The sequence below is a fragment of the Camelus bactrianus genome, chromosome 20 (genome assembly GCF_048773025.1).
Source record: "Camelus bactrianus isolate YW-2024 breed Bactrian camel chromosome 20, ASM4877302v1, whole genome shotgun sequence".
In the NCBI taxonomy this organism is placed as follows: domain Eukaryota; kingdom Metazoa; phylum Chordata; class Mammalia; order Artiodactyla; family Camelidae; genus Camelus; species Camelus bactrianus.
Genome location: NC_133558.1, coordinates 40,437,932 through 40,505,609, shown reverse-complemented (window position 1 = coordinate 40,505,609; position 67,678 = coordinate 40,437,932). Strand labels below are relative to the sequence as shown.

Genomic DNA, 67,678 nt, shown 5'->3' with positions numbered 1-67,678 from the left:
ACCTATGGCCCTCACACCACAAGCTCACCCCTCATGCCTCACTGCAGGACACTCAACATCTTGAGATGGCCCCCCTCAGCTAGGTCAATTCCACTTGGACCGGCCCCTTACCCCTCAGCCTGTCCCGCCTCACTTCAGAGTCCCCTCTCAAGTGCACCCCTACCCAGAGCTGACCCCCTCACCCCTCTCCTTGCAGGTGGGGCAGGGAAGTCTGGGCTCTGGTCACCATAGGACTGCCCCCAGTAGGGGATCCAGCACAGCTAGTATCCGGGCTACAGGGCTCCGCGCGCCGGGCCGGGCCGGGTTGGAGGCGGTTCCCATTCCCACCCAGGCACCCTGATCCCAGACCTGAGAACTAGCCAGAGATCTAGCGAGAAGACGACCTTGGAAGTCAGAGAGCAGAGAAGAGCTCAGAGAGAACTTTCTGGAGGCTCGGATGACCCAGTGCATATGAAGAGTGCAGGAAGAGCCGGGTACACAGACAGGAAAACTGCCAGAACACTGACTTCCACGGCCTCCCTGCCCCACCCATGCAGAGATCCACCCACAGAATGGAAAATTCCGCAGGCTTGGGCGCTATGCCAAGCAGATAGAGAGCAAATATTAGAACTCGGGCTAGAAAACAAAAATGAAAAAAGAAAAGCGAAGCTGCGACCTCAGTAGCTATGTGACATCACGAGAGAGGTTTCAAAGAGTAATTCCAGGTGTGTTACAAAACAAACATATAAAACAGTCAAAGAATTGTAGGAACATTTACAGATCCTAAAAACAAAAGGTCAGAATCCAGATGACACATCACAATCTATAACGTCCAGCTTTTCAATAAAAAATTATGAGCTATGCAAAGACCCTAGGAAGTGTGAGCCGTCCTCAGGAAGGAAATCGGTTAACAGAAACTAACTCTGATGGGCCACATGCTGGATTCAGCAGACAACACCTTCAAAGCAGCTGTAATAAATATGCTCAAAGAGTTCAAAAAACCAGAGAAAACATGGTAACAAAGGAAAATAGGATGACAATGATTTAATGAAAAAAGCACTAAAAGGAAGTTTTGGGGGTGCAAAGTACAATGACCGAAATGAAAAATTCACTAGCTGGACAAAACAGCGGCTCTGAAATGGCAGAAAAAAAGAACCGCTATACAATTTTAAGACTGTGCAATTTCTATTACTCTCTATCTGGAGAACAGAAGAAAAAAGACAATAAAAATGAAGTCAATTTGACACAACGCTGTAAAATGACTATAACTCAATAAAAAAAAGTTTTTAAAAATACACTAAAATATTAAAACTAAAACAAAACAAAAAACTCTTAAATATCTGGAGACCACATTAAGTATACAAACATGTGCACAGTGGGAATTCTGCACCACCCCCACAGAAAAAAGAGGGAAGAGAAAAAAGGGGCAGAAAAAGTACCTGAACAGATACAGCCCCAAACACCAAACTGGATGCAAAATATTAATCTACAGCTCCAAAAACCAACAAATCCCAAGCAGGATAAACACAGATCCACATCTCGGACACATTAGACTGAAGCTGTTGAAAACCAAAGAGAAGGAGAAAATCATGAAAGCCACAAGAGGAAAAAAGACACAAAATACGATTAGGACTTCTTCTGAGAAGCAATGAATGCAAGAAACCAGTAGGATGACAAATTTAAAGTGGTAAGAGGAAAAAACTTCTAGCAACTAGGAATTCTATATTCAGCCAAACTATCTTTCAAAAACGAAGGCAAAATAAAAACATTCCCAAATGTATGTGTAACAGATGTAAATCCAACCAAATCTATACAGTTACATTCAATGTGAACAGCCTAAGCATCTCAACCAAAAGACAGACTATCAGGTTGGATTAAGAAAAAGCAAGACCTAACTAAAAGGTGCATAACAAGACAAACTTTAGACTCAAATGTTAATAGAGACAAAGAGGGGCATTTCACAGTGAAAAATGGGTCAAACAAAAATGGGAATACGTTAACAAGAAGATATGCACACCTAGTAACAAAGACATAAAACACACAAACGAAACACTGATAGAAACGTAAAAAGGAGACAAACTCACAATTACAGCTGGGATCTCAAAACTCAACTTTCAACAGCTGACAGAACAAGTAAAAATCAGTAAAGGTACAGACGATTTCAACAAGACCACCTACACCTTGACCTCACAGACGTTTACAGAACACCCTCCTGTGCCCCTCTTCATCTGACTATTTACCCGTATCCTTTTCCCTATACTTTACAATAAGCCAGTAAACATAAGTAAACGTTTCTCTGAGTTCTGCGAGGTGCTCCAGCAAGTTCATCAAACCCAAGGAAGGAGTTGTGCAATTCTGTAGCTTTTCTATAAAACAATGACAGTTGCTTCTACTGACGCGACGGCAAAAAAAATGAAGCTATTCTACAGGCAGGGCCCCCCATCTCCTCACTGGGACCAGCCCTGAGTACCTGGTATCTGCACTGTACCACTGGAGGAAGTGTCTGTGCAGGGATGGCTGCTCTCCACCATCACAGGCTGGGAGGACAGGCGGCCACTCTGTGAGTCTGCGGTTATGTTCTCCAAGTTGGTGACAGAGCTCCAACGTCATTATCAGCCACCTATGGGAGGAAGTGGGAGACAAAGCAGGAAGACGTCAGGATGCCAGCTCTGATCCAGACCTTTCTGCAGGGATGAGGCAGAGTGGGGCATTTGGGAGACTGAGACATCTACTTTAAGTCAGGACTTGGCTTCCTCACCTTTACAATCAGGACAGCCCAGAGCTCACACAGACACTTGGAGAGATCTAGGTACAAGTAGCCAGGAGGCACCTGACACATACAAAACACCCAACACATACCAACTGGTGAAACAAAAGGCCTCTGATAACAAGAATCTCTCTTAATACACAACCTGGTGAGGGAAGTCGGCCTCAGGAACAAAACTATCAAGGAAGCAGCAGCATGGTGATAAAAATGACCCAGATCCTAGCATTTATTGCGGGTCACACAGGAGAGGGCAGGTATGGAGAGGAATGACCAAGCCTTCCGGGGCAAAGAGTGGCAGACTGTCTGAAATGAGGGCTACAAATATGAATACACCTGGGGGCGTCTCTTGACCGGAGATGTTGAGGGTCAGCCCCCAGTACCGCATACTCCCTACAGTCCGTAATGTTCTGATTGCATTTTAAAGTTTTAGTGATTCACAACATTGAAATGGTTAACACTGCTGACTATAAACCCCGATTGCTATTTTTAAAAACAAATGACAATGTATTATTACAGTAGTAACAGTGGTGGGCTGTGCATTAAGCTTCGATGATGTCAACATCTCAGATTCAGGGGGAGACAGAAACAAAGTTGAGACTGTCTTCAAACTTTCCTGGCCAGTGGCAAGATGCTACTCCTGTGTCCCACGTTGACCTAATATTTGGGACATTTTTTAAAAAGAGAAACATTTGAATTTATAACAATAATGCCTAGATAGCAGTGATCATACTCTGTCATTAATAAAACTACTTACTAGGCTATCTATTTGTTACCTAATATGATACGAGAAAAAAACAGATAAAAATAATCATTTATTTCTGAAAAGTACAGAATAGAAAATAGTTTTACTGTTTTTCCTAAATCAAAAAATTTGGAGTTTACTGTTACTACTTTAAGTTTGGGTTCAATTCTTAACATTACAGTTCTATTTCTGTAATTTGACCTCCTGTAATTTGTAAAACACATTGCAGTACGCATTTTCCTATTTCGCAGATTGACTACCAGGACCATTATTGTCTTTCAGACTTAAAAAAATTTATACTTCTCTAAAGAAGCTACTTTCAGCAAAGGTTCACTCTAGCTGCAAAAAGATGCAAATCCTTCTGCAGAATGCACTTACAACAATTTAGCTGGACACACATAAGCTGTGAAAACACTACCACAATAACTATCTGTGTGTTTAGCTATCTTTGAAATGCAAGACAAAAAGTAATCCAAAACAATAGCGACAAGATTTCACAATACACAGTCCTAGTGGACACATGTTGCAGCTCACTGCCCTCAGGGTTCCCAGACCTCAGCAGAGGGAAGGCACCAGGTGGAGCCCAGTGGTCTCAGCAGGCACAGGAGGCAGGGCTCAGAGTGGGGGAGCCCGACATGGCCAAAGCTCACAGTACAGGATGCGAGAGGAGAGAGTCGCCTAGAGAGCACCCTGGAGATGTGCAGGTACCCTCCTCACCCAGCTGAGGATGCAGCAGAAACTGATGGGCGCCTACATGAGAGGGCACTGCCCAAAGCCAAAGAAAGAACCGCAGGAAAGGACTGTGCTGCAGCACACCGGTTGGGAGAGCACAGAGGGCCTGGCATAGTGCCTGCTCCCATCAGCCAGATCGGAAGACCTCACAGTTCACCAGGCACTGAGTAGAGCACCCAGTGGCTGGGAACAACTAGCCCCAGACTAGTATCAGGTCTGAATCCACTTTACAAATCCAAAACCAAGATCCAAAGGGATCAAACTACTACAGAGTAACTTAATTATATGAAAGCTCAAGAAAGTTTATAGACATACAAAAATCTCCAGAAACATTCAGAGTAAAATTGACAATGTACAGCATCTAACTCAAAGTTACCAGGTGGGCAAAAAGGCAGGAAACTATCTGTGATTCAGAAATAAGAAAAATCAATAAATCTCAACAATCCAGAACTGACACAGGTGTTACAACCAGCAGGCAAATTAAAATACTTATTATATCTGTATTACATATGTTGAAGAAGAGAACCAGACACATGGAAGATAGAATACCCAAACCAAATTTCTAGGGGAGGATGAGGGAGATGGGTGTAACTTAGTGGCGGAGCACATGCTTAAAATGCACAAGGTCCCAGGTTCAATTCCCAGTACCTCCACTGAAAAAACTAAATTTTTAAAATAATAACTTTTGACTAAACTTCAATAAAAACAAACAGTTAACAAGTGAACGAGTTTTACCTCTTTAAAAAAAGACGCTAGAGAGGAAGCTACAATGTCTGAGACCAAAATAGTTTGGTAACATTAACAGCATATTAGAAAATGAAGAAAAGACTAGTTTATTTGAAGATATAGCAAAGAAACTATCCAAAATGAAATACAGGGAAAAAAAAGTTAAAACATGAACAAAGTGTCAGTTTTCTGTGGGATAGCTTCAGGAGACCTAATGAAACTAGACCTCCCAAAAGAGAGGAGACAGAAAGCTACAGGAAAAAAGTTTTTGAAGGAACAATGACTGAAAAATTTCCAAATCACATGAATATTATAAACCCAAGATCCAAGAAGCATAATGAACAAGTACACAAACCATGAAGATAAAAACCAGGAAAATCAAGAGAAAATTCGAAAAATAGTCTGAGATAAAACACACGTTAGGTACAGAAGAGCAAAGATAAGAATGACAGCAAATTCTCAGCGAAAACAATGTCAACCCCAGCGGTGAGAGGGAAATTCACTGTGCTGAGCGTTTACATTAGGAAAAGGATCTCAAATCAGTATCTAAACTCTCACCTCAAAAAACTAGAAAAAGAATAGAAAATAAACATAAAGCAAGGAGAAAGATGAGCATATAAACCAATAAACTGAAAACAGATAAACAACAGAGAAAACTCAAGGAAACAAAAAGCAGCAAAACCTAGTGGGGGCTATTTAAAATATGGAAGGCTGACTCAAAATGCTGCACGTGAATACCCATAGCAGGTTTTATTTGTGATAGCCAAAAGCTAGAAGTAATCCAAATGTCCTTAAAAAGAGCAATTCTATTTCTACACACTAGCAAGGAGCAACTGGAATATTTCTAGGTAAGAGCAAAGGATAAAATAAATTTTTAAAATACCATTTTTAACAGGATAAGCAATATGAGATACTTAGGAATAAATAAAACAAAACATATAAAAGACCTGTACCCTGACACTGCAAAACGCTGCTGAGAAATAGTAAAGATTTCAACAAACGGGGAGAAACACTACATTCATGGGTTGGCAGGTTCAATGCTGTGAAGCTGTCCCAAACTGATCTATAGTCAATGCAATCAAAATCCCAAGTAGGCTACTTGATAAAAATTGACAAGCTGATTCTAAAAGTTGTATGAAAAATGCTAAGGGCCTAGAATACCCAAAACATACTGTAAAAAGAACAAAGCTAAAGAATTAGCAAAGCCTCAGTTCAGTCTTTTATAAAGCTACAGTAATCAAGATCCTATGGTATTGGCATCAAAACACAAAAATAAACCAATGAAAACGGAACTGACAATCCAGAAATAGATCCACACATACATGACAACTGATTATTGACAAAAGGACAAATTCTTTCACTAGAGAAGCAATAGTTTTTGTCAACAAGTGCAACTGAAACAACCGAATATCCCTACACCAAAAATAAACAAATAAAATTCAACCTACACCTCACACCATGTAGGAAATGGAACTCAAGTTCAAACATATGCATAAATGTCAAAAGGCATAGAACTTTCATAGGAAAACCCAGAAAAAGAATCCGTATGATCTTGAGTTAGGCAAAGGTTGTTTAGACGCCAACATCCAAAGTACGACCCATGAAAGATAAAAATGGACCAACTAGACTTCATCAAAATTGAAATTTTCTACCCTTTAAAATTCAACCTGAGAGAATGAAAAGACAAGCCACGCTGGGAGAAAATAGGTGCAAATCATCTATCTGATGAAAGACTTGCACCCACAATACATAAAGAATGTTCAAAATTCAGTAAAACAAAAAAAAAAATTAGGTTTAATTACATGCAAAAGATATGAACAGACACTTCAACAGAAAACGTATCTGGATGATAAATAAGCAAACGCTCAACTTCATGAGTCATTAGGGAAATGCAAAGTAAAACCACAATGAGATACCACTACACATCTGTAAGAATGGATAAAACTAAAGAATGGCCGTACCAAGTAGAGACAGAAATAGGGAGGAGCTTTAGAACAAGCCCATTGCAAAACAGTTTGTAGGTGTCTTAAGAAGATAAACATGCATCTACCATGTGACCCAATCATTCCTCCCTAGGTCCTTGCCCTAGAGGAGTGCAAGTGCATGTCCATCTAAGACCTGTGCACAAATGTTCACAGCAATTTTGTTTGTACAGCCCCAAAATTGGAACAACCCAAGAGTCCGTCAACTGGCAAATGGAGGAACAGACTGCAGTACACCCATAAATAAAATACTATTCAACAGTTGAAAAGAAGTAAATTTTGATGCAACGTGGATGAATCTCAAAATAATGAGAACAGATTTATGCCCACAGGCCTATTTGGTAAATATTAGTTGAGTGTTCCAAAATTATAATTTAATTTAATTTAGGAAAATACTTAATGTAGAAACACACTGTATTTAGAAAAAACATCATTTAAAAGGGAAAATAAGGATGTTTAATTTTCCTATCTGAAATGGCACTGTTAATATTTTGATATATATCCTTGTACTTTTCTTTTTTATTTGTCCCTAATTGTGTTTTCCTATGGAGGTGGTATGGTATGTATTTTACAAGCCTTTTGTGCTAAGTATTATTAGTTTTTAAATAAAAAATTTTTATTGTAGTAAAATATACGTAAAACTTACCATATAACCATTTTTACGAGTGTAGTTCAGTGGTGTTTTAAGTATGTTTACATCATTGTGCTGGAGAGCAGGACGTGTGAGACACGGAATGTGCAGAAAGTCAGAGCCCCTTTTCTTAAGTGCTGGAAATCCTAGGCAGGGTTGATGCAGCCACATGAGTGGGGTCTCCCTTCAAAAGAAGTCATTGATTCACCAAGGATGTCCCTCCAAGGCACGGGACTCACGGTGATTCTCTTACTAACATGGAAATGGTTAACTAACATGACAGCCTTACTGAATGACTGCAAACTTTTTGTCTCAAAATTTTCTTAAACCAAGATGTATTAAGAAAGAGATTAGATGTCAGGTAGCCACAGAGCCTTCATACATTTCAAAACATAATAAAAATATCGGATTATGTACAAATTAGGGAAAATAGTACAAAGGGTCCCATAACCCCATCAACTAGTTCGACAATTATTAATGTACGGCCCACAGGGCTCACATCCTAAGAAACTCCAGGCAGCATGCTGTCTCAGACTTTCAGTACATATCACTACTGACACATGGGCATTTTAAAAATATACCCACAGTACCGTTACGGCAGCTAAAACAATTACTTTTGATGTCATCTAACTGCTAGCAATGATCAGATTTTCTGACCGGGCAACGACTTTTGCCATGAACTTTTACTCCCGCTTCTTACTAAAGCTAGTGAGGAAGAAATTTGTTTTGTTTTCTTTTCAAGCCAATCTGATAAGCAGTAAATTCAAACTGTGTACCTCTCAAATTTTAAAACAAATACAATTATTTAACTACAAGGGAAAATGGGCTCCATGTTAGTATAGAAATGATCCAGGAAAGTCGTCTCTATCTTGTAGCTTACGGTGAAAAAGAATATGAAAATGAATGTATGTAATTCATGTATGACTGAAGCATTGTGCTGGGCACCAGAAATTGACACATCATTGTAAACTGACTATACCTCAATTAAAAAAAGAAAAAAAGAAAGCCATCTCCTTTGTCACTTGCAAACCATCTAATGTTAGACGGGAACGCTATCTAACACACCTACCTCTGTGCAGTCGTTCAGGAGGGACGCTGTGGTGTCGGCGGGGTTAATGTTGACTGTCTTTAATTCAATTAGGTTATTTAGGGAATTTCCATCTAGAAAAAAAGGGAGGATAAAGCAAATCAGACTAAGGAGTTTTTATTATAGGATAGAAGATACTGTTTGAGTAAACGAATTCAGTTCCCTGACACAACCACCAGAGAAAGCATGGAGCTACTGCCAGCAGGATCTACTGTCATTTTTAATCTATGAATAAGAACACTGGGGAAAGTCTCCAAACGAATCCAATGCTTAAAAAAAAAGCATTCTCAGTAAAATTCAGCTATATTTTAGCTAATAAGATAGTATCACTAAAGCTTAAGTCCAAGTAAGATTTTTAAAATACATCATTTGGCTTTAGAGTTAGACTCTGCCTTTAAGCTGGCAGAAGCAAGAGTATTCTATTCCATTACTTGCTCATTAGAAGGAAGTATCCCTCTAAGCCCCAGAAATGATGTGTTCATAGACTCCTGATCTAGGGCGGTCCCTTTATATCCATCAAAGAGTGGGTTATAGAAAACACGAGAGTCACGGTGGAGAAAGCCCCTTTCCCCAGGTCTACCCTGCGTGTCTGGATGATGTGCACTTACGACAGCCTTCCAAAGATCATCACACATTTGTCAGGATATATTAGAAAAACTTCTAACCAGAAGCCGAATCTGAGCTTGTACATTTCACACCGGGGAGTGAATCAACATAAAACTAAACACCCTATTACACCCTCTGTCTCTTGGTCGATTAGATAAAACTCGTTACCTGTACTGTTTAAAATTTCTGACAATAAAAACTGGATGGCATATTGCTCTGTAACTTTAAACTAATTATGAACTAAAATACAAAATGAGAACTGACAGGTACCGTCAGAGTAGAACTTAATTTTTCAAAGTTCATGTTGAAGCTCTAAAAGGTAAAGTGATCCCAATCAGAGTGTGTGTGGCAGGGCCGCAGGGCACGCACCTTTCCTTGTGAGCCGGAGGACGGCCAGCTGGGTGCGCTGCCGGCAACGAGACGAGAAGCCTGGTTCACGGACGAGGATACGTTTAGGCTCTTCACCATCCGCGACCAGCTGTCCGGCAGCATCCCTGGCTGACTGTTGTGACGACGCTTCAGCTGTTTTCCAGAACTGCCGCAGGATACTGCAGACGGTCCTACTGAATGGTGGTCAAACCGTGTTAACAGGTGTGGGACAGAACCTTTACAACCAACAAATAAAGAATATTAACCTCACTGTGATACTCATTTTGCAATTGTATGTGTAACAATCACACCACTTTTTAAGCATCATGTCACTTTAGACTTACACGATGTCTTGTCAATTACAGCTCAGAAAAAGCTGGAAAAGTAATTAAAGCTCTAATAACCCCAAGAAAGGTAGATATAAAAAACACTTCTGCACGTGTAAAATTTGTATAAGATAAAAACAAAAGAATAGCTCAAAAGCAGCCTAGGGGAAACACAGAGACTGAAGAGCTAATGGAACAATAAGCACACGTCCAGCTGACTTGAGCAAAAACAATATAAACCGAATTATAATGGCACAGTAGGACTTTTCAAGTGCTGAAAAGAAGCCCCAGCAAAAACATTTTTCAGAAGAGAAGACACGCAAAACCAGAATTCATGACCACAGAGACATGCCTGTTCTTTAGGCAGGAGAAAAATGATGGCAGATGGGAAGTGGAAGATACAGAAAGGAACAGAGAAATGCTACAATATTAAGGATGTGAAAAAAACTGAACAAATACTGATTACATAAAACAACAATCATCTGTATTGTTAAAAATGTGTCTGTGTAAAATTTTTAAACATAGTAAATAAACATGATAATCAGAATGAGGGTAAATGAAGTTAAGAGGATCCAACATCCTTACATTGCTTAGCAGGAGAGTACAAATAGTAAATACTAGATTTGATATGTTAAAAATGGGTATTTTACTATCTTGACTAACTACTAATACCAAAAATGTATGTGTGTGACTTCTAAGCCAGTAAGTGTGTGATGGTGAGGGAGCTGCTAAATAATGAAGAACTTACCAGTCCAAAGGAAGATGGAATAGAGAAAGGAGAACAGAAAACAGATCACTGAGAAGTTGATCAATTTAAATACAACTATTTCAGTAATTGCTTTAAGTGTAAATAACTAAAAGATCCAAATAAAAGACAAAAGATCATCACACTGGAATTAAAACAAAACAAAACAAATTATTTACAACCTCCCAGAAATATAACTAGAATACAAGATTACAGAAGGAGTGAGGGTAAAAGGGTAGAAAAAGATACAATAAGCAAACACTAACTTCCCCACAGAACTGCAGGAGGCACTCTTCTAGGCATGCATACAACACGTGTAAAACCCCATCATACACTGAGTCTTAGATCGTATTCAAGTTTCAAAAAATGTCAAAGGTCAATCAGGGGTACATAATCTGAATGCAATGCAGAAATCATTAAAAGATAGGTAGAAAATGCCGACAAATCTGAAAATTTAAACATCAATGAATGCAAGAAAATAATTCCACTGGAATTTCTAACATACTTTCAAATGCACGATAATGAGATATTATCACACAACAGTATCGCAGGATATAGCTTAAGCTTTGCTTTTAGATAAATTTAAATATTTAAATTCATATTAGAAAAGATAAAAGTGAGACATTGATGAGCTAGTAAGAATTCAAGGATGGAGGGGTGTGGGGGTCAATCTAGACCTAAATTCCATTAGAAAAAGAAAGGAATGATAATGATACGAGAGACAGCAATTCAGAGCCAAAAGCTGGTACTTTGAAAAGACTAATAAAATTGATAAACTCATGGCAGGCTGATCAAAAAATATAAAGTATAGGTGTTAAAATAAAGGTGTTAGCCTTGAAAAGGAGAGAGCTCTGCAGATCCCACAGATCTCCTACATAAGATAAGAGAATATTACAAATTAGGACTAGAAAAGAATTTCCTCAAAATACTGAAGGCTATCAGATATGAAAACCCCACAGCTAACATTATACTCTGTGCTTAAAGACTGACAGCTTCCCCCCTAAGTTTAGGAACAAGACAAGGATGCCCACCCTTGCCCCTTGTATCCACCCTAGTGCTGGAAGATCCAACTGAAGCAACAAGGCAGGAAAAAGAAACGTGAGGCATCCAAATGGAAAGGAAGAAGTAAAACTATCTCAGTTCACAGACAGATGATCTTCTATGTAGAAAGCCCTAAAGACTCCACCAAAAGAAAACCTGTCAGAGCTAATTAATTAATTCAGCAAAGTTGCTGGATAAAAATTCTATACACAAAATGTGCTGAAAATATGTAGTGTATGTATGCAGTGTATATTCCTACACACTAGCAACAAACCTTCCAAAAAGAAACTTTTTAAAAATAATTCGATTTAACAAAGCATGAAAAATAGAACCTTAGGAATAAATTTAACCAGGAAGGCACAGGACATACACTGAAATCACCAAACACGGCTGAGAGAAATTAAAGATCTAAGTAAATGGAAAGCCATCCCTCGACAATTTTAGTGATATACAGATTCAATGCAATTCCTATCAAAACACTGTTTCTACAAAAGTAGAAAAATTCATCTCAAAATTTATATTCACTTCCAACAGACAATAGTCAATCTTGAAAAATAGTAATTTTGGAGGAGTCACACAGTCCCCTACAGAAGCTGTCATAACCACAGAGTGCGCTGAGGTGCTGGTGTACAGACAGGCAACTGACCAACGGGGTGGAAAGGAAAGCCCAGGGAAAAGCTCTTCCACTTATGGTCAGCTGATTTTCAGAAAAGATGCCAAGACCATTCAATGGCGAAAGGACAATCTTTTCAATAGTGTTGGAAAAACTGGGTACACATGCGAAAGAATAAAATTACACATTATACCTTACATTATATACAGCATATACAGAAACTAACTCAAAGTGGTTCAAGGACCTAAACTGAGGAGTTACAACTATAAACCTCTTAGAAAGAAACATAGGATCTTATCTTTATGACTCTGGATTTAGTAATAGTTTCCTACAAGAAGTGTAAGTATGACACCAAATGCACAGACAACGAAAGAAACAAAACATAAATTAAACTTCATTAAACTTTAAAACTTTTATGCACCACAGAATCCTATCAAGAGAGCGAAAAGACAACCCACAGAATAGGATAAAATATTTGCAAATCACGTATCTGATAGAAGTTTACTGTCTATAATACATAAAGACCTCCTATACCTCAATATTAAAAGTTTTTAAATGGGCAAAGGACTTGAATGGACATGTCCTCAGAAAAGAGATGCAAGTGGCAGAAAGCACGGGAAAAGAGGCTTAATGTAACTGAGGGAGGGAGGAGAGAAAGCAGGAAAGAAGGGAGGGAGGGAAGGAAAGGAGAGGGAGATGGAGGGAGAGGGGTAGAGGGGAAAGAGGAAGGGAGGGAGAAAAAGAGAAGAGAAAAGGGAAAGAAGAGAAAAGAAACAAATGTTGGTGAGGATGTGGAGAAACTGGAACCCTCATACACCGCTGAAAGAAATGTTAAACGGTGCAGCCGCTGTAAAAAACATGTTAGTAGTCCTCCCAAAGTTAAAGAACTGCCTAATGACCCTGCAATTCCACTCCTAGTTTTGAAGACAGGGACTGAAACAGATTCGTACACCAATGTTGACAGCAATGTTATTCACAAGAGCTGAAAGGTACAAACAATCCAACTGTCCACAATAGATGACTGGATAAACAGAATGTGGTATGTACATACAATGAAATACTACTCAGCCACAAAAGGAAATGAAGTTCTGACACGCTGCAACATGGATGAACCCTGGAAACACAGTGCAAAGTCAGTCAGACACACAGAAAATCAAATTTTGAGTGGTTTCACTTATAAGACGTACCTAGGCTTGTCAAGTTCACAGAGACGGAAAGCAGATTGGAGGTTGCCAGGGGTTGGTAGAGGGAAGAATGGGGAATTATTCCTTAACGGAGAATACCTTCCTAATTTGGAGTGGTGAAAAGGGTTTAGAAGTAGTGGGGTTAGTGTGCAAATTCCCTTAATTATACACTTAAAACTGAACAAACTGGCAAATTTCATGTTGGATACATTCTGCTGTCGTGAAAACACATACCAATAAAAAGACTCACTCTCCATTTCTCCAATTTCACATCCTATCTGACAAAACATATATTACATTCTTGAGATCCTTTTACTGTTTTTTTATGGAAATACAAGCAAACAAACCCCATTATTCTAGTTCCTGTGACCCCTTCATTGCTTTGAAAAAAATAGCAATTCACCAAAGTCAGCAGGACCATCTTTCCTGTTTCACTCTGCACACAGTACAGTGCTGACCACTAAGGTATGAGCTTTAAAGACCAAAATTAAGTACCTCTGTTTCCACAATAACTACCTAATAAATTTTGAGGAAAGAGAACATAACCATTCTACCATACCTCGTTCATTTATTCTGCTAAATGTATGCCTGGTGCTAAATGTATGCCTGGTGTTGTGTTTCCTGGTTTTGAAACACATTTCACAAAAATCAAATTAATCAGTTTCTGCATTTGAATCAAGATCCATTGATAGGAAACATCTGACAGTGATCACACCTATTTTTAAAATAGCCATTGAGTTGATAAGAAAATGTTAAACTTGATTCCGAAGAAAGCCATTCCTCCCAAGTGAATCTAGTAGTATAAAAATCAAAACTCGTGTAAAGCCAGGATGGACACTGGGTACCAACTCCATTTCTGGTAAGAGCCCAGTCCAGTGAGACTGCTGAGGGAAGTTGACAGTAATGTCTTTCCCGTTGACACTGAAAGCTAGAACAGAATGGAAATTGCCTGGAACATCTTTTTCACCAATTAAAAACTGAAAATTAAAATTAAAACTATACCTAACCACGATAGTATATTACGGTTTTTTGTGTTTTACAAAGAGAACTTCTCTCTGGGAGAGACATACTAAGGTACTTCTGGATGAACTAACACATGATGGCAATCAGGGATTAGCTTCAAAATAATGGAAGCAGGAGATCATGGACGGACAGTTTGGCCAGGAGCTGACAACTGCTGAAGTCAGGTAATGGGCACATGGAGGCTCATTATACTATAATCTCTATCTTTGTATCTGTTTGAAATTTTCCACAATAAGAAGGCTTATTTGTAATTACACCAACTAAAAACTCCATTCAGTATCTTAGGGAATAAAAATTACATTAATAACGGTAAGATATTTCTTGCCGTTTAGTGAAAGCTACTCAAAACACTTACTTCTAAACCATTATTTTTGAAACTTATCTTTATTTTGATTTCTAAAGCTTTTAAGAATCTCTTAAGTGAAGAAAAATGTTAAACCAAAATAAAATGTTAAGCCGTTTGTTCTTAAGTAACTTAAAAATATCTCTTAAGTGAGGAAAAATGTTAAACCAAAATAAAATGTTAAGCCGTTTGTTCTTAAGTAACTTAAAAATATCTCTTAAGTGAGGAAAAATGTTAAACCAAAATAAAATGTTAAAATGTTTGTTCTTAAGTAACTTAAAAAACTGTAAAATCTCTGCCCACTTGGGAAGCACCACCATTGCAGCCGTTTCTAATCTAAGCTATTTGACCCAAAGATGGCTTTCCACAAGGCTGAAATTAAACAAAGCAAAAAATGGCACTGAAAGAGTTCAAAGGCAAAATAAAACCACACGTCTGTTTATTTTTCATGCAAGTGTTAAAATGGACGTTGTATACCGTGTGATTTGAAAGCTCAACAATGTCACATTAAATATACACTGAGGACAATTTTGTGTTTCCAGTTATTCACACCCATCATTTCCACGTTTCCAAGTCTTAAACTCAGTCCTAAATTTTTATACAGCATTAATAAAAAGGGAGAACACTGAGGGAGCTGGCCATCTGGCAGAAGGACTGACGGAAAAAGAACCCCAGTATGAGACAAAGTCAGCCTGAGACTGTGACAGATCAAGACAAAAACAAAACCACTCTAACACATCTGGTCACATCCAATCAAATCCAAACTACAATCCCCTCCTGGCGAGTATGACCGACTGCTTCCCTGCCCATCATGACCTCATCCTGACTCAGTTATTTCTGTCCTCCAGGGAATGTTTATTAACACATCCATTCTTAGGATCACCCCAATTCCTTGAAATCTCCCCCAAATACCCAATGCGAACCCATTAGACTTTGTCACACACACACTTATGGAGACACCGCCTTCTCCATGGTGCATTCTCCCAAGTTGCAGGGACATAATACACCTGACTGTCCAACAGCAGGGGTGCTCCTGGTCAAGAGGGCACTGACAAGCACAAGGGCACTATTTTTATATCATAAGGTTTGCTTAGTACTTCTTTTTCCTGCCCTAGTTTACATTAGTTGATGAGAAGCCAACACCAAGAGCTTTCCTGCCTAGGTACCATGACCTTTCACAACCCCCACACTTGGCTGAGTCACAGACCCCCCCCCCCAACTTGTATTTTGGTGTCATGACTGAGGCATTCACACCAACTTTACCACCAATCTTGACGTGACAAGGAGAATTTGGTGGAGGAGAGCCTAGAGATTCCAATTAAAAAATCAACTATAGTTAGCATTCATTTCTGGGAACTCTAAATCTAATTAAGAAGCAAACGAAGAATGTTCTTACCTATTAAGCTCCACGTGAATGTACCTAACCCAGGAAGTGCCTTTCTGCTGCCAATCACACTACACACTGAGTCATGTAATCCATCTCTATCCAATTTGATAACTTTGCCCACATCTCCTTCACAAACTTCATGTGGTCAACAGCATCTAACTATCATTCCCACCTAAAATTAAATTTAAAAACTCTACTCCAGTGTATAAATGGGTGATCAATTTTAAATAGCATTATTCTATTCCTAAAGAAAGATTTCCTCCAGCACCCAGCATGATCTCAAAATCATTTCACAATATGTAGAACCAGGGCTCTTTGGATAACTGCCTGGCTTGATGTCAGGAGCAGGAAATACATGATGAATCTAGGTCAGTGTGTGCCATAAAGCAAGGGAGCAGTCAAAAATTAACGCCTCCACACAAAAACTACTAAGGCTGATACATGAATTTGGCAAGTAGCAGAATACAAGATTAACATACAGAAATCAGTTGCATTTCTTTATACTAACAAAATATCAGAAAAGGAAAGTAAAATTTTAAATTCTCCTTTAAAATCACATCAATAACAAAAACAAAGCTCAGGAATAAATCTGACCAAGGAGGTGAAAGACTTATACGTGGAGAACTACAGAACACTGACTAAGGCAATTAAAGATGATTTAAAGAAACAGAAAGATATCCCATGCTCTTGGATTTGAACAATTGATATTGTTAATATGGCCACACTGCACAAACCAATCTACAGATTTAATGTGATCCCCATCAACTTACCCAGGACACTTTTCAAAGAATTACAACAAATTATCCTAAAACTTATATGGAATCACAAAAGACCAGAAATACCAAAGCATTACTAAGGAAAAACAAATGAAGCTGGAGGAATAACCCTCCCAGCCTGCACACAACACTACAGACCTACAGTCAAAACAGCATGATATTGAAGCAAGAACAGACATACGGATCAGTGGAACAGCACAGAGAGCCCAGATATAAACCCACAAACTTTTGGTCAATTAATCTTTGACAAAGGAGGCCAGAACATACAATGGAGTAAGGACAGTCTCTTCAGCAAATGGTGTAGGGAAAACTGGACAGCTGCATGTAAATCAATGAAATTAGACTACTCCCTCACACCACACACACAGATAAATTCAAAATGGCTTAAAAACTTAAACGTAAGACAAAACACTCTTAGAAGAAAACATAGGCAAAACATCACCTGACACATCCCAGCAATGTTCTCCTAGGGGAGTCTACCCAACCAATAAAAATAACAGCAAAAATAAACACACAAATGGGACCAAACTGAATTTATCAGCTTTTGCACAGCAAAGGAAACCATAAGCAAAACTCAATGAAAACCTACAGAATGGGAGAAAATATTTGTAAATGATTCAACTGACAAAGACTTCATTTCCAGAATATATAAACAGCTCACAAAACTTAGTAACAAAAACAAACAACCCAATCAAAACACGGGCAGAAGACCTAAACAAGCATTTCTCCAATGAAGACTACAAATGGCCAACAGGCACATGAAAAAATGCTGAATATCACTAATTACCAGAGAAACGCAAATCAAAACTACAGTGAACTAGCAGCTCACACCAGTCAGAATGGCCATCACTCAAAAGTTCATAAATCTAAATGCTGGAGAGGGTGTGGAGAAAAGGGAACCCTCTTACATTGCTGGTGGGAATGTAGTTTGGTGTAGCCATTAGGGGAACAGTTTGGAAATTCCCCATAAAACTAAAAATACACTTACCCTGTGATCCAGCAATCTCACTTCTGGGTATATATCCAGATGGAACTCCAATCCGAAAAGATAGCTCCACCCCAGTATTCACGGCACCACTACATACTCAATAACCAACACATGGAAGCAACTTAAATGAAGCAACACACAACTGGATAAAAAAGCTGCAGTGTATTTATACAATGGAATACCACTCTGCCATAGAAAAGGATAAAATGCCATTTGCAGCAACATGGATGGACCTAGAGATCATCATTCTAAGTGAAATGAGCCAGAAAGACAAAGAAAAATACCGTATCACTCATATGTGCAATCGAAAACAAAAGACACTATGAACTCACCTACGAAACACAAACAGACTTGCAGACTTAGTAAACAATCTTACGGTTACCAGGGAAAGAGGGTGAGAAGAGAAATCGGGTGGGAGTCTGAGATTTACAAATGTTAGCCACTACACATAAAAGATTTTTTAAAAAGGTTCTTCCGTATAGCACAGAAACCTGGGTTCAACATCTGGAAATAACCTATAATGCAAAAGCCGTTACACCCACCAACTCAGGAAGCAAAAGAAAGGAGAGTTAGCTACCTGGGCCAGGGCCGGGTCCTGGGAAAGTCCCTGCCCACCGCTGATGCTGCCCCTTGACCTCACTGCATCCTCCTACAAGGAACAGACTGACATGAAGACATGTGTCCTGGGAACCTGCAGCAGCAGAGGCCGCCCCCAGAACAGCACACGGGATACAGAGGAACAAGTCGACTAGCTCCCAGGAGCACACCCTCTCCCCGCCGCCGCCCACCGCCGCCCTCCGCCAACGCAGACCCAAGCCGCCCCCGCACCCTGACAGCAAAGCCTCGCCTCCCAGGAGCAGACTGACCGCCAAACGTGCACCCCGCGAACATGGGGAAGCAGAGGCCACCCCAGGCCTCGGGGGAATCGGTAACTAATCCAGGAGATCACACGAGCAGCCCCCATCCCACTGCCTCACAGGAGCAGGCCAAGACCTGAGGGCCGGTCGGAAGTGCTCCGGGGCCCGTCAGGTGCCCTCTCCCTCCCGGGGCTGCATTCGCTTCCCCAAACGCGGGTACAAGCTGCAGCGAAGAAACGGGGTTCAGGGACTATTAACGTTAGGGAGGGGGGCACCACGAACCACGGCGGCCGCCCGCACTAGCCTCACCGTCCTGACTGGCCGCGCGGTTGGGGCCTCACCCAAGCACCCCCATCCCATGAGCCTCTCTAAACGCGTAGCCCAGGCCCCACCCGCCGGCTCCACGACCTGAACGCCCCCACCAGCGCCCCCTTACCTGCCCGGCGGCAGCAGTGGAGGCGACAGCAAGCGGCAGCCCAGTCCCCAGACCGCCTTCTTCCTCGGGAGCCGCTGCAGGAGCGCCCAGCTTCCCCACGCTCCAGGCAGATCCGGCATCTGCGACGGCGGCTCCGCGCGTGCGTGCGCGCCTCTCCTCCTCTCGCCGGAAGCGCGGACCCTCGGGCTGGGGCTCCTGCTGCTCGGGATGTGGCGAGTAGGGACGAGCGGAACCGATCGGGGCCTGGTGGGCCAAGTTGTGAAGGGCTGCGTGGAGGCGGGGCGGGCGGGGCCGGCCCACCCCGCTGCCCCTCCCGCCGGGTCTCCATACCCAATGCCCGAGTCCGGGGAAACTGCGGCCGCAGAGACCGCCCCCAGAACAACACACGGGGTAGATAGGACCAAGTTGGCTGGCTCCCAGGAGGACACCCTCTCCACGCCGCAGCTGCCCGCCTCCGTCCGCCGCCGCCCCCGCACCCTGACAGCAAAGCCTCGCCTCCCAGGAGCTGACTGACCGCCAAACGTGCACCCCGCGAACATGGGGAAGCAGAGGCCACCCCAGGCCGCGGGGGAATCGGTAACTAATCCAGGAGTTCGCACGCGCAGCCCCCATCCCACCACCACAGCCCCGCGACAGCCCCGCGACAGCACCGCACCCGCCTCAGCACCGCACCCGCCTCGCGGGAACAGGCCATGGCCTGAGGGCCAGTCGGTGTTCCCTGGCCGTCCGGTGCCCTCCCATCTCCTGGGGGGCACCCGCTTTCCCCCAGGTATAAGCGGCAATGAAGAGGCGGCGTTCCCGGACTACTAATGTGGTGGGGAGTGGGCACCACGAACCACGCGGTGGCCCGACCCACCTCAAGGTCCTAACGGGTCGCGAGGACCGGGCCTCACCTACGCACCGCTACCCGCGACCCTCTCCAACTGCGCAGGCCGGGCTTCACCCGCCAGCTCCCGACCTGCGCGCCCCCACACCAGCTCGGTGGCGGCAGCGGAGGCGGCGACAAGCGGCCGCCCAGACCTCAGGCCGCGTTCCTCCTCTAGGAGCTGCTCCGGGAGCGCTCGTCTCCCGCCCGGCTTTCACACGCTCCGAGCTGGTCCAGGTCAGCGAGTCTGTGCGTCCGCGCGCGTGCGTGCTCCTCCTCCTCCCGCTCACAGCAAGGACGCTCAGGCTGGAACTCCCAATGCTGGGGACGTGGGGACTGGTGCTAGGCTGATGGGGCAGGACCTGGCGGTGGGGCGGGCAGGCCCACCCTCTTACCCACCCCCACCGGGTCTCCATCCCTTAACATCCCCATCTGGTCACCCACCGGTCCTGGCACCCAACCAGAACCACGACTGGCCTCGGGCCAGGCCACACCCCCTAGCCCCACTCCCCCTACTCGCCTCCCCCTCCCCGTTACTGCCCCCCAACACCGCCGGTCAGGCCCAGTCTCCGACGTGACCCCCAAGAGGAGGCTCCTCCTCACACGGAAGTCTCCGCCCCCACACCACCTCGCTATGGCCCCCACACCCCAAGCTCACGCCTCATGCCTCACTGCAGGACCCGCAACATCCAGAGATGGTTCCCCTCACCCCTCAGCTAAGCCAATTCCACTCTGGCCCCATACCCCTCAGCCTGCCCCCCCGCCACCGCGGGATTCCTCCCTCGATCCAAGTGCTGACCCCCTCACAACTCACCCCGTGGATGGGGCAGGGAAGTCTGGGTTAGGGTCACCATAGTGACTGCCACCAGCCTACGCGGGAGCAGGCCTAGTGTGTGGCTGCACAGCTAGTGTCCGAGGCCACAGGGCTCTGCAGGCTGGGCTGGAGGCGGTTCCAATTCCCACCCGGGCGCCCTGACCCCGGCGCCCTGTGACTCGTCTCAGCCAGCAGGTCAGGGTGGACCCAGGCTGCCCGCCACTGGCCTGTGGGCTTGTGTGGTTGATGGCCCGGATTGTGATCTGGATCCCTAGGGCAGAGGTACTGGGCACGCAGACTTGCAGCGGCCAGGGGGCCTAGTTGAGTGATAGACTGCAGGCGGTGGGCTGTGTGCATGGCCTGGGCTCAGCCCAGGTGGGTGCAGGGACCGTGTTCATTAGCCCTGGGGCAGAGGGAAGAGGGACGGGAGAGTTAAAAGTGTCCATGTTAGAAGCCCACGGCTGGAGAGCCAAGCACGCAGCAGAGCTGGCCTGGCCACCTAGGAACCCGCCACGACAGTGTGTGTTTGTGTGTTGTGTTATCAAATAACTAAGAAGAATACCTGATCTGTAGACTGACTCAGAAATGAAGCCCCTTAGAGGTGGTGGTTGCCCTGAAATGAGCTACGTTCTGCCTCTTCCCAGTAGAAAAGAAGCAAGCTACTTTTGCAGAAAACAGTCACTAATGTAGACACTTCAGGTTGCCATAGGGTGAAATTGATCTTGACCTCATATACATTATCAACAAACATATGGGAAAGGAAAGACAATCTATGTCAAAATAAAAGAAATAAAAAATACATTTAAGCTCCCACGGTTTCTAGCTGGTGAAATTGTTACAGTGAGAATACGTAGACTGAAAGATGGCTAAGCAAAAAAAAAAGTGTCTAAAAACAAAACGAAATTACAAACTTATAGATCAGTGAGTAATTAGGAGAAATAAGCAAACATTAAAAAATCGAACTTACAGAAAATAAAAATAAAATTATAATGAAAGTTACATTGATGGGTGAAGCCACAGATTAGACAAAACTGAGAAAATTAAAGAATTAAAAGATAGGATCTGTGGGACAGAAGAAAGTTACAAAACTTCTCTGGTTGGGATCACAGACAGGATTACATTTAGACAACAGATTAGAGAAAATATTTAAAGAGATAGCAGTTCAGGTATTTCTAAAACTCATTTAAAAAGGAGGGCATGCTTCTAAAGTCTGCAATACATAAAATATCCCAAGAAGGTAAGGACAAGTCCAGAACAAGTCATTACATGGTGAAACTACAGCATTCCAAAGAGAAAGGATGTTCACAGGAACCACAGACAAAATACAGAACACCAAATTGGAAGAGATTCTAAGATGAAAGCACACTTCTCAACAGCAATGAAGGCTAATGGACATTGGAACAGCGTTTACAAAGGAATGAGGGAAAATACTGATAAACTTAGAATTTTGTATCTTATAAAATTATTCAACATTGAGAGTAAAAGGCAAGTATTTATAGATAAATATAATCAAGAGTTTATCATCAGAAGATCTCTATATTTGAACATGTATAGGACATACTAAAAGATGTGCTTCAGGAAAATCAATGACCCCAGACAGGAATGAAAACTTATAGGTAAATCTAAATAAACAGTATGTATGTACATAAAACACAGTATGTTCAGTATGTTGGGATTAAAAAAGTAAAATAACATATTTAACAATAATGATATATTAGCCAGGAAAAGGAAGATCAAAACTGAAGGACTCTAAATTCCCTTTCTTGCTTGGAACAAAGATCAAAATTAACTTAAGACCTTAGTAAATTAAATACGTGTGGTAAATACATAATACTGTATAAGTTCCAAAAGCCATGAGAGAGAAAAAATGACATAAATGCCTAAAAAAAGTTTATTGCTTAGTTTTTTCCCTTCTTATAGTTTGTAAAAAACATTACTAATTGATACTAACCTTGATTCCTATCACCAGAGCAACCTTTGACTTATCTTCTCCACTTTATATTATTCCACAATGTGAAGGTACAAGAATAAATTTACATATTCTCTTACCTCTGGTAAATTGCTACTATTAGCTTATAACATAAACTACAAACTAGAAATATAATAAGTATAAAATATCTAGTTTATATTGCAAATAGATCTGTATGACAAAACTTTCTTTTCTTTCTTTCCTTTCCATTTTTTTCATTCTTTATTTCCTATTTTTCCCTCTTTTTTCTTTTAGCCAGTGGTAAAGGCAAAAATATTTGTCTTGTCAAAATTTTCCAGGGCAGAATCCCCGCCCCCCATGTCTACTATGACACGCCCGCTTCCCAGGAGCAGGCAGACTGGGACACGTGTGTCCTGCGACCTGGGGTGGCAGAGGCCACCCCCCAGCCAGGCCAGAAGGAAGACTGGAGCAAAGAGGCCAGCTCCTACAAGGCAGGCCCCCTCCCCCAGCTGTCCCCTGCTCCCTGACTGCACCACGCCCCTCTCTTGGGAGCTGGCTGGCCTCGGGACAAACCTACAGCGGAACCTGGGGCAGCCGAGGCCACCCTCAGGCCAGGCCACGTGGGAGATGGGAGTAAATCCAAGGGCTTGCATAGGGCAGCCTCACTCCCAACACCACAGTCCTGCCCCGTGACCACATCACGGCAGCCTCCTGGGAGCAGACTGACCTAAAGACATGGGTCCAGTGAACCTGGGGAAGCAGAGGCTGCCTCCAGGCCAGGCCACAGGGGAGACAGGAGCAAATGACTGGCTCACAAGGGGCAGCCGCCCTCCTCCCACCACCGCAGCCACTGCTGCTACCGTCCTCCCAGCCCCATGACTGCACTGAGCCCATGGTCTTACCAAAGTGGGTACAGAGGAAACATATATCAATATAATTAAAGCTATTTATAAGAAACCCACAGCCAGCATAATACTCTACGGTGAGAAGCTGAAAGCCTTTCCACTACTATCTGGAAGAAGACAGGGATGCCCACTCTCACCACCTCTAGTCAATACAGTATTGAAACTGCTGGCCACAGCAGTTAGACAACAAAAAGAAAGAAGTTGGAAGAGAAGAGGTAAAACTGTCATTACGTATCATTACGTGACATGACACTATATACAGAAAACCCTAAAGGCTCCGCACAAAAACTGTTAAGAGCTAATGAAAGAATTCAGCAAGGTAGCAGGACACAACATCAACATACAGAAATGAGTGGCGTATCTTTACATGAAAGTAATAACCCCTTTTAAAACTGCATCTAAAAAAATAAAATATTTAGGAATATATCTGACCAAAGAAGTGAAAGACCTATGTGGAGACCTACAAAACACTAAGGAAATTACACAGGACTTAAAGAAATGGAAAGACATCCCATGTTCTTGCATTGGAAGAATTAATATTGTTAAAATGGCCACACTGCACAAACCAATCTACAGATTTAATGTGATCCCCATCAACTTACCCAGGACACTTTTCAAAGAATTACAACAAATTATCCTAAAACTTACACGGAATCACAAAAGACCAGAATTACCAAAGCATTACTAAGGAAAAACAAATGAAGCTGGAGGAATAACCCTCCCAGCCTGCACACAACACTACAGGCCTACAGTCAAAACAGCATGGTATTGAAGCAAGAACAGACATATGGATCAATGGAACAGCACAGAGAGCCCAGATATAAACCCACAAACTTTTGGTCAATTAATCTTTGACAAAGGAGGCCAGAACATACAATGGAGTAAGGACAGTCTCTTCAGCAAATGGTGTAGGGAAAACTGGACAGCTGCATGTAAATCAATGAAATTAGACTACTCCCTCACACCACACACACAGATAAATTCAAAATGGCTTAAAAACTTAAACGTAAGACAAAACACTCTTAGAAGAAAACATAGGCAAAACATCACCTGACATACATCTCAGCAATGTTCTCCTAGGGCAGTCTACCCAACCAATAAAAATAACAGCAAAAATAAACACACAAATGGGACCAAACTGAATTTATCAGCTTTTGCACAGCAAAGGAAACCATAAGCAAAACTCAATGAAAACCTACAGAATGGGAGAAAATATTTGTAAACGATTCAACTGACAAAGACTTCATTTCCAGAATATATAAACAGCTCACAAAACTTAGTAACAAAAACAAACAACCCAATCAAAACACGGGCAGAAGACCTAAACAAGCATTTCTCCAATGAAGACTACAAATGGCCAACAGGCACATGAAAAAATGCTGAATATCACTAATTACCAGAGAAACGCAAATCAAAACTACAGTGAACTAGCAGCTCACACCAGTCAGAATGGCCATCACTCAAAAGTTCATAAATCTAAATGCTGGAGAGGGTGTGGAGAAAAGGGAACCCTCTTACATTGCTGGTGGGAATGTAGTTTGGTGTAGCCATTAGGGGAACAGTTTGGAAATTCCCCATAAAACTAAAAATACACTTACCCTGTGATCCAGCAATCTCACTTCTGGGTATATATCCAGATGGAACTCCAATCCGAAAAGATAGCTCCACCCCAGTATTCACGGCACCACTACATACTCAATAACCAACACATGGAAGCAACTTAAATGAAGCAACACACAACTGGATAAAAAAGCTGCAGTGTATTTATACAATGGAATACCACTCTGCCATAGAAAAGGATAAAATGCCATTTGCAGCAACATGGATGGACCTAGAGATCATCATTCTAAGTGAAATGAGCCAGAAAGACAAAGAAAAATACCGTATCACTCATATGTGCAATCGAAAACAAAAGACACTATGAACTCACCTACGAAACACAAACAGACTTGCAGACTTAGTAAACAATCTTACGGTTACCAGGGAAAGAGGGTGAGAAGAGAAATCGGGTGGGAGTCTGAGATTTACAAATGTTAGCCACTACACATAAAAGATTTTTTAAAAAGGTTCTTCCGTATAGCACAGAAACCTGGGTTCAACATCTGGAAATAACCTATAATGCAAAAGCCGTTACACCCACCAACTCAGGAAGCAAAAGAAAGGAGAGTTAGCTACCTGGGCCAGGGCCGGGTCCTGGGAAAGTCCCTGCCCACCGCTGATGCTGCCCCTTGACCTCACTGCATCCTCCTACAAGGAACAGACTGACATGAAGACATGTGTCCTGGGAACCTGCAGCAGCAGAGGCCGCCCCCAGAACAGCACACGGGATACAGAGGAACAAGTCGACTAGCTCCCAGGAGCACACCCTCTCCCCGCCACCGCCCACAGCCGCCATCCGCCAACGCAGACCACCACCGCCCCAGCACCCTGACAGCAAAGCCTCGCCTCCCAGGAGCAGACTGACCGCCAAACATGCACCCCGCGAACATGGGGAAGCAGAGGCCACCCCAGGGCGCGGGGGAATCGGTAACTAATCCAGGAGATCGCACGCGCAGCCCCCATCCCACTGCCTCACAGGAGCAGGCCAAGACCTGAGGGCCGGTCGGAAGTGCTCCGGGGCCCGTCAGGCGCCCTCTCCCTCCCGGGTCTGCATTCGCTTCCCCAAACGCGGGTACAAGCTGCAGCGAAGAAACAGGGTTCAGGGACTATTAACGTTAGGGAGGGGGGCACCACGAACCAGGGCCCAGTCCCCAGACCGCCTTCTTCCTCGGGAGCCGCTGCAGGAACGCAGTTTCCCCAGGCTCCAGGCTGATCCGGCATCTGCGCCGGCGCTTCAGCGCGTGCGTGCGCGCCTCTCCTCCTCAGGCCGGAAGCGCGGACCCTCGGGCTGGGGCTCCTGCTGCTCGGGATGTGGCGAGTGGGGCCGAGCGGAACCGATCGGGGCCTGGTGGGCCAAGTTGGGAAGGGCTGCGTGGCGGCGGGGCGGGCGGGGCTGTGGGGACAGCGCACCCCGCTGCCCCTCCAGCCGGGTCTCCATACCCAATGCCCCGAGTCCGGGGAAACTGCGGCCGCAGAGACCGCCCCCAGAACAACACACGGGGTAGATAGGACCAAGTTGGCTGGCTCCCAGGAGCACACCCTCTCCACGCCGACGCCGCCCGCCTCCGTCCACCGCCGCCACCGCAACCTGACAGCAAAGCCTCGCCTCCCAGGAGCAGACTGACCGCCAAACGTGCACCCCGCGAACATGGGGAAGCAGAGGACGCCCCAGGCCGCGGGGGAATCGGTAACTAATCCAGGAGTTCGCACGCGCAAACCCCATCCCACCGCAGCCCCGCGACAGCAAGGCACTCGCCTCGCGGGAGCAGGCCATGGCCTGAAGGACAGTGGGTGTTCATTGGGCGTCCGGTGCCCTCCCATCTCCTGGGTGGTACACGCTTTCCATCGGGTATGAGCGGCAACAAAGAAGCGGCGTTCACGGACGACTAAAGTGGTGGTGAGTGGGCACCACGAACCACGCGGTGGCCACGACGTACCTCAAAGTCCTAACGGTTCCCGAGACCCGGGCCTCACCTACGCACCGCTAACCTTCCAAATGCGCAGCACGGGCGTCACCCGCCGGTTCGCGAACTGCGCGCCCGGACCAGCGCCCCTTATGCGCTCGGCGGCGGCAGCGGCGGCGGCGGCAAGTGGCCACCCAGACCTCAGGCCGCGTTCCACCTCGGGAGCCTCTCAAGAACACCCAACTTCCCCACGCTCTGGGCAGCTCGGGAGTACGCGCAGGGGCATCGGCGCGTGCGTGCGCGCCCCTCCTCCTGCAGCGGCAAGCGCGGACCCTCGGGCTGGGGCACCTGCTGCCCGGGATGTGGCGAGTCGGGCCAAGCAGAAACGATCGGGGCCTGGCGGGCCAAGAGGGGACGGGCGGAGGAGAGGCGGGCCGGGCGGGGAGACGGGGACGGACCAACCCGCTGCCCCTGCGGCCGGGTCTCCATACCCAATACCCCGAGTCCTGGAAACCTGCAGCAGGAGAGGCCGCCCCCAGAACACACGGGGTAGATAGGAGCAAGTTGGCTGGCTCCCAGGAGCACACCCTCTCCACGACGCCGCAGCCCGCCGCCGCCCACTGCCGCCCGCCGCCGCACGCCACCGCCGCCGCCTCCGCACCCTGACAGCAAAGCCTCGCCTCCCAGGGGCAGACTGCCAGACATCCAACACGCGAACATGGGGTAGCAGAGGCCGCCCCAGGACGCTGGGGAACCAGTAAGAACTCCAAGAGTTCGCACGTACAGCCCCCATCCCACCGCAGCCCCGTGACAGCACCGCACCCGCCTCGCGGGAGCAGGCCATGGCCTGAGGGCCAGTGGGTGTTCCCTGGACGTCCGGTGCCCTCCCATTTCCTGGGTGGTACACGCTTTCCCCCGGGTATAAGCGGCAACAAAGAGGCGGCGTTCCCGGACGACTAAAGTGGTGCGGAGTGGGCACCACGAACCACGCGGTGGCCCCGACGCACCTCAAAATCCTAACGGTTCCCGAGTCCCGGGCCTCACCTACGCACCGCTAACCTTCCAACTGCACAGCTCTTGCTTCACACGCCGGCTCCCGACCTGCGTGCCCCCACCAGCGCCCCTTAAACGCTTGGCGGCGGCAGCGGAGGCGGCGGCAAGCGGCCACCCAGACCTCAGGCCGCGTTCCTCCACGGGAGCCTCTCAGGAACACCCAGCTTCGCCACGCTCTGGGCAGTTCAGGAGTCCGCGCCGGGGCATCCGCGCGTGCGTGCGCGCCCCTCCTCCTGCCGCCGCAAGCGCGGAATCTCTGGCTGGGGCTCCTGCTGCCCGGGATGTGGCGATTCGGGCCAAGGGGAACCGATCGGGGCCTGGCGGGCCAAGTGGGGACGGACGGAGGGGCGGGCGGGGCGGCGCGGACGGACCACCCCGCTGCCCCTCCGGCCGGGTCTCCATACCCAATGCCACAAGTCCTGGGAACCTGCAGCAGGAGAGACCACCCCCAGAACAATACACGGGGTAGATAGCAGCAAGTCGGCTGGCTCCCAGGGGAACACCTCCTCGCCGCCTCAGCTCGACGCCCGCGGCCGCCGTCGCAGCTCGCTGTCCCCCGCCGCACGCCCGCCGCCTCCCCCGCACCCTGACAGCAAACCTCGCCTCCCAGGAGCAGACTGACCGCCAGACGTGTACCCCGCGAACATGGGGTAGCAGAGGACGCCCCAGGCCGCGAGGGATCGGTAACAAATCCAGGAGTCCGCACGCGCAACCCCCTTCCTACCGCAGCTCCGCGACAGCAACGCACCCGCCTCGCGGGAGCAGGCCATGACCTGAGGGCCGGTCGGAAGTACTCCCGGGCCCTTCAGGCGCCCTCCCACCTCCCGGGGCTGCATTCGCTTCCCCAAACCCGGGTACAAGATGCAGTTAAGGAACGGGGTTCAGGGACTACTAACGTTGGGGAGGGGGACACCACGAACCTGGGCGGTCGCCCGCACTCACCTCAGGGTCCTGACTGGACGCGCGGTTGGGGCCTCACCCTCGCTCCCCCAACCCGTGAGCCTCTCCAAACGTGCAGCCCAGGCCCCACCCGCCGGCTCCCCGACCTGCACGCCCCCACCGGCGCCCCGTTACCTGCCCGGCGGCGGCAGCGGAGGCGACGGCCAGCGGCAGCCCAGTCCCCAGACCGCCTTCTTCCTAAGGAGCCGCTGCAGGAGCACCCAGCTTCCCAAGCTCCGGGCAGTTCTGGCGTCCGCGCTGGCGCATTCGCCCATGCGTGCGTGCGCGCCCCTCCTTCTCCCGCCGCAAGCGCGGACCCTCGGGCTGGGGCTCCTGCTGCACGGGATGTGGCGAGTGGGGCCGAGCGGAACCGATCGGGGCCTGGCGGGCCAAGCGGGGACGGGCGGCGGAGCGGCGGGCCGGGCGGGGCGGCGGGGACGGAACATCCCGCTGCCCCTGCGGCCGGGTCTCCATACCCAATACCCCGAGTCCTGGGAACCTGCGGCAGGACAGGCCGCCCCCAGAACACACGGGGTAGATAGGAGCAAGTTAGCTGGCTCCCAGGAGCACACCTTCTCCACGCCGCCGCAGCTCGCCGCCCTCCGCCGCAGTCCGCAGTCGCCGCTGGCCGCCGCCGCAGCTCGCTGCCCGCGGCCGCCGCCGCCCGCTGCCGCCGAAGTCCGCCGTCCGCCGCCGCCCGTCGCCACCGCCCGCCGCCGCCCCCGCACCCTGGCAACAAAGCCTCGCCGACTGACCGCCAGACGTGCACCCCGCGAACATGGGGTAGCAGAGGCCGCCCCAGGCCGCGAGGGATCGGTAACAAATCCAGGAGTTCGCACGCGCAACCCCCTTCCTACCGCAGCTCCGCGACAGCAACGCAACCGCCTCGCGGGAGCAGGCCATGACCTGAGGGCCGGTCGGAAGTACTCCCGGGCCCTTCAGGCGCCCTCCCACCTCCCGGGGCTGCATTCGCTTCCCCAAAGCCGGGTAGAAGCTGCAGCAAAGAAACGGGGTTCAGGGACTATTAACGTTGGAGTGGGGGGGCACTACGAACCACGGCGGCGGCCCGCACTCGCCTCAGGGTCCTGACTGGCCGCGCGGTTGGGGCCTCACCCACGCACCCCCAACCCGTGAGCCTCTCTAACCGCGCAGCCCAGGCCCCACCCGCCGGCTCCCCGACCTGCACGCCCCCACCAGCGCCCCCTTACCTGCCCGGCCGCGGCTGCGGAGGTTATGGCAAGCGGCAGCCCAGTCCCCAGACCACCTTCTTCCTCGGGAGCCGCTGCAGAAATGCCCAGCTTCCTCAAGCTCCGGGCAGTTCTGGCGTCTGCGCAGGAGCATCCGCGCATGCGTTTACGCGCGTGCGTATCCGCGCTTGCGTGCGCGCCACCCTCCTCCCTCCGGAAGCGCGGACCCTCGTGCTCGGGCTCCTGCTGCTCGGGTCGTGGCGAGTGCGGCCGAGCGGAACCGATCGGGGCCTGGCGGGGGGCGGGGCGGTGGGGCATTAGCCCTGGGACAGAGGGAAGAGGGCCGTAAGAGTTAAAAATAAATCAGTCCATCTCTTATTTCAGGATTTCTTGAAAACTTTTCTTGGTGCTAGTCAGTGCACAGTGAATAAAAACCAAATAATTGTTTGAAACTTTATATCTACAAGTTGGCCATTTTGCAGACAAAAAGTTCAAATCATCCTCACGATCAGTGAAACTCAAGCGATGCATTTAACTCAGCCTACTGATAAATGAAGAGGTACAGAGTGTGAGGTTTCAACCATCTAGTCAGAGTTCCAGAAGGAGAAGGGGAGAGAGAGAATGGAGGCCATTATTTGAGGTTATAATATTTCAAATATTTGTGGAGATAACAGTTAAAAATTGTACAGAATTCTATTTAGAGACTATTATCTGGGTGTTTGGAGTGCTTGTCTGTCTGGGTTACCATTACTTGTAGGACACTTCAATGAACAAAGTTGGAAATACGCATTTTTTAGAGAACCTTGAAATTCAACATTGTAAAATTTATTTGACTACTTAGATTTTATAATTGTACCTCTTTTCCACTTGAAAACTTAATTCCTAATGACATTAAAAGGAACACAGTAACTAATTCATTTTATTTCAATTTACTGATATCTACCTACCCACACATGAATACTAATACTTCAACATAGCCATATTCATAATACTTAAATAATGAGTTTAATATGTGAAACTTAAGATTTATCTAAAGGTTTGTTTTTTTACTGCAGGCTATACATTACTAGCAACAGAGCCAAAATATTGTAGGTTTACTGCCCAAATACGATTCCTCGTAGTGGGATTATGCCACCAAGTTTGTACATAGTTAGATAGGTTTCATTTCATTATTTTCAATTTTAATAATTGTTATATTAGGTTATTTTATTTATTTCACTTTGAATTATGTAAAATATATACATGATTCCAAGTTCAAAAGTATAAAGCAGAATTTTTACTTGCATCCACATGCTTGTTTTTAATTTTTTCGTATAATAAAGATGAAATATAACATTTTATGTTCATGCCATTGTATCTTTGGACAGATTATTAGAAATAGGATTCCTGAATTTATAAGGTGACCGTGTGTATACTTTCATTAGGTATTGCAAAATCCCCTCCATAGAGTTGGACCGTTTTTCATTCCCATCAGCAATGCTTGAGAATGCATCATTATTTAGAGGCTGGCCAACAGAATATGTTGTCAGACATTTCATTTGTTGATAATTTGGTAGCTGAATAATGTTCTTGCAGTATATTATTTTGAAATCCTTTATTATAAGGATTTATAGGTTTAAGCTTTTTTCATATATTTAAGGGTCACATTTATTTATTTTTATGTGAAAATACTACATAAATATCATTAATGTTTCTATTTATTTGTTGGCCATTTTCTTCTCAATTTTTGGAAGTGTAAACAGAATTGTAAAGGAATTAACTTTAGGCCGAAGGAATGTTATTCTAGCTAGGGAGTCTGAAATAGAACAAAGAAAAGGAAATTAAAGAAAGACATCCATGAACAAAGCAAGTAAACACTATTCAAGTCACACTTCATAGTAATAAAATGTCTTGTGATTAAATAAAATATAATTAAAACATGAAAACAGCAGAAAGGTTGGAGTGGTAAATGCATTGACATTGATCTAAGGTCTTTGTTAGCTAAAAGGAAAGCAAAAGATTGAATTAAATTTATATGTTGAAATGTTAACAATGCTTAATATAAATTATAGGTTAACCATTAAACAAACAGAGTGTATAATTTTGAATTTAGTGGAAGGGAATATAAAACTGGGTTCAATCCCCAGTACCTCCATTAACAAAACAAACAAAAATCTTTTTTAAAAGTCCATAAAAAATAGATATATTTGAACAAGTAAAACTTGATAATATTTACTGCCCAAATGCCCTCACTGATGGAATTCTAAAGGTTATACTTCACAAAAATAAACTGATCTCAGCTGAAGATTTGAGGGAAGCAAGGGATCGAGAATAAAAACAAACATCTGTTTATAAAACAGGAATGACAGTGTCAACTTTCTTGACATTAAAAATTCAAGATAAAACTAAAATATGCAATCGGTTGTGAAGTAACAAAATGACCATTAAAACTATATTGAGATACATTCATATCAATGAATTTTATATTTAAATTAAAATATAAATTAAATCTTAAGATAGAAAATATAATAAAGTACTAATAAGTGGTTGGCAAAATTATATCTGTCAAATATAAAGAAAAATAATATTGAAAATGCAAAAGTAATATCAAGACAAAGGAGATATTTAACAAAATAAAGGGAAACGTGCATGACGATGAAAGGCACACTTCTATAAGAAAGAAACTTGTATGAACAAACAATATAGCAGGTAAATAATGCAGAAGCAATGAACATGAAAGAACAGATAAAAAATGAAATTATAAAGAAATATCAATACATAAAATTTGTATCATACATATCCATAACAAAATACAATTATGGATATAGACTAATTGATTAATATAACCAACATATTGAATTATTTATGTGTTTACTCAAAATCTATAGCTGTTTCAAGAAGTATTTTTCCCCAGTTCAATCTTCTGCTTCAAATCTCTACTATACAGCTCAGATATATAAATTAATCACAAAGTTGCAAAAAATGAGTATCTTGGGCAAAGATTTGAATTGTGTTATCAAGATACCATGTTGTCCCTCCAGCAGTTAAAATGTGTATTTGAGTTGTTTTCTTGGCTTTGAATCTTATATTTAAGTACCTATCTCATTCCTTTTTATTTTTTACATTAATTGGATACCTGTCAAATTCTTAACTAGATTTTTAATAAGGTATGTTAAAAATTTGAGCATTTTCAAAGGCAACTTACCTTTTTTAACCTGTTTTATATTATTAATTTAATTCTTCTGTGATTCTCTTCTAAACCCCATCTACATATACCTGTAGCAATATGCTTATTACATGTTTCCTTGTTCACTAATCTTCATGGTATCATGAATCAATGTAAGATACACTCTGATGCTCATAATTAAAAGCATTCACTTTGTATTAAATTGATAATTCCCTGTGCCCCTCAAAAGAACACACTTTTAATAAAATATTTATTATATTTGTTGTTTTGTTAAGAGTAAATATTAAAAGAATATGGTTGGGGTGAAGGGTTAGTGTTTAGGATGTAAGGAGTTTAGTGGTGAAAATACAAGCAAAAGAAGTAAAACTTCATCCGGCTCATTAGATGTATACATAATATTCTTGGCCCATGTATGTATGTTTATGGGCCAGGAGTTTGCAGACTATCATGGTAACTATGAGGAAACTTAGAAAGAAAGGAAGAAAGAAAGAGAGAGAAGCATAAAGGTGTACCTAATGATGACTGGGCTTCCTTGGAAAGGGAACAGAGAACTGGAGACAGCGACAGTCTCCAAAACCACATGAGAAAACGTTTACTCTTGTTTTGTACATGTTGTTTCCTTTTGTACCTGTACTGTATGTAAAATTAAGGAAGAAAGGAAGCAGAAATAAAAGACCTCTGTGGTGTCCCTGAGTTGGGGTCTCCCCTTCATTTCCCCCCTGCACTCTGTCTGTCCCTGTCATCCTGGACCCTCTGTTGTGTCCCGTCCCTGAGGTGGGGTCTCCTCTTCATTGCCCCCATGCACTCATTCTGTCCCTGTCCTCCTGGACATTCTGTTGTGTCCCGTCCCTGTGTGTGGCCTCCCTTTCATTATCCCCCTGCACTCTGTCCCTGTCCCTCCTGGACCCTCTGTGGTGTCCTTGAGCTGCGTTCTTCCCTTCATTGCACCCCTGCACTCTGTCCCTGTCCTCCTGGACGCTCTGTCGGGCCCCGTTTCTGAGGTGAGATCTCCCCTTCATTGCCCCTCTGCATTCTTTCTGTCACTGTCCCTCCTGGAACTTCTGTGTAGACCCATCCCTGAGGAGGGGTATGCCTTCATTGCCCCCCTTCACTCTGGTTTTCCCTGACCTCCTGTACCCTCTGTGGGGTCCCATTCCTGAGGTGGGAGTCTCCCTTTCACTGCCCCCCTGCACTGCCTTTCCCTGTCCTCCTGGACCCTCTGTTGTGTCCCGTCCCTGATGTGGGGTCTCCCATTAATTGCCCCCCTGCACTCTGTCTATCCCTGTCCCTCCTGGACCCTGTGTGGCATCCCATCCCTGAGAGGGAGTCTCCCTTTCACTGCCCCCCCTGCACTCTGTCTGTCCCTGACATGCTGGAACCTCTGTGGGGTCCTGTCCCTGAGGTGGGTGTCTCCCTTTGATTACCCCCTGCACTAAGTCCCTGTCCCTCCTGGACTGTCTGTGGTTTCCCATCCCTGAGTTTGGGTATTCCCTTCATTGCCCCGCAACACTCTGTCTGTCCCTGTCCCTCCTCGACCCTGTGTGGTGTTCCTGAATTGGGGTCTCCCCTTCATTGCCCCCCTGCACTCTGTCTGTCCCTGTCCTCCTGGACCCTCTGTGGGGTCCCATCCCTGAGGTGGCGTATCCTCTTCATTGCCCCCCTGCACTCTGTCTTTCTTTGTCCTTCCGGACCCTCTGTGGGGTCCCATCCCTGAGTTGGGGTCTCTGCTTCATTGCTCCCCTGCACTCTGTCTGTCCCTGTCATTATGGACCTTCTGTGGGATCCTGTCCCTCAGGTAGGGTCTCTCCTTCATTGTCTCCCTGCACTCCTTCTGTCCCTGCTTCAAAGGGGTTGTGGCAATCCTTTCTGTAGTTATGGTTTGTCAGTTTGTCAGTAGAGCCTTGAACTTTCCTGCCCCTTAGTTCCCCATTAGATCACTTTAGACTATATTATTACCGAGTGAACTTTATGTTCTTAACTCCTGATTTGTTTTGCTTCACTTGTGTTTAGAAACAAGTTTCCTATATTGTGGAATTTCTCTTCACATGATCCCTTTACATCTTGAGTTACTTTTTTTTTTTAGTTGAGGAATTTTGTATTTATTATTTTCACCTAGAATTCTCTCAATAGGCCAAAAAAAAAAAAATCCACTGTGTTTTATATTCAGTAAGACCTTTGAGACATGGCTGTTTGTGTTTAAGTTATTCAGTTGAATCCAGGCTTTTTAATTTTATTTTGTTTAAAGGATAATAACATGTTGAGCTGCTTTTGTGTGTAGTGAAGGAATTGGAACATAAGAAAATAGAACAGAGTTGTCCTTTTCCTTTGCATTTTATTTTACAATTTTAGAATATAAATTAGTATCCTTTAATAAATGTGAGATGATGTTATTAACACTAATGACCTGTTATTACTGCCACAAACAGCCATTGTCTGTTTTTCATTCTGGAAGGGCAAGAGCTATATTTGGTGGTGGTAACAGTTGCTTTCCAAGCGATTAGTTCCAAGATCAAGTTCAGATAGTAACTCCCTAGCTGATCATCAAACATCCTTTTTCCCCTTTCTCTTTCTCCACTACTACCCTGCTACTTACAGACTTATTTATTCATACATTCATTCAACAAACAGATATTTATTGAATACTGGCTATATTGCAGGCACTTAGTTTAGGTGCCAGGCATTAAAGGGTGAACAAGACACAGTTGCTCCTCTCAAGAATTTCATGATATAATAGGAGTGCCAAATTTCAAAACATAGATAAAGTAAAATAAGTGCAATAATGAAGATCTGTGTAGGGTATGCCAGAGCAGAGTTGCAGGAGGTCCTGCTGAAGAGAGGATTTGAACTGAATCTTAAGGGACCAAGGGGTTGAGCAGGCAAAATAAGAGAGGAAGGATGCTCTGTATTCTCTTCCCAAAGGCAGAATCTGCAGTGGACGTGGCCAAATCTAAACTCTTCACCCAGAGCTCTCCATCACTGGGTCTTCTTCTCTAGCTTCATCTTTTGTTCTTATCAAAAATACTCTGGTCTCACCAGTCAAAATCGTCTACTTACCAACTATCTGCCCGTACTTCCTACCTATGTCCCTAAGCTCAGAGACTGTATGTGATTGACAGTTCTCTCTTTGTTTGACCCTGTAAAACTGTTTCAGGTATCTGGAGCTTGGTTTTAGTTAAAGTTACATATTTTCTTAAACTTCTTTCAACAAGACTAGATTCCCTGTGAAGAACCATAAATTAGGTTAATTTTCACAAATAATATTCAGAGAATAGTAAAAGTTCCCAAGAAGTGAAGAAAAAAAAAATCCCTCATTTGGGAGCCAGGATTTGAGTCATGTGTCTTTTGCATAGAAAAATAATACATTTTTGTTGGTACTTCATTGTTGGGTACATGCTGCCTGTAAGGAAATTAACATCAGTATATCTGTTTTCCTATTCAAGATCTCCTTTCAGAATCTGTTTTGACTCTGCATCTCTCCCAACAGTTATTTGGGACTTAAGAAATCCTGAACCAGAAAGCCAGGTACTGAACTGTTGGTCATGGGACTGTGGGTCCATCAAGTAGAAAGCAAGGAGAGTAGAACACAAAGCCATCTGGGGCTCCAGGCTCCTTAATATGAGCCATGGGCCTTCAGCATAGGGAGCAGAGGCAAAGGTGAGCTATGGAACTGGGAGCAGGAACCCAGTAATTAGTGGAAATGGTGCTGGAGCTTCCAGGACCACAGAGATCCCAGCTTCTGGAGTGAATAACAAGATTACATCAGTGGAGTAAAGCTTCACTGACTTTGCTTTTCAGAAGACTGAGAGGAAGGAAGGACTACTAGATCTTGGAGGCATAAAACAAATAAATACAAAACTTGGACACAGATTTATTTGTGAATTACATAGTTATTTTCCAATCCTGTTAATTTTGAAAATGGTTTAATCTAAAAAAGATACTGGCTAAGTAGTTAATAATTCTCTCAGTGGAGAGTTAGGCCTGTGTATATTCAAATTTTACCCCACACTGCCTAGCATTGATTGCTCTGACCGTTCATAACATTTATATCTCGAATCACCCAATTTAGCCATTAGTTACATAATATATCTTGTATACCTCTCTAATTATTTTGTGGTTCCCAGACCTCACTGTATATTTCTTTGATAGTAGGTGCTCATTAGATATCTTGTTGTATCTCTTTAACCCTCCAACATCCCTGAAGGCAGGTGCCTGGATAATAATCACTTTTTCCTGAAAAAATCCTTTTAACACTGCTGTTATTTCCAATGTTAGAAGGAGATACTAGGAAATAGGAATATTTTATTCTCTCCACTGAAAATATGCTTCAAGAGAACTGTATGTACAAGTCCCACGGTTAATAAAAATCATCAGAGCTTTCTCAGCCATCATTATAAATGGTATAAGTTCCCTAGATCAGAGTGCTTTCTGTAGATACAAGGTTAGCTCAGGCGACAGTGGACCAGAAGTAAAACCAGATTGCTTGTCGGCTGCCAGGAATTCTGGGCAGAGTGCCAGACTTGGTTCACCTTTAAAAATTCATCTCCCAGTATGAAAATAGAGGGCTCGATCCCTGCAAGGAATGGTGGTAGCATGAACACTTGGACTTCCTTTGGTCCAAAGTATTTTTATTGATGTGAGGAAAGGTGGGGGAAACCGATCGATGTAGACCAGCAGCTTTGACCTCATTTAAGAGTTGCAATATTTTCTCTAGCATCGTTACTTCATTATGTTTCAAATTACAATTTCATAAGTTAATAATTATTCTTCCATATAATGTGGGTCGTATATACACATGAATATATTCTGCCTGATAGGAAGCTGTAGGTTTAATTTCTAATAGTCATAGAAATTCTATGCACATTACGAAGCTATTAGGATGTAACAGCTGTTTTAGTTCATTTCACCCTGCAAAAGAAATGTGATGCAGGCTAAAATGATCAGTAATTACGTATTTTGAAAGCTAAACCTCCAGTTATAGAAAGAGCTAATTTACACATTAGATACTGATAAAACTACAGTAAGCTGTGAGTTTCAAAGTTAGTGTTATCTCCTGCCTAAGACTATAAAAGAGAATCTGTACTAAAAGACATTTTTTTCTCTTTGAAATCCTCTTTTGCATTGCCTATTGTAATTCTGAAGTTGCAAATCAACAGTAATGAAGAACTGCTTGTTATCTTTCCAAAGAAAAAATTAGAAGGAATGTTAGGGGGAGCAGGATTTAGAAGGATTTCACTTTATTTCTGTTGATCAGTGCCTACCATCTGCCTTCCATTTAATGTTGTAGAAGCATGCATGCGTTTCCCAGGTTTGAACAGATGATGTGCATGGTTTGTTGAAATATATGTGTGTTCTGGATGTGTGTGTGCATATATACCTATGGTGCTTAAAATCGCACTTGAAGTGTAAAACAGATAATGAGTCTCCATTTTGGGCTAATTTGCATAATCAGCTGTTGTACACAAAACGGAAGTCTACAATGACACTGATTTTCTTTTCTACTTTAGAATCAGCACTAACCAGCTGTCAACAAATATTTTGATTAAACACTTTTCTTTATTGGGGAACTTCGGGGAACATTCTTTGTATAAACATTGTGTTCTTGATTTCAAGGGGCATATTTTCAGTATGATTCATGGGTGCATCACACCGGTAAGCTGCAATGCACACAAATATATTTTTCTCTGTAAACTTCCTTTTTACCGTTTGATTTCTCCAGGGTAAAAATGGCTCAGAACAGAATATTCCAACTCAGAATATTTGCCTGAAATAAAGGTAGTAAATAAATATATAAGCCTGCCTTAAGTAAACTGAGAAATTTAATACATTTAAAATATGATTGGGATATAGAAATTGTGTTAATATTTTAACATACATTTGTCTAGTCTTTCCTGTGTGTAAACATACATAAACATGTTATTTATAAAAATGGTTTCATATACTACACATTATTTTGAAACCTTGCACATACGTATATTCATTATGGCTGTTGTTCCATGTCAGTACACAAATATCTGCTTTATCCTTTTTGACAATAGCGCAATATTCTAAATACACTGATGTTTACCTAACTAGTCCCCTATTGGGGGACTTTTAGAATGTTTCCGGTTTTACCATTATAGAACAGTCGTAGAGATATGTCTTTGCACACGTATCTGATTATCTCTTCATATAAGTAGAGTGAAAAGGTAAGATCGTCTTCAAGTGTGAAACAATGGTAAATGCCAAAGAAAGCATGTACTGGTTTATTCCCACCTGCAGATTATGATAGTACTTTTCCCCCACATCCTTGTCAACAGTGGGCGTTATCATTATTTCTTAATCTTTTGTCAAACTGGTAAGTAAACCATGGTCTCTCATCTGTTTTATTGGCAAATTTTTGATTATTTGTAAAGTAAAACAACTGTGCATCTGTTTGTTGATAAGCATCCATGTTTTCATAGAAAACGAAATTTGAGTTGACCTGAAAGGATGGGTTGAATTTTGATTGGGTAATTTTAGAGAGCTTTTCCTGTGGGGCCATCTGGGAAACTGATTCTCAACCAGGGGTGGTTTTGCTCCCCAGGAAGACATTTGGCAATGTCTGAATACATTTATGGCAGTCACAGTCAAGAGTGCTACTGGTCTTTAGTGGGTAGAAGCCAAGGGTGCTGCTAACCATCCTGCAGTGTACAGGACGGCCCCCTACAACAAAGGACAGCCCCCTACAACAAACAGTGAATCATCCAGCTGAAAATGTCAGTAGTGCCAACGGTGAGAAACCCTGATTTAAGAGAAGGTTGTAGTAACTCCATATGTGAAGGGAGCTTGAATTAGGATATCTGGTTAAAATGGAGAAAAAGGATAGCTGTGAAAGACATTTCAAAGGAAAAACCAGTCAAACTTGGTAAATGATTGAATAAGGGGGGGGTGAAAGAGAGCTTCAAAGTTTAGAACCTAGGAGGCTGGGAAGTGGATGACATTGGTGGAGAGAAGGTGTGAGGGAGCCAGTCTGAGTTAGTTGCAGAATTATTACTTAAGAAATAAATGGTGACATTTTGCTATTTCATCTGCTTCACTTTTCTCTAGTGAGATTTTTATCTTACACTTGGTGCCAGAATTGTTTTGGATTTTGAATTACAACATCTCTAACTAGTACCAAACATTTGGTTGCAAACAATTTCCTCTTTCTGAAATGTTCTTCTTTCATCTCTACTGCTGAAATCTTGTCCCTTCATTTAGTAAGCTAAAATGCCATTTCCTTCAGGAAATCTTCCTTGATCTTCCCAAATGAAATAAAACTATTTTTTTTCTTTGTTTATTCAGCAAATACTTATCAGATGCCTGCTACATGACAGGCACCGTGCTGGGTACTGGAGTTGCAGTGGAGAGCTTTAAACATACATCCCCTCCCTTTTTTTTTTTTTTTTTTTTTACCATTTTATTTCACTTTATTTTGTTTTGAATTGTAGTTGGTTTACAATGTTATATTAGTTTCAGCTGTACAAAAAATGATAAAATATTTTTACAGATTATGCTCCGTTGAAAGCTACTATAAAATATTGGCTATATTCACTGTAATGTACATAACATTCTTCTTTCTAATTTATTTTATACCTAGTAGATTTTACTTCATTCCATTCCCTAACTTTGCCTTTCTACCCATACTTCTCCCTTCTGGGAACCAATAGTTTATTTCTATACCTAAGAGTCTGTTTCTGTTTTGGTATATTAATTTGTTGTTTTATTTTTAGATTTTACATATAAGAGAACACATACAATGTTTATCTTTCTCTGTCTAAATTAATTCACCAAGCATAATACAATCCAGGTCCACCAGTGTTGTCACAAATGGCAAAAATATCATTCTTTTCCAATGGCTGTTTAATATTCTATTATGTGTGTGCATTTTTCTCTGTTTTTTAAACTTTTTTTAACTGAGTTATAGTCATTGTACAACATTGTGTCAAATTCCAGTGTAGAGCACTATTTTTTAGTTATATATGAACATACATATATTCTTTTTTGTGTGTTGTAAGCTACCATAAGATCTTCTATATATTTCCCTGTGATATACACTATAATCTTGTTTATCTATTCTGCATATGGCTGTCAGTATCTACAAATTTTCAAATCCCAGTCTGTCCATTCACGATCCTTCCCACTTGGCAACCACAAGTTTCTATTCTATGTCTATGAGAATGTTTCTGTTTTGTATTTATGTTCTTTCTTTTTTTAAAAATTACATATACGAGTGATCCCATATGGTATTTTTCTTTCTCTTTCTGGCTTACTTCACTTAGAATGACATTCTCCAGGAACATCCATGTCAGTGCAAATGGCATTAGGTTGTCATTTTTATGGCTGAGTAGTATTCCATTGTATAAATATACCACCTCTTCTTTATCCAGTCATCCACTGATGGACATTTAGGCTGTTTCCATGTCTAGGCTATTGTAAATAGTGCTGCTATGAACATTGGGGTGCAGGTGTCTTTTTGAAGTAGGGTTCCTTCTGGATATATGCCCAGGAGTGGAATTCCTGGGTCATATGGTAAGTCTATTCCTAGTCTTTTGAGGAATCTCCATACTGTTTTCCACAGTGGCTGCACCAAACTGCATTCCCACCACCAGTGTAGGAGTGTTCCTTTTCCTCCACAGCCTCTCCAGCATTTGTCATTTGTGGATTTTTGAATGATGGCCATTCTGATTGATGTGAGGTGATACCTCATTGTAGTTTTGATTTGCATTTCTCTGAAAATTAGTGATATTGAGCATTTTTTTCATGCCTATTGATCATTTGTATGTCTTCCTTGGAGAATTGCTTGTTTAGGTCTTCTGTCCATTTTTGGATTGGGTTGTTTGTTTTTTTCTTATTAAGTCGTATGAGCTGCTTCAATATTCTGGAGATCAAGCCTTTGTTGGTTTCATCATTTGCAAAAATTTTCTCCCATTCTGTAGGTTGTCTCTTTGTTTTACTTATGGTTTCCTTTGCTGTGCAGAAGCTTGTACATCCCCTCCCTTTTTGAAGTTTATAGCTTAGTAGGAGAGTCAGATGTTAAACAAAATAATGACAAGTAAAGGAAGAATCATAGGCTATGATAAATACAAAGAAGGAGAAATAAAAGTGAGCATTAGTGCCAAAGCAGAACGCAGTTTCAGTCGGACAAGCCAGGGGAGGTCTTTGAGGGAAGTGATGTTTAAGTAGAGACCTAAGTGATGATTAGAAATTAAGTAGGTAAAGACAAAAGGGGAAAGTGTTTGGAGCAGAAACAAATAGGAAAGCACTGAGAAGGGAAAGAGCTTGGCCTGTGTAAGGAAATAAAAAGAAGTCAGTGTGGCTGGAGAGCAGTGGTGAGGTAGAGGAGGAGGTGGGTAATTACCAGGTTGTTCAGGACCCTGGGGGGCCACATTAAAGAGGTTGTAGTTTATTGAAAGTGCAGTCCCTGGGAAGGTGCTAAGCAAGCATGTGACATGATCTGATCTAAGTTTTTAAAAGACGTTGTCTGTTTTGTGGGGACTGCATTGAGGCGGTGGGAGTAGAAGCAGGGAGATCAGTAGGGAAGTTGAAGAGGGAAATAAAAAGATAGTCAAAGAAATAAGGGATGACTTAATTTTGTGTGGAAGGAGGAAAGAAAGAGAAGACTAATCCGATTCCAGACTGGAGTGCCAGTGTGATGGCTTCTCTTTTCTTTAGGATGAATGGAACAAAATCCTCAGCTGAGCGTGAGAGGGAAGTTGGAGGTTTGAGTGGCTTGGAGAAAGGTAGGAAAAAGGTGTTGCAGACAGTGGAAGAACGTGCTTTTGGGGAAACTGTATCATGCAGGCCAGGTTGACTGAGACTGGTCAGCATGATCTGTCAGTAGTGAGTCCATCTGCCTGGTGTGGTTTTCCTTGGTGAAATTCAGTTGCTTAGGTTCAGAGAAATAAGTGGTTGAGGGGTGAGTGGGTGTTGGGCTAGTCCTGTGCATTAGAAGATGGGAGGGGCAAGAAAGTGAAGACTGCAAAGACCCAAAAGAGGAGTCTAGAGAAAACTGCTCCTGGACAGTAATAATAATTGCTCACATCCAGGTACTGTTTTCTGCTTTTTGTTTTTGTCTTATGTTGGTACCACTGCCTTGACCACCACTGCCATTTTAAAATGGATGTGAAAACAGCTTTTTTGACATGACTATTAACTATGAACAAGATGTAGCTATTTTCTGACTCTCGTACAGTTCTTGAAAACAGATCCTAGGGCTTATCTTTAAATATAAAAGTTATGTAAACCTATGTGTGTGCCCAGAATCTAGAAAGAAAGCAAACTAAGAAAAAGCAGTAGGTTTAATTGAAACAGAATATGGCCCAGATGGTGCTTATTGCCACTGCCCACATCCTATCTAGAAGGATGATACAATGTTTGCAGACTTGCCAGTTGCTTGGTCATTGGAGAGATTATTTTGAACATTGTCACTGAACAGTACTCATTATTTGACTGTTATCCCATTGAGTTCATCGGTTTGTTATTTATGTTGTCATCTTTGAGAAGAAATGACCAATAGATATGACATCTTAGGAACAGACCTTAGGAATGTGTTTTATTGCTGTCATAATGTATTTTAAAACATACCCTGCAGAATCTGAGTCGGTCTGAAGGTCTCTGAATCACATATTGATCCTTGGAACATTTTGGGTTTGTTTTTTTAAAATACGAATTGTAGATGTCTTATTTTTAAAATGACATTATCTGTGGAGTGTTGGTGATAAGATGGATGCCTTCTGAGTACTAGGTACTTTTACATAAATTGTTTTATGTTCCTAAACAGCTTAAAGAACAAGATTAAGTTCTTAAAACAGCTCTTGAAGATAGGTTTGATTATTATCATTTTACACAGCTTCAGAAAGGTTAAGTGCTTTGCCAGAGATCTCAAAACCAGAAAGATCTAGGATTTTAACACATGTATGTCTAGCTTCAAAGACAGTAATACCATATAATGTCACTGGGAAAGAACCCATTGATATATCTAAATAACATCTTCCCTTTTAGATGTAAGACTTGGCAGATATGTGCTTGGGTGTGCGACATCATTGCTTCTTAGAAGTTTTGTATATAATTCTGTCTTTATCAAGGGATTCTAACAAAGTCCACATAATGATATCATAACCTTGTTTTGATAGACAGATGAAGCCTCATCAGAGACTTTTGGAAGCTTATATACTGTCATAATGCCTGGAAGAAGGAGGGAAGTTGTTGTTTATTAGCTTAGATATGATTTGTAGCATAGGTAATACCCTCAACTTCCCACACACTTTAAGTATTTCATTTGGTCTTACCTGGGAACTAAGCATTATTGTCCAGCTATTGTATTTCACAAATGAGAAAAGTGAGACTTGGAGAGCGTAATGAACTTACAATTTCACAGCTAGATGGCAATATCTGGGATTGAAGCCCAGGTCTGTTTGACTCTAAAGGTTTTTTAAAACACAGTAATACTGTCCTTTCCATCTCTATCAAGTTGTGGCATTATCTTTGTTTTTTTTGTGAATCTTCAAAGATTTTTAAAAAATTGTTTTATTCTGGACTTCAGAATAGCTTTTACTGCAGGATGATCAAAACACACACACACTTCATAGGATAATGTCCATATGCTACGTATTTTTTTAATCTTTTAAAAGCACTTAGTCCCCTCAGTAGATCCAGATCCTGGCAGCTGCCAGATATAAATTTGGATGCTTGAATTAATAAGTCAAGATTTTAATTTTGCTGTTATGCTTAGTGAGTGGTGCCAGATTAAAATCATTTCCAAAGGGTGAGATGCGTACTAGGTATCATTTTATTCAGTCTGTTTATACTGTGCTGATGGGATATGCAGGCAGGCAACATGAAAATGTAGAATGTTAGTATGTGCTTCTGGGATATGCTTCTAGTCCCCTGAGAAACTTTTCTAGTTCCTGAAGACAGAAGTATTTCTATGATGACTGTGGCCTTTTATATATGGGTACCCTTGTTATCTGACTACTTATCATCTCATACCATGTGGGCACAAAGGTTGCTGAGGGAAACAGAAGTCATCATAATATAAAAATGTTCACTGTTGAACTGTCCACATGTAAAATTTGTTCCCACTCAAACATTCATCCCTGCTGAGTACTATTCATGCCCATCCTTTTAGTTATAATGTTTCACTGATTGTTGGAAAGATATAAAATCATCGTACTTGATTGCAAAGTCAAATGGCAGATTTTGCAAAAATACAGGAGATAAAAATTGAATAAAACCAAGAAGAGTGATGTTGAAGAACTGCTGCCAGACTTGCACGCAGAGCCATTGGCAACGAAATTCTGGCAGCGTTGACCAGTGAACAACTGAAGAAGAGAAAATCCACCAAAATAATGACATGTTAGGCATTTCAAGAGAAGGATCTGACTATTAAAAATTAAGGGAAATTTCATGATATTCAGGTATTTTTGGAAGAATCTCTTTCGCTATAATTATGCCAGGGAAGTTAGAAAATGTTTGAAAAACTGTATCAAAAGATATGTAATAATTGTTTACTACTGCCGTCACCACTACTGCTACTACTTTGGTTTGTATGTAGTTGCACTTATTATTCAAATTTTGTTACATAGAAGATAAAATACACTTATATTTGATCTCTTAATTTTTTAACTTAATGAAAACCCTTTTTCCCACATTCAGTGTGAAATTTTGATCTCTATTTTAAGTGAATTGATTTAAAAAGTCCTTTTTAGATAACTGTTGTCCTTGAATAATGAGGACATCCTGTAATGCTTATATATGTGTTTCATGTATCTATATGCCATTCCTCTCCGCTTATGCTGGTAATGAACAGCAGCAACAAAAACTGGTGTGGTGAGTTAGACGTAGGGGTGTCATCCTTAGTAAAATTGTCTTCTGACCAGTGATGCAAAGAAACAGAACTTTGATAAGCAATAGTCTCTTTTAAAAGAATGGCTAACCAGCAGATTATACTTCTGTCTTGGAGAAAGGACTTCACGTCACTCATTAAATCAAATCAATTACATAAGTAAAGATTCCCAGTTTGGGGTGGTTGAGGGGAATGCAGTAGTATTGTTTTTGAAGTCTTTGTTCCTATTTAGTAGCACTGCCCATAGCTTTAATGTTACTCAGACTTCAAGATGAATGTATTTTGGAGGCTCCTAATCCTTTTGAAAAGAAAAACGTATTTGTAAGTTTACCAGCCTCAATTTGGCCCACTGACAGACTTGGCAGGCCCAGCTGCAGCAGCAAGAGTGGAGTCTAATGTGCCCTGCTGGCTGCTTTCACTAAAGTCACGGTTCTGGATGCCCATTATTTCTGGAGATGTTCATTTTTGGATTTTTTTTTCAAAGTCTTGAAGTCTGTGGAATACCCCAGGGTAATGTCAGTGTGAGAGAGAATTCAGTATTGTCTTGGTTTTGAAATATATGTAAAGAAGGTGTATCAATTGAAATTACAATGCATAGTTGATTTTCTAGTAACTTCCAACAACATGTAAGCCCTGTTCTTAGCAAAATCAGAAGATTTTTTTTTTGAGACCTGCAAAGTAATGTATTTATCTTAAAGCTATTCTCCAAATAGAGCTCATTCATTAGGACCCCCATTTACATTCATGCTTCCCTTGAACTTAGGCCAGAATATTGATCTGTGCAATTTAAGTAGCAACACGTTAGTTAAGTGCTTGATTTAAAGTAGCTGGCATTTCATTTATTTTTCTTTTATTGGAAAAGTTCGTCCCTTTGAGAGGGGTTGAACTAGTCATTGTGTGGTTTAGATAAGTTCCTTGACCTGGGGACAAAACATTGCAGGATCTGTGGAGTTGTCTATGGTACCTGTGTGAGAGACATGTCATGAATCTCTTAATAGTTGTGGGATTGCTTTTCACTGAAAAGTCTGACACATGGGACTGGCTCCTTCTCCTCTTTATGGCAAATCATGTAGCTCATATATCATGCTAACCATAAATCTTAATTCATATTTGTCCAAGGATTTTACTCTGAGATTCACCTTCTTAGAGCTGAAAAGGTTCAATGCCATATGGCTTCTTTTTATTAGTATGATTAAGAATGTATTTTCATCAAGCTGTACCATCTGTTATAAGAAGAAAACAGGTAGATACATTGATGTATTTTCTTCAGTTTTTTTTAACCTCCATCCAATTAACTTATAAGTATAAAGCTCTTAGATTGGATTATTTAGAAAATTTTTAAATGTATGTATTGGAGCACTCACTCTTTCAGGGCAGAGCTTGGCCATCTTTTTGTCCCACATACACCTTGCGTTGTGTCACATATATAGTAGTTTCAGGAAGCGTGTTGAAATGAAGTTATCTGTAACTGCAATGTGTTATGTAATATTATAAAATTACAGAAGTATTTCATCTGTTTGGAATTACATTTAGCAGACTGAATAATTGATGGTTTCCCATTCCTAGTCCAGTGCCTGGCCCAGAGTTGGCATTCAGTGACTGTTTCTTGACTTAGCTCATTAATTAATTGATTGATTCTTGGGATAATTTAATCTGATGACTAAAGAAGATTTATGAACAGTCATGTAACCTTTATTATAATAATGTATTTTAATTATCCTGAAAGAACAGAATTTGAAAAAAGTTTCCGTTGTTGTAAGTTTACAGTATTTATAAGGGTATGAAATATTATTAAGAACATAATTTGTTTTTAATTTACTATTTAACCTTCTATCGAGTTTCGCTTTTTTTGTTATTCCTTCCATTGAAGCTCATAGGTAATATTCTTCTTGCCTAGATCTGTGTTTTTAAGTGAGCCTTTAAGGGTCTAGTTTATATATGTGTAGCCCAGGGGTCATTTGGAGTCTTCCAGCCCTTGCAGTCCAGGTAAGAGTACCTCAGATCTCCCAATTCCATGGTTTTGAAAGTCCAAAACTTCTCCTAGGCTATCTGAGAAATCCCAGTCCCAGGACTTAATTCTTCATAGCTCTTCTGGCCTCTGATCCCTTTTCTCTTTAAATGCCAAAGTTGTGTTGTATCATGTTGTCCCAGATATGAAACTCAAGACACTGTCTGATTCCTCCAATAAAGTCCTCTCCAACAGAAGCATTAGAGACTGATGTAGACTTTTCTGAGGCTCTCACTGGGAGAGAGAAGGAAAGGTTTAACATTATCCATCCATTATTAATGCCTTTAAAAATCTGTATTAGGTATTATTTTTCATTGAAAAGTATTTAATGAGTCAGGCACTGTGCTGGGTGCTGGGTAGTCACAGATGCGTAAGAAATAGGCAGGTTCCCATTTTCGTGGGGTGTATAGACCAGTAAGGGTGCCAGGTAATTAGGCAGGCACACAAATTGTTGTAAAATTCTAATGTGATAAGTGCTATAAAGAAGGTATAAGTATTGGAGAATATTTAATAGAGAGCTTTGGCCTTTTTCAGGGATGGGAGCTGGTGAAGATTAAGAGGAATTATCTGGCCAGGGAGGGTGTGGCAGTGGAGGAGGGAGAAGCACAGGCAGGTTCCTGGCCTTCCCTACAGTGCTGCTGTCGGTGTTTGCCTCTTGGACAATTCCGGCTCTGAGAGCCCAGGCTTGTTGGCTACCTTCTGCTCCGGAATTTCCCCTTAGAACTTCCAAATTCTTCTCCCTCTGTTAGGCAGAGCAGTTCTGCTAATCTCCAGGTCCTATCCAAAACTTAATCAATATTTATAAAATATTCCATGTTCCTGCTAAGATTTCACCCCTAGATCAAGGGAACTATTCTGAGCCGCATATTGGCAACATCATTCATTCATTCAACAACTATTTGTTGGACTCTTGTTTTATGCAGTTTACCTTCTAGGAGCTGGGATATACTCCTCAAGGAATGTATGGTCCAGTTGGGGGAGCACTCAGTTAAACTCCTTACAAGACAGTTGGGTTTATGAAAAGCAAAAATACTCTTTTGTGACATATGAAACAGTTACATATGTATGAAATACCCAAAAAAGTGACTTTGAACCTGAAGTAAAATTTTAAAAGTTGAAAGTTGCATATGATTTAATTTTCTATTTTATCAAATTACCAAATTAAATACTATGTAAATCTTTTAAAATTCATGCATCAACAGAATTGTTTTAAAGCAGACTTTGTTGTTGTTGTTCTATCATTTCTGCCCAAATGAATTCTAAAGGAAATAATGTCAGATATGTGGGGTTTTGGCATAATTGGAGGCGTTTTTTACATTTTTGTGTTCTCTGTGTATTTGTTAGTAAAGCCTCATTTTGTTTAGTATAATATATTTTTAAAGACAAGTAGGCTGTCTTGAAATCATTAATTTTCTGTGATCAAAAGATACACTTCCTTGGATAGGACATAGCTCAAGTGTTAGAGTGCATGCTTAGCAAGCATGAGGTCCTGGGTTCAATCCCCAGTACCTCCATCAAAAAACTAACTAAATAAAGAAATAAACCTAATTACCTCTTCTCTGGAAGAAAAAAAAAGGGTACACTTCCTTGATAAGACTAATGGGCTTCTCTTGAGGGATTATTTGGTATGAGGTGTGGGGAGGGGTAAGCCTCTTAAGCAGAAGAATTGATGCTAAGAAGACTAAACCAGTAAAGAGCATATTTCGTTGAATGTCTTCCATATGCCTAGTATTAGAAATAGTCTAGAAATCCACTGAACTTAGAACGCTCTCTTCCCCGTAGCTTAGTAGTCAGTCTTAGGTCTTTTATGTTGTGTCATTTAGCTGGATTACTAATGGGAAGTCTTGCTATTATCTCTGTTTTTTCCAACTGTTGAAGGATTATTATCTGCTAGTACATATACCACGCAGTATTTGCATTGTCCAGAACCTTTGTAAAAGTTTTTTGTCCTTGATCTTCTAGAGAGGCCACGTGTCCCACCTGTTACCTAGTATTAGGAACTGAAGTATAAAGTCTATCCAGTTTTTTTCTTTTCCAACACTCAAAATTCTCAACCTTAAAGATGCTAGAATTCAGTTGAAGCTTCCAGAGGTGACAGCTTTTTTTCTTGGATCTGTTTCAGTGACCAGCCTGCCCCCTCCAGATGTATTTGATATTGGATGAAAATTACAGTCCCCTCATCACTGTCTTGGAGTTCGCTAGACTTTCAGATTGACAGACCATGATATGGTGGTCCTGTTTGTCTTTTAACCCTTCATTTTCATCACACTTAGTGGATGGTGGCTTTTTCTAATATATCAATAGCATGCTCATCTTAGTGGCTGGAATCTAGGACATTGGCTATATTTATCAGTGAGTGAGGTTGGTGGATAGTAAATAATCATGCAGCCATAATGTCTTCTTTCATTTCCTTTATCTTTGGACTCGGGCTGGCCTTGCCATCTTGTTCTCCCTCTTGAGGATTTCCTGCCTCCATGGGTAGTTCTGCTATCATGTTCTCTTTCTAGGCCTCTTTCTGGTCCTCCTTCCATATTATAAGTTACATCACATCACTTCATGTAACCCAGGCACTCACCTCATGATCATCACATTGTCATTCTCTCTTGTTCTCCCTGTACGTGAGCCTGAGTGTGCTGGACACTGCTTTAGGTTTCTGTACTTGTGGTTGGTCTGAAGATGGGAAAATCTCAAGATATAGAACTGAATTTAAGGAAAGATAGAGGCCCTTCATTACTTCTTGATCCTAAGCCAAATACTCTAGTCCGGCATTAGTAGGTTTGTGGTGCTTGGGTGCTAAACTAATGATAGAATAATACTTTTGATTTTCATTCATTTTTTATTTCTTCTTTTTTAAAATGTAAGTGTATTTGGAGAGAATGGTAAATGGCAGAGCAGGAGTTTGTATGTTTTCAGTCACACCACTATCAAAACTCCTAGTTTCTACGTTTTGAGTGTTTTTAGAATCTGTTCTCCGTCTCCCTACTCCCTGAATCCTGCCTTCAACATCTCTAGCTTAGACCTTGCTTATTCTCTTGGCCTTTTGCTAGTCCATTCTTTAAGCTGCTGTAAGTCATCTTTCTAAAATGCAAACTCATTATGTTATTCCTCAGCATAAAACCTTTTAGTGGTTTCTCTGTCTACCACAAAATGAAACCCAAGATCCTTTGCACAAAGTCAGTATAGTACAATGGTTAGAGTCAGTCTGCCTGGCTTTAAATTTGCCTTCCATTTATTAGCTGAGTGACTTTGGCTAAGTCATTTAACCTCTCTGTTCTCAGATTACACACCTGTATTATGGCGATAACAATAGTGGCATCTTTGTAGAAGAAGGATTGCTATGATGAATTAAATTGCTTAGAAACAGCATAAATGAATGCCTGGCATATAATAAATGTTTAGTAAGTGTTAGACTTCTACCTGTTTTTCTAGTCTCACTTCCTGTTGAAACCATAAGCCAACCAAAACCAAACTACTTAGATTCCAAATGTATACTATATTACTTCATTATTCTGTTTCTTTAAACATAATATATCCTTTCCCTGGAATGAACTTCATCCCACGTGATGGATGCCTAAGCATTGCCTTCCCTATGAAGATTTCCCAGACTACTTTGAACAGCCTGAGTATTGTAGGCATTAAGGATTCAGCAAAGTACAGATTGTGCAAAAATGCCTGTCTTAATAGAGATTATGTTCTAATGGGAAGAGGCAGACAATAAACAAATAAATGAGTAAAACAGGGAAGAGGGACTAAGGTATTTATGGGATGGGATTTGTAACTTCAAACAGGCAAAGCCTCTTTATAAATGTGACATCTGAGGAATGACCTAAAGAAAATTAGGGAACAAGCCATTGTGGTCAAAGAGTGTTCCAGGCTGCCAGAATTGCAGCTGGCCCTGATGCGGGAACATGCCTGGTGTCTCCACAAATGGGAAAGAGGCCACTCGAGCTAGAGCAGAAGGGAAAGTAGTATGAGACAGTGTCTGACTGAGAGGAAACGGGCCCAGACTGTGTGGGGCTTGGTTGATGAGATGGGGTGCCAGTGGTGGGTACTGAGCAGAGGAATCATGTGATCTGATCCATCTAACTGTGGGTGGGGGATAGGCTGCAGAGGGGCAAGGATAGCAAGAATAATTAAGGCAAAAGATGGTGGCAGTGGCTTGGATGAGGGTATAAGCAGTGAAGGTAGGGAAAAATGCTTGGGGGTCTGATATATTTTGAAGGTAAAGCTTGTGGCATTGGCTGATAGGTTTGATGTGGGCTAAGAAAGAGAGAATCAAGGATGACCCCAAGGTCTTTTACCTGAACAACTGAAAGGATGGAATTGCAGTAAGTGAGAGAAAGGACTATGAAGAGTATGTTTCAGGGTAGCTCAGTTTGAACGTTTAAGACACGAGATGCCTTTTAGATGTCCAGGTGAAAATGTTGAATAGGCAGTTGAATATGTACCTAAAGTCTAAGGGAGAAGTCTGGGTCGGATATATAAATTTAGGAGTTACCAGCATACAATGCTTCTTAAAGCTGAAACCGGATGAGAGCACCAGTGTTAAGAGGTTGAGGTTAGAAGAAGGATCCAGCACCCAGCACCCAGCACCCAGCACCCAAGACCAAGAAAGAAATGCTGGTGAGGTGGGAGCAGAGTCAGGGAAAGATAGTGTTTTGCAAGCCAAGAAACGGAGTGACCCACTGTGTTGTGCTGCTGAGAGATCACGTTAGATGAGACCTGATGATGGACGACTGGATTTGGCAACATGGAGTTTGTAAATGCCCTTGTGAAGTTTTAGATGTGTGGTGGGAAGAAAGCCTGATTGGAGTAAGTTCAGAAGAGAAGAGAAGAATTGGGAACAGGATGTATAAACAACATTTTTGAGAAGTTTAACTGTGAAAGAAATAGGGCTGTGTTTCCGTACTTTCTGGAGGCTTAGCTCCATAGTCACTTCTGATATCAGCTGTCTGGGAAAAGTTACTTTTGCCGAAACCTACTTATTACCCTTAGATTTTTTTTCCCCCTCTCCTGACAGCTGTCATTTTGGGTTTCTTTCATCCTTTACTTTGACAGTGCCTAAGTTAGGACCTATTAAAATCTTGCTTTCTTTCTGATGCTCAAATAGGATGCAGAAATACTGAGCCAGCCTCTGTTTGGGACCAAAGATACTATCCTCCACAGCAGGCTAATAAGAGGGTCAGTTTGGAGACACGACATTTCCTAGGACTTGAGGCAGCGCCATGTGCACAAAGAAGATTAGCTCACATTTTCAAGTGCTTCTCTGTGCCATCACAGTCTGGGTGTTTTACATCATTACCCATTTAACCATAATAGCTACTTGAGGTGATAGAGCTTCATAAAATCTTACAGGTAAATAACTGGGATTTGTGACAACCCTCTTAGCATTGTGTTTTATCTTACCAACTTTGATAGCTCATTGGAATACCCAGGGATGTTTTATGAATGACTGTGAAGTGCCAGGCACATTTATGGCACGAAGCATTAAAAGGAGTCACTCTGTGGGTTACTTCTAAAAAATATTATGAACTTCTGATTAAAAAGATAACTTTCTCTCTTTTTTTAACTGAGAGGCTAGATTTTTGGAAAAACAGCCCAATCCAATGAAAATCCTCCAAAAGATCTTAAATCCTTAGAATTTACAGGTCCCTTTTACCCATGGGTTCTGTTGTCCTTTTCTGCAGTTACTGATTTTTCCTGGTGCCATTTCTATAATGTCTGCCTGGCCATATCTATTCCTTATGGATTTATTGCTCATCTTTTTACCCTGATCTCTTTAGAGGAATACTATATCAAACTTTCATCCCTTTCAGCAGGTTACAACAATTTAAAGGTAGATTGTGCTCCTGGCCTAAACATGTTGGCAATGACCCTTAACAGTATTTGAATTATGGTGTAGTTTTCAGGTAGACATCTTAGTGTACCGTTTTCTTTTTATGTATGGACCTTGCTTCTTTACTCATTTACATATCTCTAGGGAAAGATAAACCCCAGAATGGGGCAAAAAAGAAATTTGGCTTTGAAACTGCACTATTCTTTTTTTTAAAGTGTCATCTCCGAATGCATTATTTAAAATTTTTGAACTTTGTAAGCATATTTTCATCTTAGAAGAAAAAGGAAGATGACTTTAAAAAAAATGTGTTGGAAAAACCTGAGAAGAATGCTCTAAAAAAAGGACTATAGTCTGACAAGAGAAAAGGAAGAAATGATTACTGATGATTTCAATTTCCAGTAAATTACAAAGCATACGTAATAGGCTTCGAAGAGAGATGATTCCTAAGGCATACTTCATGCTGCCTTCACAGATAAGTGTGTAAATTAAAGGGAAATGAATTGTTTCAGCCTGGAAAATCTATACCATTTTTGTGGAGTGAAAACGAGTGAAATTGAAATACTTCTGTAACTCTTTACTAAAAATAAAACATAAATGTTTTCTGTGTGTTTCTAGAGGCCACTATACTTGTGGATTTGTTGCAAAGAAACAATACTGAATCAGAGGTAACTAAATAATTATCAAAAATAGGAATATAACAATATTTTATATAATTTATACTGCAAAATTTGAAAATTTGAAATACTACTTTGTGGCTAAGAAGAATTTTTCTAAACTTCTTAGAACTTAGCACATTTTTCACAATGGAAAAAAACTTCATTCATGTATTCATTTCACAAATATTTATTGAAAGCCTATGTGTGCCACATAATAGTAATAAAACAGAAAAAGTCCCTGGTATTAAGGAGCTCACATTCTGAAGCTGACTGACAATAAACAATCACATAGATAATTGTATCATTTTATTTGTCACAACGTAAGAGCAGTGAAGGAGAAGAGGGCCTCCCTGAGGAAATGATGTTTAAGTTTAGGCCTGAGGAATGATGACAAAGAGGTAACCAGGAATAGGGAGAGGGAAAAGGCTTCAAAGAACTGAGAAAGGCAGAGTCAGGCAGTGCAGGTAGAGCAGTGGACAAGGGGAAGGAGCACAGGGGTGAAGCTGGGGTAGGGAGCTCGGGATAGGTTAGACAGGGCCTTGTAGGTCATGTGGATTTTGAACTTCATTCGAGAACAAGGAGATGCTCTGAAAGAATTTTTACTGGGTTTGCATTTTCAGAAGATCACCCGGGGCAAAGGACTTGAACAGACATGTTTCCAAAGAATGTATACAAATGGCCAGTAAAAGATACTCAGCATCATTAGGGAAATGTGAATCAAAACCACAATGAGATAACATTTCACGCCCAATAGGATGGCTGTTTTCAAAAGCAAACAAACAAACAAAAAAAAGGAAAATAACGATTATTGTCAAGGGTGTGTAGAAATTGGAACCCGTGTGCGTTGCTGGTGGGAATGTAAAATGGTGCAACTGCCATGGAAATAGTTTGGCAGTTCCTTAAAAAGTTAAACACATAAAAATTTTTATTTAAGAGCTTTGGTTTAAAAATATGTACAAAAAATTTAAACAAACAATAAAATGTTAAACTCTGTAATCCAGCAATTCTACTCCTGAGTATATACTCAAAATAGCAGAGACTCAGACACCTGTGAACAATGGTGCTGTGAACGTTAGTGTACAGTAGGTAAGAGGTGAAAACAACTCAAGTATCTGTCAGCAGATGAATGGATAAATGAAATATAGTCTGTTCATACAATGGAATACTGTTACGCCTTAAAAAGTAATGAAGTTCAGATACATGTTACTGTTTTTAAAGTTCATCCATGTTGTATGTTGAGTGAAATAAGTCAAACACAGAAGGAAAATATTGTATTATTCCACTTAGAGTGAAGTACTTGGAATAGGCAAATTCATAGAGACAGAAAGTAGAGCTTAGGAGGGCCTCAAGGTGGTTGTGCATGGGGGAGTTATTGTTTAATGAGTATAGATTTTCTCTTTGTGATAATGGGAAAGGTTCTGGAAGTAGATAGCAGTGATGATTGTACAACCTAGTGAATATACTTAATGCCACTGAATTATATACTTAAAAATGGTCAAAATGGTAAAAACAAAACAAAACATAGTGTATTTTTTAAAAGATTACTATGTATCTCAGTTAAGAATGCATTTTAGTGCGAATCACAGGAAGCCCTACTGAGCACAGCTTAAATAATCAGGGTGCTTACACTTCTTGCATAGCACATCTGGAGGTTGGCGGTCTGGTGTACAATACAGTAATGCCTCTGGAGCCAAGCTATTTCTTCCTTTCCATACTGATATTCTTCATATGTTGGCATTGCCCTCATGCTTATCTCCAAATGACGTCTCCAAATCTCAGACACCGGATGTCTGTTCAGCCTCCAGGCCCTTGTCAGTATTGCAGGCAGGAAGGAGCAGCACCTGTATCACCTGTGTCAGGAAAGCTCTTCGGCTAGAACTTTGTGTCACTTTGCATTTCTTTTTCTTATGTACCAAGTCTAATCCATCAGTAAATCCTGTTGGTCCTGTCTTCAAAATATGTCCCTGTGAATTGGAACCACTCTTCACTCAACCTGCTGCATCTGCCCTGATCCAAACTACCACCGTCTCCTAGATTATTATAGTGGCCTAATCCCTCATCTCCCTGCTTCCACTCTTGTGCTCCTATACTCTATTCTTAGCCCCTAGAGTGCTCTTTATTTTTTTAATTATTAAGACATAAATCACATATCTCTAAATTCACCCTTTCAAAAAGTGTACAATTCAGTGATTTTTAGTCTATTCGTAAGGTTGTACAACCATCACTATTATCTAATAAGCCCAGAGAAGTGTACCTTTTTAAACATAAGTCAAAATCTTCTCAGAACCTTCCAGTAAATCCTCATCTCATTCAGAGTAAAACCCAAAGTTCCTGAGAGGTCTGCAAGGCTCTACGGGATCTGGCTGCCCCCACATCCCAGATCCCACCTCCTGCAACTCTCTCCCCTTGTCACTCTGCCTCTCCCACACTGGCCTTCCTGCTGGCCCACACCAGACGAGGTCCTACTTCAGGACTTGTGCACTTGCTGTTCCCTGTACCTGGAATGCTCCCTTCTTCACCTCCTTCCAGTTTTTCCCAAAACGTTAACCCTTTCAGTAGGCCCCTTTTTTGACCATTCTGTTTAAAATTGCAGCCCACCTCTTTGTCCTCACACAGACACACTCACACACTCACTGACACACATTTACCACACTCCGTATATCCCTTTCCCACAACTTTAAATTCAGTCTTCAGCTCCTTCTAATATACTGTATTATTTACTAACTTATTTTGTTTATTGTCTGACTCTATCTACTAGATTATCAGCTCCTTGAGGACAGGGTTGTTTTTACTGTTTGATCCCAGTACCTTGAGCAGTTGTAGTACGTATTTATTGAATGACTGAACTGTGTTACGTGGCACTCCAAACTGCAAAACAGGCTAGCCTCTAGATTATGAGAAACGAGAAGGGGGTTGGGAATGGGCGTTGACTGAGCCCATCTAAAGTTGCGAGAGCTATTTTGGTGGTATATTATTCACCTGACAGATATTTATTACTAATGCTAAGTAGTGGAGTTACAACAGCAAATAAGACATTTGTGGTTCCTACTGTGATGGGGTTTACATTCTAGAAGCGTGGTGTGTGTAATAGGTAAATAAATAAGCTAGATAATGTTAAAAAGCAATGGTTGCTGTGAAGAACATAAGACAAGGTGACGGAAAATGGAGGGGAGTTATGAGGAGACACTGCTTTATATTCTATAGTTAGAGAAGACCCTTTTAGAAGGGGACATTTGAGCTGAAACCTGAAGGGCAAGGAGGAGCCAGCCAGGTGGTTGTCTGCAAGAAGAGCCTTCCAAGCTTGGGAATAAGACAGTGAAAGAAGGACAGTACAGATGAAGCATGGTGAGTGAGAGGAGTGGCGGGAGATGAAATTGGGCAGGCTAGATCACACAGGTGATGTGAGGTGAGGGGAAGCATTTAGATTTCTATTTTAAGTCAGTTGGAAGTCATTAGAAAGTTTAACCAGGGAAATAGCATGATCTGATTCATATTTTAAATGGGAAGTTGTAGTGGAATGGGTTCACATACTCATTTGCTTTCAGTGGTCAGGTAGTATAAAAATATGCAGCAGACCCATGTAAACAAAATAATACTGAAACTACACTGATAAAATGGCAACTTTCCTTTGACCTAAGTGTTCGTAGACAGTGAAGAGGTGGCTGGCAGAGAAACCAGAGGGCAGAGGTGTAGCGTCTCCTGAGGCCCACCTAGTGTAGACTAAGTGGAATTATACGCCCAGTGTTGCCAGATCTTTTACTTTTCCAGGAGAGGCCAGGAATCTAAATTGTTTTGTTAAACTTTTCAATTTATAAATGTCACCATGGATCCAAATAGTTTATGAAAATACTGTGGGCTAAATGAAACAGCCATACAGGTAGGATAGGGTCCCATAGATAACACTTGGCAACCTCTAGATAAGGATGATGACGGTGGGGATGCGGAGAAGCAGAAGGGACTGAGACATTCTTGGAAGGTAGTATTAACAACAGACGCGATGACAGAGTGGATGTGCGAGATGCAGGCGGGAGGGCAGAAGAGGGAGGCCTCATTCTTGGCCCTGAATTTCCAGCATGAACAGCTGGGTGAATGGCGGTCAGTTTACTGAGGTGGGGAAATCTGGGGAAAGGCAGCTTGTGCGTGCAGTAAGACTAAGCATTTAGTAGTGAGTCTTTTCAGGTTTGAATTGCCCGTGAATTATCCAAATGGAGGTTTCCAGAGAGAGTTGAATATATGGGACTGGCGCATGGAAAACAGATCCTGATTGAAGATAAATTGGGAGCTACTGACTTGCAGTTGAGTTGAAGCTATGGGAGTAGATGAGCTCAACTCAGGTGAAGGGTTGAGAGAGAGTAGAGAAGAGGGTGTATGTCCAGCATTTAAGTCATAACTGTTCCCTTGATAACCGTCTCTGCTCTCCCTCACTGTGCACTCTCGCTCTCTATAAACTTATAGGTTAAACAAATAGTTAAATTTATATTTCCTACTTGAGGCAATAAATACAAGGAACAGAGGAAGAAAACTGGGCTTTGACTAATTCCAAATAGAGGTTTCAGGGTGGGGGTCAATCCCAGAATGAAAATTTTATAGCTGGCCTTAATGTCCATGTTTCACTTAAAAAATTCTCTGCTGTTTGGATTCTGCCCTCCTTCCTTTGCTTCCTCCCACCTTCCTCAAATATTTGAGCACCTACAGTATGCAAGGCATTGTATAAGCACAGGTAATACAATACTAAAAACAAGGAAACAAAAAACCTGAGAAAGTTTTTATCTATTTTCAGTAATAATATATGTTCGAACATTCTATTATTCTGACATCCATTTTGTGATTTTTTTTCATGCTTTTTATATGGGAGGAGGGAAGTGTGGAGGTCTGAAAATAAAAATAAAATTAAATATGAATAATACACACTTCACTTTAGGAGTCTTTCACCTGAGATTACCAGAAACATTGTCATTAAGTTCCTATTTACTATTTCACCTTTGTCCAACATTAAGACAGCTATTGTGTTTTCTTGACTTACCGTCTTTCTAATCAAGCTGTGAATGTATGTGAAGGGAAGAAAAGACCTGCTCAATTCAGACCAAGTGAGGGTGATGCTGTGTGCAGAGTGTCACCATTCTAGCATTTAGCATCATAGAACACAGCAGGAGATACATCACAGCTCTGCTTTGCTTTGGAGTTAAATTCAGAGTAGTGATTTTATTTTTTAAAAATTTATAGTTAAACCTTTAGGTATCTTAACACTTGCTTCCAGTGAGGCACCACCAAAGCTCTCTTGCTAGTTGGCCCAAGTCTTTAGTGTCCAGAGATAGCAGTGTTTTCTTGGGATAGCCTTTTTATTTTATAAATCTTTATAAACTTGGCCCTTTGGGTTGACCTTCAGGTATAAGACATACTGCTTTTGTTTAGAACTTTAAAAAAGAACAAAAGCAAATCTGAACAGAGCCTGGCTTTTCTTTTAGTTAGAATTTTGTATCTGCTTTTATACCCTATGAATGCCTGGAGGCATCTTAAGATAGACATGATTTTATAAATCTTAAATAAAAAACAAATGCTTTTATAGGTTCGGGATTTGCAAGTGTGTAACATGCTGTAAGTCAGTGAATCTGTTGTAATACAATAAGGTTTATTGTAATACAAACCAATTTATCAAAAATATGGCTCCTGGATTACTGGCCTAATCCATTAAATGGGCCCCACTGTGGAGCATTTCATAGTGATTTATTATACCTCCACTATGTGTATTATTACTTAGAACTTACTAAATGCCAGAAATTTCTTAGGCACTGAACAAAGTCAGAAAATTGAATTTGACCCAAGCCAGAAGGTTTTCTGACACACTGGCACAGGGGAGGTAGTGAAAGAAAATCCTGGTTCTCTGTGTGCCTCCTCTCTTGGTGTCTGCGCCCCTACTATACTGTTGACTTCTAAGGGATTTGAGACCCATTTTAAAATTTGGAGCACATGTAGCAATGTACGTGGTCCATGTGTCCTATTCATTATAGGTATTAATAAGGAAACCTGACTTTTCGGAGGAAAGCACCGATAGCTTCAACATCCCTGTCGTTTAGTCTATGAGAAACTTTTAAGACTGGCAGTCCAACTGCCAAGAGGTTTCTAGAAATGTTTATTTCCCTGAGCTTGTGAACTCTAATACAGCACAAAATTTTTCTTTAGTTGCACCTCTGTAAGTGTAATTCCATACAGAGTCTAAAACAGATTTGTGTTTCTAAATATCTTATTTTTAATACCTGCAGTCAAGTCTCATTTATCTCTTATAATCGGTCTGCTTTCCATTTTATTTGTGGTGAATTTTTATACCCACACTGAATTGATCTAGCCACCAGGTGTGCTCCCATCACTTGGCTTGTACCCAGGGAATGCAAGTCATTTTTTATATTATCCTGAGAAAAATATAATCAAATAAATCTCTTTAAAAAATTAACAGATATTTCAAAGCCAACTAGAAGTGATTTGCAGATTGTTTTTGATCATCTGTGCTTCTGCCTTTGGTTAACATAAATAATCAAAAGTTGGCTGTGGCACAATATAATTCTTGAATGGAACAGTGGTCATCTGGTTATAAATACTTTCAAGACCAGCCATGTGTCCTAAAGGAATTCAGGCAGCAGAGTCTCAGATTCTTTACTTAACTTCTACCCATCTTGGAAATTAATGTTAGCCCTGAGTTCGTTTGGTTAGAGGAATAAATACATTTAAATAAGGCTGATGCTGGTAATATTCAGTTGAATTAGGATATAAATATTAGTTAAAATAATGTTAGTTGTTGACATTAATAGTCAGTATTAGTTAAATATGGTACAAGTGATTAAAGAGAGTTGGTAAACAAAAGGCTGTAGATTCAGTGAATTTAGATTAAAAAACTGATGTAGATATCAGAATTTCTCCTACTTACATATAAGAAATGTTAAAAGAATATTACGTAGATAACACCTGTCACTCCTAAAATGTACTTGGATTTCAGAGTTAAAATCACAGTGAATACTTTATCATTTCTCCCACTCCTCCCACTCCCATTTGCTTTTTTACTGTTAGCGTTGACAATACATGTGTTCCTCAGAAAGCCCTTAATTTCCCCAAAGTGAGTTGTAATTTTCTCATCTTTTGGGTTTAATATTATGGACTCAGCCATTGCTTTTTATCTTAAGAAACTAATGAATTCCTAGGCATCAAGTATGTAAAAATAGATTCATACTGGTGACTTTTCCTGCCAAATTGGTTCCTCAGTGTTATGAAATTACAAAGAGTGGTTATAGGATCACATATGCAGTTCTGATATTTAATTTTATCCATATCTGTGTCAGTAGGGGTACAGATTAAGCTATTGTGTCAGAGAGACACAATGTCTTTGATAAAAATAGGTTATTTTTCTCTCCCTTAACAGTTGAGGGCTGATAAGCAGGTTTTCCCTCATGACCTCATGGAACTCACGCTTGCAAAGTGGCTCTGCCAGCCTTTAGATGTGACTTCCATGGTTCCTCTGGTGGACTCTATGCTGGCAGAGGAGTGTACGCCCAATGTATCAAGACCAAAGGTTGGAAGTGTAATTCATTACTTACATTCACATTCTGTTGGTGAGAACTTAGCTCCTGGCCACACCAGGGAAGCTGGGAAATAATAGTCTCTGTTGGGTAGCCACGTGCCAGCTAAAATTTGTTGAAGAGGAGAGAACAAGTTTTGAAGGCTTGCCACTTCATCTTATATCTAATGTTTTCCTTGTTCACAACATAAAATTCAGTGTCACTTCAAAGTGAAGCACTTTTCTCTAACTCTTCCCCCATTCCCACCTCTCAAAAATAATAAAAATGAAAGGGATATGTTTGCCCTTGTCTTAAAATGGAAGATTAACTTGATACATTAGATCTGCAAAATCAGCAGAAATTGATAGAATTGCTCTTTGCCCTGCGGTAGTCTTTGATAATCTGTGTGTATTTGTATATCTTAAAAAAAAAAGGAAAAAAGTCAGTCAGAAGGCCTGTTGGCCACTTGTGAAAGGATAATAAAAGGAAATTCACTGAGAACAATTCTGAGTGAGAATATCCAAGTACTTATAGGGGAGGGGTTGTTTCTAGTCCCAGCAGTAAGGCTGTTGTAGTCTGATGGCTTTATTCATTTGAAACCTAACTCTCCATTTTGGAATCCAGATTCATTAAACACCTTCCTGATTCCCATGCAATTCTCTGTACATAGAGAGAATGCACCAGTCATGCCATCTGTAGCTATTTCTGGCTTCTGTGAAAGTGATTTCTTATGATTTAAAGAAAAGTAGTTGGAAATCATAGTGATATATTCCCTCCTAATTCTCTAGGAAATTAGTTTCCAATTATGATTTTGACTTCTACTGAAGTGGTTTAACTATACAGGGGTGGAAGATACTGATCATGCCACCATGTATTCTTTTACCCTTGTGACAAAATATTTTTTATTGTAAATTAGTAAATCATTCTAGTGACTACTATGGTTTTAATTTTACTAAGAGCAAGTCTGTTTCTAAGGGCTTGATCACCTGGACACTGACAAGATAGCCAGATCCAACTTGCTTGCCCTTGTTTGATACTACTACCCTCTCCAGATAGACAGGAAAGGAGGCAGGGAGGGGAGGAATGAATTATTCTGATCTCTGATGACTCATGCCTCCATCATGAGTCTTAAGAATTTGGGCTGGAGGGCAAAGACTATCTCTTTGTGGTTTTATTTTATAATGTTTATCAAGCAAGAGTAGCTTTAAGAAATAACTGAAATATTTGCCTAAATACTATCAAAATAAGTATCAGCTATGCCAAAACTAAAACTAGTTTCTGAATGGGTAGAACTAAATAACCCCATGTTATTTAGTCAGTGTGTAGAGTTTTCAAAAGATTCATAATGTTAAATTTACTGGAATGTAGCTTTGCATACAAATCATGTTCTGCAGAAGACAACTTAGATACTTTTGTGGTCAAGGTGGCTCATCCATTTATTAAATAAACATTGATTTAAGTCTTGCCGTGCACTTGCACTCACTATTCTAATAATAATCCATTTCTCTATGTTAGGCAAGACTACTTAATTTTTCCTAGGCAATTTTTGCGCTTAGGGATTCTAAAGAGAAGAAATTCCTCAGCCTGTCTTATAGCATTTCATAGTATATAATCATTAAAAACTTTCTTGCTATTCCATATTTATGGTTATGTTCTATCATCTGGAGATGGAAACTCAGCCAATAACCAGCTTTTAAAAAAACAAACCATCTATACCTGGAAATGGTTTGAAGTCACTGCCCAGATTTTAAAATCTTGACTAGATACTTTTATTTCTGTCACATTCTTATATTTTTATTTAATCTATAAACTAGCATTTATTGATAGTGATTAGTAACTGGAGAAATCTAAGTAGTGAAGGTTCACCTCTTATTTTCCAAGTAATTAGTCTACTTGGGCAGAAAAGACATAAATATGTCTTGTCACCTCCTAACAATTGAATAAATGTCTCAAAGCAGCTTATTTGCAAGTGAGCAGTATAGTATAGTCAGAATTGCTGAAGGATTCCAGATAGGCAACAGAACATAGTGGTTTAGGAACACAGACTTTGGAACTACACTGCCTGGATGTGAAGTGTAGGCCTGCTACTCACAAGTTACAAGGCTAGACAGTTGCTTAGTTTTCCTGTGACCCAGTTTCCCCATATGTTAAATGCAGATAATAACAGTACCCACCTTATAACGTTATTGTAAGATTTAAATTAAATTAGTTTATATATATGTGTGTGTGTATACACACTAGAATAGTGCCTGGTATATAGTAAGCATGAAATAATAATAATAACAATAACAATAATAGTGAAAAACACTGTACACCAAAATGCTGTTGGAAGGTTGTGTGGTGGATTAAGTTGAGATTTGAAGGAAAGAGGGGATTTGGGTACACTTACAGGAGTGGAGGGGTGTGGCTTGTCCAGGCAAGGCAGGGAGACTATAAGATTTGTAGAGGACACTGAGTTCAGAGTTATCTGAAACATGAGGATATAAATGCTGGGCAGAAAGGCAGACTTAGGCCCAACTCTTGAAGACTTTCAATGTTAACTGTCAGGAGTTTGGATTTACTCTTTGTGGGTGGTAGGTTACAAGCATTATTTTCATTTTGGTATGAGGTAGTCTGCTGGATTGGTGGAGACAGATGGTGAGAGTGGTGGCAGGTGACATTGAAGCCATGGTGCAGGCCTGAACTGGGATGTGTACAGTAAAAATGGCAACAAGGAAATGTCTGCAACAGTCGTCATCATGGAGATTGAAAGGATTTGCCCGCCTTTATTTTCTGACCATTTTTCTCCTACCTAGTATGTACTCTCCTCTGGTTTGTTATCTTTAACTACAGAGGGAAGATCAGAATAGGGAGCAGTCTGTGGGTGAAATACCAGATTTTTCAGACGTGTGTGGATTGAAAGGCTAATTGGAAATGCCTGACAGGTAGTTGGAAATGAAGGATTCAAACCCAGGAGAGAAGTGAATGCTGGAGTTGGAAATAGGGCAGTCATCTCCTTAGAGCTAATGTTTGAATCATGGGAAGAGTCAAAAGCTTTGGGAGAGAGACTAGGAAGAGCAGGGCCCAGTCCTTGGGTTGAAGGGAGTTTGACAAAGCAACCAAAGAACCGGGAGAAAACCAGGGTGGTGTTAACAGCTTGCATTAAAGAAACAAACAGAGTGCACAGTCAGCAGGGTTAGAGGCTGCAGAACAAACAGAATGAGGCCTGAAATAGTTACTGTGTGTGGCAATAAGAAGGCCTTTAGTAATCTCGGTAAGTGAAGTTTCAGTAGACTGTAAGAAACCAGGTTTGGGGTCTTTCATTTGAGAAGTATGCATATGAAAGGAAGAAGAAATATATGGTGGCTCTAGTAGATACAGATAAAGATTTTCAGGCAGAGAGAGAAGCCAGTGGAGAGGGAGAGATTAAAGATTTGGGAGAAGGAGGTGCAATGAACTGGCAAGGAGCTCGAGCAGATGGGAAGGGTAAGATGGAGCCTGTGGGCTTAACTTCAGAAAGGAGGCGGCCCACACTCTTGGGCAGTGGCGTCTTGTGCCCAGGACAGCGCTAGACACCTAGACGGTTTTTGGAAACATTCTATAAAGGTGTGACTGAAAGGAAGGAGACAGCCTAGGTGTAAATACAGATATTCAGAAATAGGAGATGAAAATGAGCGAGTTGATAATACCTGATGTGTAAACTTCTGTTACAAAGGGAGGAAACAGGATCATCAGACAAGGTGTTCACGAGGATGGTAATGACGATGATTTACATCTACCTTTGTGCCAAACACCATTTCAAGTATTTTGCATGTGTTATCTCAATTATTTCTCAAACCTGTAAGGTAAGTACTGTTTCCCCATTCATTAGATGGAGAAATTAAGGCAATAAGGATTAATTAATTTGCCCCAAAACATACATTTTGTAAGGGCGTACTGGGGATCTGAACCAAGAGAGTCTGACTTCATGGATCATGATCTTAACTATGGGGCTGTTGCTTCTCAGTCCTTGGGAATGAATGGAAGATTTCAAACATTTATGAGATTTAGAACATTTATGGTAGAAATGGTGCTTGGGAAGCAAGCCATAAGATATATTTTTTAAAAAATCTTTTTTAATAGCAGTGATTTTTCTAAAAATGACTTCTTTTTTGGTTGTTCTGAAAGTAATATATGCTTACTGAAGAAAACTTAGAAAATAAAGTATACATTTGGACATTAATAATTCTAAACCCAGAGATAACCAATGTTGACAGTTTTGCACATTTTCATGTAACTTTTTTCTAAGATTATTTTTTCTTTTCACAAAATTGTATCATAATGTTTGTATGTATACACACATGAATAGTTATATAACTTTGTGGGATTTTCATTTAAAATTTTATTGAGTATTATTTCATGTCATCAAATACACCATAAATCTCACTATTTCTCTTTTGTTGAATGAGCGAGTGATTTCTGTATTTTGTCCTTACAAGTAATGCTATAGTGGCCATCTTTCTTTGTCTGCAGTTCTTATTATCACCTTAGGCTAGTGTATTTATCAGGGCTCCTTGGTTTGTAAGTGACAGGAATCCACCTTGAACTGCCTTAGGTGAAAGCATAATTTTTTGGCTTAGGTAACTGCTGAAATGACAGGGATGTAGCTGGAGCCAGGGGCAACTCGGATACCTCAAAACCCCTCCACTCCTTGTTCCTGGTTCTTTCTGCATGTCTGTTTTCTGAAACAGTTTCCCTTCATGCCCCGGGAAACATGACCACAGATGGTCCTGAGCTGTAGCTCACAGCATTGCCAGCAGAGGGGGACTTAAGCTTTTTTCCCCCAAACTTTTTTTTTGAAGTTTTTCAAACAAAAGGTTTTACTATACAAGTATGTTATACTTGCTTTGTCAAGTATCTATTCATCTGTCAATCCTGCTACCCATCAATGCATCTTTTTTATAATTGAAGTATAGTCGGTTTACAACGTTGTGTCAATTTCTGGTATACAGCATAATGATTCAGTTATACATACATATATATTCCTTTTCATATTCTTTTTTATTATAGGCTATTACAAGGTATCAAATATAGTTCCCTGTGCTCTACAGTAGGAACTTGCTGTTTATT

General features: G+C 41.7%; 1 protein-coding gene across 1 annotated transcript; it reads right to left on the bottom strand.

Moving 5' to 3' along the window:
- Positions 1-7,585: 7,585 nt before the first annotated feature.
- On the bottom strand, positions 7,586-30,707 carry LOC141574267 (uncharacterized). Its single transcript, XM_074348996.1, has 7 exons — positions 30,558-30,707; positions 29,485-29,730; positions 19,341-19,583; positions 18,625-18,696; positions 9,622-9,857; positions 8,629-8,720; positions 7,586-7,743 (listed from the first exon to the last, which is right to left on the bottom strand). The coding sequence occupies exons 1-6, from the start codon at positions 30,688-30,690 to the stop codon at positions 8,706-8,708; spliced, it is 945 nt and encodes a 314-aa protein (XP_074205097.1). The 5' UTR covers positions 30,691-30,707; the 3' UTR covers positions 7,586-7,743; positions 8,629-8,705.
- Between the last annotated feature and the right edge of the window lie 36,971 nt (positions 30,708-67,678).

Bases quoted from the DNA above. Each gene is read 5' to 3' on its own strand.
- LOC141574267 (XM_074348996.1), bottom strand. From the start codon at position 30,690: ATGCTCCTGCGCAGACGCCAGAACTGCCCGGAGCTTGAGGAAGCTGGG. The intron at 18,697-19,340 runs GTAAGGGGGCGC...TGTTCCTTGTAG, and splicing joins CCACTGCTGCCGCCGGGCAG to GAGGATGCAGTGAGGTCAAG. The intron at 9,858-18,624 runs GTAGCTAACTCT...TTGGTTGTAAAG, and splicing joins AGGACCCGGCCCTGGCCCAG to GTTCTGTCCCACACCTGTTA.